The sequence below is a fragment of the Vombatus ursinus genome, unplaced genomic scaffold, assembly GCF_900497805.2.
Source record: "Vombatus ursinus unplaced genomic scaffold, bare-nosed wombat genome assembly UNPS02014814.1, whole genome shotgun sequence".
NCBI classification, from domain to species: Eukaryota; Metazoa; Chordata; class Mammalia; order Diprotodontia; family Vombatidae; genus Vombatus; species Vombatus ursinus.
In genome coordinates this window covers 5,809,490-5,881,578 of record NW_020954592.1, presented here as the reverse complement: position 1 = coordinate 5,881,578, position 72,089 = coordinate 5,809,490, and the positions used below count along the sequence as shown (strand labels likewise).

Sequence of the window (72,089 nt, the reverse complement as noted above, 5' to 3'; positions counted from 1 at the left end):
GACCCTCATTGGAATAGCCCACCTCTCATTATAATATTCATTCTCTCATTACTTGTTAACCAGAGTTGATTTCCACCCTCAGGTGCATCCCCTTTTCAAAAGACTTTATAAATATTAAAGGTGCAATAGACTCTGTTGAACAGGCTTCCTCTTTGCTCACCAAGGGGAACAATGAGTCTATTTTGTTGACTGCTTCTAGATGTAGTTAATAAAATTGATTATAATTTACCCAGAAACTATATCTCTCAGAAATTTTGAATTGCCACAGACTTGTGCTTTAGGAAAAGCACACTTTGGTGTACTTGTTGCTTTCTTCATTAGAATGCAAGCTCTGTACAATTAGGGATTTTTTCATTCTTTTTATTTGTATCCCCAGGACCTAGCACAGTGACTATCATAGAATAAAAGTTTGTTGATTGATTGATTGCCTCTTTCACTCATAAAGAATAGCCAGTGAAGAGTCCAAATTATTGAAGGATTCCCCAGATGGTGAGGTCCTTCAGATATTCCTGTTTTCAGATGACACTGTACTGACTGCCTCAATCTCAGGAATCCTACAGCTTTCTAAATGAGCTCCATAACCACTCAAATGAATTTGTCCAAATCCACATAAGAAAAACCAAGTAGATAAAAATTGTTTATTGTTCAGATTATGATATGCCATTCCATCAGTACACATACCTGAGATGGATACTACAAAAGGACAACGAGTTGAGTTTAGAATTGAATAGGAGGAGAATAGGCTAGATTGCTTTTGGGAAATGCAGTTATTTTTAATGACCCCAAGCTTCTCCTTAAAGCAAATGTCCATCTTTTTGACAAACAATAAAATATTCTTTTGGTGATGCTATGTGGCTACAAGTCCTAAGAATACTATGGCCTCTGAAGCATGGAAGTTTTGGATCATGCAAAGGGGAATAGAGAACCACATAGTGGATATGAGCAGACTACAACACATTACAAAGAATTAAGCAGAACTGGTATCAAATAAATGTGTTACCAGAAAAAAAAGAACATAACTATCACATAGTAAGAAAAAAAAGATAACTGATGGACAATCCATTTGTTTCATTGGTATACACACAATGTCAACATTCAGGAAACCTCTTGAGGCAGATTTATGAGAAGACATAGAACAGTTGCGTAGGATGGGCAGGAATGTATGAGTAACAATCTGTATTAACTGAAGGGATTAAAATCACAAATCTATTGGACTATTAGAATATTAGAGACATATTGTTGACTCAGAGTTTGAAGTCTACAACCTTTCCTCCCCAATCATTTTTACATGTACTCTTGTCTATTTATGGATCTTCTTTCCTTTTCTTATATTTTTGACATTTTAATTCAAGTGTAAATTCTATCTTGTTGGGTTCAGTTCATCATTATTGCCTGTTTAAATACTTCCTGATACCAGCTCTATTATTCAACATATTAGGCATCACTTTCAGCATTGTGCCATCTGCAAATTTTATAAATATTTTTCTAAAGGAATTTAAATGCAGTCAAAATCATTTAACTCTCAAAAACTAGAAAGATCATTAGACTAGATGTTAGCCTGAACGAGGTTCAGGGAGAGAACATTTCCCCTCTCTGGGCTTCAGTTTCCTCATCTGTAAAATAAGCTGGGTTACTCAGATACTCGACACATACAACTGTGTGACCCTGGGCAAGTCACTTAACCCTGATTGCTTCACCAAAAAGCAAAAAAAATAAATGAAATAAGCTGGGTTAGATGATCTCTAAAGTCCGTTTCAGTTACAAAATTCTATGCATGTAAATGAAATTTAATTTCATACATAGTACTGCCTAATATAATATCTCATTGATCCACTGACAGAGTAGAGTAGAGTAGATTAGATTAGATTCTGGTGAAAGTTAACAAATAAAAAGGGATTTGTCAAATATTTTTATTATGAAAATGAATTAATATGTCCAATATTATCATCCTGAATAGATTAATTTGGTTAATAAAGTGAAACTGGCAAATACAAGTTTACCAGTTTCTTGGAATTACATTATGAAATTCTCCACTGAGTTAATGTTAACGGAATCTTGTCCATTCTTTTCCATTACAAATAAAACATAGAAAGGTGGTTCATGGGTCTATTTAAAAAAATCAACCTAATTTTATAAGTATTTTCTTGCATCTAGTATGCCAAGAGATTTTGACTCTAGGATTCCAGTATGTTCTTAAATCTCTGGGAAATAATACACTTACCCACAAAGTGATTGGTGAATAGCTTTTTGCTAGAGACTTCATTTTTAAAGAGTATCTTTTTGCTACAAAATTTGTAGGGTTACAAAATTACCATCAAATCAAAGACCCGAGAGTATCTTGACAAAAGCTTACAAGTTAAAAACTAGCTCACTTTGTAACTTTAAATTCAACTTTAAGCTAGTGGTCAAGGAGCTAAAATTCAAATGGCAGTTTTCCTTTTTAAAACATTCAGAAAAGTTGGAGGTTTGGTGATGAATTGGTTTGGTGATGGTGAGAAGGAATCACTTGAGGTACATCCTTTTTTTTTTTTATGGAACATAGACAAGAATCACACTTGAATGGATAAGGATCAGTAACATTAAAGGGAATATCTATATTGATAAGATCATGAATCCATTGGACTATTGGAAAATATTTTATTCTTCTATTGTTTCTGTGAATCATTCTCTTGAGGTTCTTGAAGCTGTTCAGTTACTCCAGGGTTTTGTGATAGCTATAGTAGTAAATTCATTTTCATCAGGAATTTTTTTTAGTAGATTTCTATAACTCCATAGTATTTATCCACTGTATTGTCTAAATTCCTCATTTCTTTGATCCTTTTTCTTTTGTCATTTGTCCTGATATTTCTGGTGTTGGGGGGGGGGAGATAGAAGGGAATGGGAGGAAAGGGAAAGATTTTTTTTTCCTTCCCATATTTTTCATTTACTCTTTTCAGACCATTTCTTCCTAATTTGAGATCCTAGGATCATAGACTTCCATCTCTATCATGCATAGAGATAGAAGGGAGTTTTGGAGATCTAGTTTTGCTGATGAGATCTCCTTTTTTCAGATGAGGAAACTGAGGCCCAGAGATTTACATAACTCACACAAGTTGATGGGAAAACTGAAAGTATCTATGCTATCTCCTTCAGGCACCTTACCAGGAGTCCCCTTTCTTTCCCTTCTTTTAGTTGTATTTTTTCATTAGTTCTGAGTTGCGGGGGTTTGGTGGTCATATCCAAACTCTGTCTTCTTAATAGAAGATTCTTCCTCCTGTTCAGTGTTTGCACTGGCTCTGTAGTACTGGATGCCTTCCCCACCCAGACCACCAAGACTAGGTTCCTTACCCTCCCCTCCTTGAGGGGTAGGAGGCAGCCCAGAAGCTGAGTCCAAGAAGCATCAATAAGAATGTAGAACTTGGGTTACTGGGAGCAAGCTGTGCTTATAGGATCAGTGACCTGCTGATCAGCTTCCAGTGGATTTTATGTAAAAAATTCTTTGTGGAGATAATAATAATAATAATAATAATGATAACAGCCTACCATGTGCCAGGTGCTATGCTAAAAACAGTGATAAACAGATGCTAAACAGTGTTGCATCATACCACTGGAAGGCAGGTGCTGTTACCTCCATTTTGCTATTGAGATAACTGAGACAAACACAAGCTAAGTGACTTGCCCAGGGTCACACAGTTAGGAAGTGTCTGAGGTCACATTTGAACTGAGGTCTTCCTGACTCCAGACCCAGTGTTCTGTTTTCTAGCTGCTTATCAATTTCCTTTTTTTTCTTTTTTTTTAAACTCTTTATTTTACTTTATTTGGTTTACTTCTTACTGTTTTGAGGAGGTAGAAACTGAGCTTAGACTGAACCTCTCACTACACCATCTTGGCAGAATTCCTCATGCAATTGTCTTTTCTTTTGGCTTTCTTGACACTTGTCTCTTAGTTATCTTCCTAACTCTCTGACTTCTCTCAGTCAACTTTTCTAGGCCCCCTTTCTCCTCAGTGTGAGTGCCCCCTGAAACTTTGTCCTTATTCTTTTCTCTCTATAATCTCTTCCAAAGAGATCACATCCACTACTATGGCTTGAATAGTCAACTTTACGGACCTAATAGTCAACCTTATGGACCTTTCCAAACAAATAATGCCCACATCTATGTAAGCAAACCTAATCTCTCCTGTGCCCCAGCCCTCCATTTTCAATATTGAATATCTTCATCTGGATGTTCTGTCGGCACTTCAAACTCAACATGTTAAAAATTGAATTTATCTTCCACTCTAAACCCTTAATCATGTTGCTTTCATTATTTTCCCCACAAACCCTTCCACTCAAATCTTTCACTTCAAGTTTCAACGGAAAATTCATCACTATGTCCCAATCTGCTTATGAGCCTCTGAATTTAGCTAGTCTGGTTCTCAGATAACAGTATCTAGCCTATCACAGGATACGTAAGCTCCTTTATCTTCTAAGGATTTTCTGGAGCTTTCACTTCCTGACATTTGTTCCCCTTCAAGACCCCAGGGTCACTTCAACATCTTGATGTGCATCAGTATCAGTGGAATTCTTTGCACCTATTTAATAATTATTTGTTAAATCAAATCATAGTGATATTATTGAATTTCTGATCTAGGACAGCCATTGGAGATAATCTCAAGTTCATGAACTATTTCCTAATTTTACAGAAGAGGAAATGAAAGCTCAGAGTAGTGAATTGCCCAAGGTCACATCATACACCAGTGCCATAGCCAAGACTATATGCCCATGTCCTGATTCCCAGTACACAGCTTTACTACTATGCCATACCACCTGCCTGATAATGCTTCCATTCAAATATCTGTATGGTTAAGACTATTGATTTTTTAACTTATGTATACTTAACTTAATTGTCATCTACTTTGTAAGGGAGCTGGACTTGTTGGAAAAGGCATACCACATAGCAAAAACAAAAATGAAAGTGCTGGTAGAGATGGAGAAGTGAAGAGCTGTAAACGACCTGGTATCTGCATTACTGTGGAACTTTCTATTCCATTCCTGTGGATATCCAACCAAGTGCATGTAACAATTACTTCAGACCCCCATTCAAAAGGTTAAAAGAGAAGAAATGAACATGTTTCACTCAGTTTGTGTCCAGGGTAGATGCTGAAAGGAAGATGAGAAGACAGTTGCCTGCTGCTCTATCTCTTGAATTGAGTGAGAATTCATTTCAACTAGCATAAGCACATACTGGCAAAGGAAAAGCTTCTGAGTTTAGCTCCAGGTCAAGATTAGGATGTTTAGCAGGCCAAGAAGCAAAGGATGGAGAAAGCCAAGCAGGTGGATATTTTAGAATCAAAGGATTGGAGTTGAATTCATTAATTCCAACACTCTTCAAAATCCAGGGAAGTTAAGGAACAATTAGTCACCCAGACAGTAAAAGAATAAGGACTAAAGTTCAGGTCTTTTGACATACAGTTCAGGGCTCTATACACCACATGATAAACTAGCTTGTTTAGCTATTACTTATCCCACAAGTACTATCAGTATTGGTCTAGAAAGAATATGGTCAGAAATACTTCTGCTGTATAAACAGGCTATGGAATATTGAAAAGTCCTTCATAAAAGGAAAAGATTAAAAATTGATTGTAATTAAGATTTTTTTTTTTATAAAGCGCTTGATCAAACAATCCGTTTCTGTATGTCTTGGAACTTTCTTTGCCAGAGAGCAACTGAGTACTAGCTTCCCAATTGCTAAATTGAATTAAGCCAGTAGTCTAAGGCTGCCATCTAGTGATGCCCCAAGTCATTACACTTGCTCAGAATATCCAAGTATTTCTAGGGCTTTCATAGGATTATAGCTTTGGAACTGGGACCTTGGACATCTAGTCCAATCTCTCAATTTTATAAATTAGGAAACTGAATGTCAGAGACATCAAGTGACATAATCAATATTACACAGACTATAATAACTGACAGAAGCATGATTCAGAAGCAGGTGCTCAAGTTAAAAATCCAGGCTTTTTTCACTATACCATGCAAGTGACAGTGATGTATCACACTCTAAATTCTCCAGTTTTATATGCGTTATCTCCTCAAATCATCTGCAAACAACTTGTGTATAAGTATCATGTGTTTTTTTATACTTTCTCACAATGCCAGATGGAAGGTTCTCAAATGTTAGTAGTCTATTAATGAAAGCAATTAAGCACAAAATCATTTCAACAAGAACAGGATGAAATTTAACAAATGAACAAAATTTGGCTCCACCAGTTCAAAACATAAAATGAAGCAATCTGGTACACTGGAAAGAGTGCCGGGTTTGGGACCAGAAGACCTAGATTTGAATCCTGGCTCTTGCCATCTGTCTAACCTTGGGCAAGCCACTTTACCTATAGAGGTCTGTTTCTTCATCTGTTAACATGAAGAGATAGTATTAGATGGCCTGATTCACATCATATGCAGGCACTGACAAATTTTATCTGTTAAAGCAACATTACTGACTTTAGCAGACGGAATAACATTGCCTATTATATCATGAAAGTCTCAAAATCAATCTATGTTGTTCTGAATCTATTCTTAAAAGTGTTTATGAAAGATGGCTGGGTAAAAGCAGTGACTTGCTTGAGATCTCCCCCAAACTCTTCCAAATGCCTGTAAAAATGATTCTAAACAAATTCTAGAGCAGCAGAACCCACAAAAGGACAGGTGTGAAACAAATTTCCAGCCCAAGACAACTTGGATGGTTGATTGAAAAGGTCTATTGCACCAGGCTGGGAGAGGAACACAGTTCAGTGCAGGCAAAACAGACCTCAGTGTATCTGGAGCAGGGCTCAGAGGACATGGGCAGCTATGGTGGTTTCCAGACTTCTCAACCCATGAACACCAAAGAGAACTTAAGTCAGTGGGAAAAGTCTGTGAGCATGGTGAGAGAGAAGCTAGGTTCCAGCCCCAGTCCCCAAGCATAGCCCCGGGGCAGCAGCTGTTTCCAGAGCTTCTGGCCCCCAGACTGAGGGGGAATCGAGTGGCTGATCAGAGGGAGATTGTAGGGATCTCTTTGCTGGTGCTGAGGCAAGATTTCTCTTGCTTTGCCTGCTGCTTGGATATGGGTCACAGTTCTGAGTGTTGGTCTTAGGGAGAGGAGTGCTGGTGTGGTGGAGCATGTAGTGACAGTAGAGAGGGAATCCTCCTCATAGTTCCAAGGCATAAAACAGTGCTTATGGTCACTCATAGACCAGAGCACAGGCCAGGAAAGGAGTAAACACCTTGCCCTTGATCATACCACCCTGGAAGAACTGAAAATTTACAGGTCCCTAGAAGCACAAAACCCCCGAAGCTTGGGACAGTACATTCTCAACACTGAAAGCAAACCCCTACCTTAACAAAGAGTTTATAACCCAACTAATTGACTGGAATCATGAGCAAACTGTGCAAAAGTCAGACCATAGAATCTTTCTTTGGTGACAAAGAAGATCAAAACATACAACCAGAAGAAGAAAACAAAGTCAAAGTTCCTACATCCAAAGCCTCCAAAAAAAATATGAATTGGTCCCAGGCCATGGAAGAGCTCAAAAAGGATTTTGAGAAGCAAGTAAGAGAAGTAGAGGAAAAACTGGGAAGAGAAATGAGGTGATGCAAGAAAATCATGAAAAACAAGGCAACAGCTTGCTAAAGGAGACCCAAAAAAATACTGAAGAAAATAACACCTTAAAAAATAGCCTAGGGCAGAGCCAAGATGGCGGAGGGAAAGCAGTGACTTGCTTGAGCTCTCCCTCAAACCTCTCCAAATACCTATTAAAAATGGCTCTAAACAAATTCTAAAGCAGTAGAATCCACAAAAAAAAAAAACAGAGTAAAACAAATTTCCAGCCCAAGACAACCTGGATGGCTGATTGGAAAGGTATGTCATGCCAGGCTAGGAGAGGAGCGCAGTTCGGCGTGGGCGCACAGGCTGCAGCGACCCTGGAGCAAGCCTCAGAGGACTGAATCACGGGCAGCTGTGGCAGTTTCCAGACTTCTCAACCCACGAACGCGAAAGACAACTTAGAAGGTCAGTGGGAAAAGTCTGTGACTGTGGTGACAGAAAAAGCTAGGTCTCAGCTGCCCTGAGGGCACTGGCTGCCTCCTGAGCTTCCAGCCCACAGAACGAGGGGGAACTGAGTGGCTGATCAGAGGGGGGTTGCAAGGATCTCTTTGCCAGTGCTGAGGCAGGAATCTCTTGCTTTGCCTGTGCTTGGATCTGGGTCACAATTCTGAGGGGCAGTCCTGGGGCGAGGAGGAGTGCTGGCGTGGTGGAGCTTGTGGCAGTGGAGAGGAAACACCTTGCCCCTTATCATACCACGTGGGAAGAACTGAAAATTTACAGGTCCCTAGAAGTACCTCTGAAAACAGCTGTACAAACCCCTGAAGCTTGGGACAGTACATTCTCCACATTGGAAACAGACTCTTACCTTAACAAAGAGTTTAAAACTCAAGTAATTCGTTGGGATCATGAGCAAGCAGCGCAAAAAGAGTCAGACTATATTATCTTACTTTGGCGACAAAGAAGATCAAACATACAACCAGAAGAAGAAAACAAAGTCAAAGCTCCTACATCCAAAGCCTCCAAGAAAAATATGAATCAGTCTCAGGCCTTGGAAGAGCTCAAAAGGGATTTTGAGAAGCAAGTAAGAGAAGTAGAGGAAAAACTGGGAAGAGAAATGAGAGTGATGCAAGAAAATCATGAAAGGCAAGTTAACAGCTTGCTAAAGAAGATGCAAAAAAATACTGAAGAAAAAAACACCTTAAAAAATAGCCTAACCCATAAGGCAAAAGCGGTCCAAAAAGCCAATGAGGAGAAGAATGGCCTAAAAAGCAAAATTGGACAAATGGAAAAGGAAGTCCAAAAGCTTACTGAAGAAAATACTTCCTTAAAAATTAGAATAGAGCAATTGGAAGCTAGTGACTTTATGAAAAATCAAGACACTGTAAAACAAATCCAAAAGAATGAAAAATTAGAAAACAGTGTGAAATATCTCATTGGAAAAACAACTGACCTGGAAAATAGATCCAGGAGAGAATTTAAAAATTACTGGACTATCTGAAAGCCATGATCAAAAAAAGAGCCTAGACATCATCTTTCAAGAAATGATCAAGGAAAACTGCCCTGATATTTTAGAACCAGAGGGCAAAATAGAAATTGAAAGAATCCACTGATCACCTCCTGAAAGAGATCCCCAAAGGAAAACTCCTAGGAATATTGTAGCCAAGTTCCAGAGTTCCCAGGTCAAGGAGAAAATATTACAAGCAGCCAGAAAGAAACAATTCAAGTATTGTGAAAACACAATCAGGATAACACAAGATTTAGCAGCTTCTACATTAAGGGACCACAGGGCATGGAATATAATATTCCGGAGGGCAAAGAAGATAGGATTACAACCAAGAATCACCTACTCAGCAAAACTGAGTATAATTCTTCAAGGGAAAAAATGGTCATTCAGTGAAATAGAGGACTTTCAAGCATTCTTGATGAAAAGACCAGAGCTGAATAAAAAATCTGATTTTCCAATACAAGATTCAAGTGGAACATGAAGAGGTAAACAGGAAAGAGAAATCATAAGAGACTTATTAAGGTTGAACTGTTTATATTCCTGCATGGAAAGATGATATTTGTATCTCATGAGACCTTTGTCAGTATTAGGGTAGTTGGAGGGAAAAAATTATATGTATGTATAGATAGATAGATAGACAGACAGAGGGCACAGGGTGAGTTGAAGATGAAGGGGTCATATCTGGAGAATAAAATTAAGGGGTAAGAGAGGATTATACTAGGAGAAGGAGAAAGGGAAAGGTAGAACAGGATAAATTATCTCACAAAAAAACAGAAAAGAAATGGCTCTTACAGTGGAGGGGAAACGGAGGAAGGTGAGAGGGAATGAGTGAATCTTAATCTCATAGTATTTGACTTAAGGAGGGAATAACATACACACTCAATTGGGTGTGGAAATCTGTCTTACTCTACAGGAAAATAGGAGGGGAAGGGGACAAGAGAGTAGGGGAGTGATAGAGAGGAGGGCAGATTGGGAAAGGGGGTAATCAGAAGCAAATACTTCTGAGAAGGGACAGGGTTGAAAGAATAGAATAAATGGGGGGGTAGGATAGGATTAAGGGAAATAGAGTTAGTTTTTCACAGTATGTCTACTATGGAAGTGTTTTGCATAACTGCACACGTATAGCCTATATTGAGCTGCTTGCTTTTTCAATGAGGGTGGGTGGGGAGGGAGGAAGAGAGAAAATTTGGAACTCTAAGTTTTAAAAACACATGTTTAAAAAAAAATGTTTTCACATGCAACTGGGAAATAAGAAATACAAGAAATGGGGTACAGAAATCTATCCTGCCCTACAGGAAAATACAAGGGGAAAGGGGGGGAGAGATAGCAGGGAAAGCAGACTAGTGGAAGGGGTATTCAGAATGCATGCCATCTTGGAATGGGGGGAGGGGTGAGATGCGGTGAAAATTTGGAACTGAAAATCTTGTAGAAGTAAATGTTGAAAATTAAAAATAAATAAATTTATTAATTAAAAAAAATAGTAGCCTAACCCAAATGGCAAAAGAGGTCCAAAAAGCCAATGAGGAGAATGCCTTAAAAAGCAGAACTGGCCAAATGACAAAGGAAGTCCAAAAGCTCACTGAAGAAAACACTTCCTTGGGGCAGCTAGGTGGTGCAGTGCATAGAGCACCAGCCCTGGATTCAGAAGGACCCGACTTCAAATCCGGTCAACAAACACAACCAAAATAATGAAAAAATACAAAACAATGTGAAATATCTCATTGGAAAAACAACTGACCTGAATCCAGGAGAGAGAATTTAAAAATTATTGGACTATCTGAAAGCCATGACCAAAAAAAAGAGCCTAGACATCATCTTTCAAGAAATGATCAAGGAAAACTGCCCTGATTTTTTAGAACCAGAGGGCAAAATAGAAATTGAAAGAATCCACCGATCACCTCCTGAAAGAGATCCCCAAAGGAAAACTCCTAGGAATATTATAGCCAAATTCCAGAGTTCCCAAATCAAGGAGAAAATATTGCAAGCAATCAGAAAGAAACAATTCAAGTACTGTGGAAACACAATCAGGATAACACAAGATTTAGCAGCTTCTACATTAAGGGACTGGAGGGCTGGAAATATGATATTCTAGAGGTCAAAGGTGATAGGATTACAAACAAGAATCACCTACCCAGCAAAACTGTTTATAATCCTTCAGGGGAAAAAGTGGACACTCAGTGAAAAATGTTTATGAATTAACTGGGGGTAAGGGATCAATTTTGTTGTCAGAAAGAATAAGTATGAGTTAATATCAAACTGAATTCACAGGAGAACATGAGAAGTCTCAATCAAACTGAATTAATTTTACCTGGAAATATTTAATAACTATACCTTATAAGTAAAAACTATTTTTTTTAAATTTACAATTCTGTTGACTGTTAAAACTTCTTGAACAATTCCAAGAATATCACAGGCTCAAATGATTTAAACAACTCTTCCCTAAAGCAAATTGGGAAAACCTTGGCCTAAAGATTTTTAAACAGAAGGGGCAGAGTTACAACTATTCTGAAATCAAGACAACCAACATATTCTTTAGTTAGCAACTAACATCCTCATAAGAAAAAAGGTGTCTATGATACTGTAGCTACAATACTGTAACTAACCATCTTATAAAGATCTGTTTTCATATGGAATCCTTTAAAGAGTAAAGTAAAATCCTCTAGAGTCCATAGAATATGTCTAAAAGACATATGTTATTTAATACCTACATAATATGGAAATCTATTCTATCAATCTAAAGAAAACAAAAAGTGAAAGTACCTGGTACTAGGGTTAGGGCCAACGTAGCTGCTAGAGGAGCAAGTTGGCAATATATCTGTCCAGGGCCTTTTCCAGCAGTTCTATGGCCAGTAAAGTAGGATTGAAGAACAGAGGCAACAGGCCTCTTCAATTTCCACTGAAGTCAACACAAGGAACATGGTATGTTAAACAAGAATGGCACAAAAAAGAAGGAAGGTGCTGTAAAAAAGAGGATTCTTCTATCTTTGAAACACCCCCTCACCCACAAAGAAGCAAAATTGCAACAAACGTCTTTTATTGGTCTGAAAACAAAGGCAATATTTTATTCAAGTAACTGAAAATGTTTTTCCAGAAATATAAACCAAAAGCTTTGATTTACTGTGTTTTTCCATCCATTTGTTTCCCCTCTAAGAGCAATTATGAAGCAAAATCCACAGGACATTTATTTTTCCTCATAAGAATAAACTTAGTTCCATGGCAAGAAAATAAACCTCAACTTCACATTTTTTGCTGAATCAAGTTAAATTATTTACACTTTCATGAAACATTCTACAACTAATACAGCTGTTCTCATCCCATTTTAAAAGAGAAATTATGCAGTTCTAAGCATTAGATGTTGATGTAGTTCCTTAAGTCATCTAGAAGCGATATTTATAAGACATATTAGAGAAATTCACACTGCAGTAATTGGGCAACTCAGACAAAAAAGTGATCCATTTCTGCCAAAGAATCCAGCTGTCTCGGTCTCTTTTTGGTCTATCTAAAAAGAAAAGCCATGCTATTTCCATTAGTTTTTCATCTGGTATCAACATGGCAAAGTGACAGAATATACATCTGTATAGAGAGAATTTTTTTATACTTTCATCAAAAAATTTTAAATTTTAGTAAATTGCCCGGGGATTCTTGGTGCTGTAGTAGGCTTCACATGCAGCTACATAAGCAGATTCAGGGAAGAAATCATCATGGTATTCAGCTAAAAACCTAAAATAAAAGGGAGGAAATTGAAAGAAACTTTAGTTTTAATATTTTTACTATTTAATTTTATGAATGAGATTTTTATATTCAATCTCATAAGATCTCCCAAACACAAAATGAAGTCTAACATGGGGGGAAAATAACCCAAAAGTCTTAAAATTTCAGACATCAATTTTTCCCCAGGTTCCCTGAAGCGTGCACGCACGCATGTGTGCGCACACACACACACACACACACACCTCTCAAGGTAACGATATTATTAAATACATTCCTATAGGCTAAATACAGTTAAGCAAAAACCTTTAAGTTCTAACCTGTTCTACTGTCTATTTTTTGGTGTAAGGGGGATAATTTTGATTCTGATATTTTGATCCTAAAGGCAGTGAGATGGCATAATGGATAGAATGATGGAATGCGAGTCAGGAAGACATGAATTTGAAACCTGCCTCAATCAATGATTTATTGTGTGATCTTTGGCAAATCACCTAAACCCTCTCAATCTCAGTTTCCTCATTTATAAAATGGTGATCACAACAGTACCTATTTCACCAAGAGAGATCACTTGCAAAGTGCTTGCTATTTGTTATTATCATTTCACTGTGAGAACTGTCATGTGAATTTGTTTCATTTAAACTTTTCTAAGTAGTAGCCAAGTGTAGAAAAAATAAAAATTCAGAACCTAAACCATGCCAAAGTTCTTGGGAGTCCAGGGGAAGAAGCTTGAACCTCAGTTACTATTTCTTCATTCTCTTGGTTTTGAAATTTATGTTTTTTTTTTTTTTAGGATGAGTCTTGTGTGACAATGACTATAATCTCATCATTCTTCTATGTACAACCTCTCCCTAGGTGGCATAGTGGATAAAGTGCTAGACCTGGACTCAGGAAGACATGAATGTAAATTTGGTTTTAGACACTTTCTAGCTGTATAACCATGGGCAAATCACTTAACCTCTGCCTAATCTGTAAAGTGGGAATAAGATCACCTACCTTCTAGGATTGCTGTCAAGGAATTTAGAAAGTACTTTGTAAACTTCAAAGTGCCATATAAATCCTAGCTATTATTATATTATGATTATAACCAAATAAAGAATAAACTCCTAATCCATATAAAAAGTCCTCCACAATCTTGGTCCAACCTATGTTTCTAACTATATCTCATACTACTCCCCACTTTACATACTTCTTCCATCAAATTGAACCATTCTCTGACACTCTTTTTTCATTCTACTCCTTCCCATCTTTCTGCCTTTGCTCATGCTTTTCCCCACGCTTGTCGTCCTATCTCTCACCTTCGAATCCCTTCACTGCCTCAAAACCCAACGTAAGTACCACCTCCACTGTGAAGCCTCCTCTAACTCTCCCCATCCAAGATGAAATCAATCCTTTTCTCCTCTCAATTTTCTCATAGTGGTTGGCCTGGAATTCATCTTTGCACAGAAGTTTCATTTATTCTAAATTCAACAAATATTAAGGCCATTTTGTGTGAGGCAACTAATTAGATGGGGGTAGAGGAAAGAATTAAACAGACCCTACCTTCATGGAGCTTACTACTTACTAGGGATATACAACTTATAAATAAGCAAATACAATGTATAAACAAAATAATGCAAAATAATTTCAAGAGGGAGAGTGCATTAACAAGTGAGAAGGATCAAGAAACGGCTCGTTTAGGAAGTGGAACCTGAGGTATGTCTTGAAGAAAGCTAACACTTCCAAGAGGTGGAGGAGAGATCACCTGAGCAAAGAGAAAGTATCAGAGGAGATGGGACGTCAGGTATGAGCAATAACTAGCTTGCCAGGCTGACTAAAAGAGAAAATACATGAAGGTAAATGATATGGAATAAAACTAGACAGGTAGATGACAGTCAGATTGAAGGACCTACAACTAGCCTGAGGATTTTATATTCTGTCCCAGAAGCAGAAGAAACAAATTAATATTTTTGTGTAAGAAGGTGGCATGGTCAGATCTGTGTTTCAGGAATATAAATCTGGCAACTATATGGAAGACATATTGGAAAGAAAGGAGAATGAAGGCTAAAAAAAACAAAACAAAACAAAACAAAACACACAATTAGGAAATAGTCCAAGTGAAAAGTAAACTAGAGTAGGAGTTGCGTGAATGTAGAGAAAGGGAAGATATGACAGATGTTGTGAAGATAAAATAAAAAGATGTGGCAACTGATTAAGTTGAGGGAGAGGGAAGAATCAAGGATGATTCCAAATTTTTGAACCTAGGTGACTTGAAGGATGTTGAAGACATGGGGATATTTGAAGGAAAATGAATAGAAAAATAAATTTCATCTCAAAATAAGGATTATATTTTCAATTTTATATTTTTATACTTACTTATATCACATTCATATCCTATACAGTCTACCTAGGTTCTATCCCTAATCAAAAAGTAAAATTTACCCCTGAAATCCAAGTCGAAAAGCCACATATTGTTGGCAAGGCCCCTGGTTAGAGGGTCCTCCATGTACACTAAATATACTGATCTAGAAATGGGACAAATTATGTAAAGAAATAAAAGCCAACTGAAAGTTGCAACTGAAAGTCTAGAGGACAATTGTGCTAATTAAAATACTCTACGTGAATGGATATCTCAATCAACAAGCATATATTAAACACCCACTATTAAACACCAGGCATGGTAACAGGAAATGAGTACATAAATACAAAGAATGAGTCAATCCTAATTCCCAATAAACACCTGCTTTTAAAAAATTATTAAAAATAATGTATTCCTGATATTCTAAAATGAAAGCATACATTTTACACAGAAAAAGCAAGTTACCTCAGAAAGAGTTCAAAGTGTTTAACCAAAGCCTTAAGGTTCTTATCAGAAAAGCACATCTTCCCAAGGATCTCTGGAAGTTTTACTGTAAATAAGTAAATAAGGAAACAATCCACAATCAATAAACCAAGCAAAGGCAGTGTGGTAAATGCCTATCCTTACCCTACCTTTAGTTTTCTCATTTTGAAGTTTGGTTTTCTACTCCTTCCATTTCTAATGAAACTTGCAGTTTTTTTTTTAAATGAAAAAATGAAATCTTAGCTAGCAATGGTTTCTGAAAAATGGTGCTGAGTATTTAAAAACCAACTTTCACTACAGATTTACAAGATACCAATAGGAATTTCAAAATAAACCCAAAGTTCTAAACAGAATTTCAAATTGGGACAAACTTTAAACGATAAAAAAAAAAATCTCTTACCAAACATTCGCAACAAATGCTGTGACCCATAAATATATGAAGGAGGAGGAGGCTGGTCACTTTGGGGATAATTCTCTGGCATAAGTTTCCAAGAAAGCACCTGAAAGTAATAATTTAATAGGTTCATGGTTAGTTTATAGGAGATACAAATATAAAGAATTAAACAATCCCTATTCTTAAGGTGCTTAGATTTTGTACTACATTTGTGTACCATTTGCTCAATCATTCTTCAATTGCTAGACATACTTCCCCCTTTTGCTACCATAAAAACTATTGCTATAAATATTCTTGTACATATGAAGCTCTCTCATGCAATCATTAACGTCCTTCGGGGAATAAAACCAGTAGGAGGGGTCACTGGATCAAATAGTGTATAGTTCAGTAACTCTTCTTATATAATTCCAAATTGTTCTACAAAATGAGTGGTCTAATTTACAGCTCTAGCGGGAAAGAATTGGCATATATGTCTTCCCAGAGTCCCTTCTAACCTTGCCTCTTCCATCTTTGCCAATTGGATGGATGGATGTGCTTTACTGCTTTTATTTGTGCTTTATTGATTATTAATGATTTTAAACATTTCTTCAGTTAGAGGAAAGGTTTAGAACTGGAAGACAGATCATTAGTCTATCACTGAGGGCCATGGAGAAATGCCTTGCTCAAGGTTACAAAGGCAAAAATAGTTAAGATTCAAACCCAAGTCTTCTGACTTCAAATCCAGATGTTTATAGTTTGTGTACCTTATTTTGAAAACTTCCTATATTTTGAACACTTGCCTGCTGTGGAATGGCTTCTAAATTTTACAGATTTGTGTCAGTTCTTTCAGGAGACAGCATGGTTCCATGGAAAGATTGTTGGCTTTGGAATCACAGGACTGGAGTTAAAAATCCTAGCACTACCACTTACTATATAACCTTGACAAATCATTTAACTTCTCTGGACCTCAGTTTCCTTATCTATAAAATGAGTATATAGTATTAGATGATATCTATAAATTTCTTACAGTTCTATGCTTTACTAGAGATGTTTAATGCAAAGATTTTTCCCCTCAATTAGAGTTTCTTTTTTCCCCCTCTATGTGCATATTATTTGTGCAAGCTTTTTTTTAAATTATTTTTATGAACTCAAAATGGTCTATTTTGTTTTTTACATTATCTTCTATCATAGCTCTGGTTACAAATTCTTCTGCAATTTATAACTAGGAGAAACACAACCTTTCCCCTCTATTTTTTAAGGTGTGGTTTTTCAAATTATTTATATAATTTATTCATTTTTAAATTTCTGGAGTATATAAGAAATTGGTCTGAAGTTCCAGGTGTGGGAAACCTGCAGCCTCAAGGCCACATGTGGCCCTCTAGATCCTCCAGTGCAGCCCTTTGACCGAATCCAAACTTCACAGAATAAATCCCCTTAATAAAAGAATTTATTCTGTAAAACCTGAACTCAATCAAAAGGCAGCACCCAGGGACCTAGAAGGCCACATGTGGCCTCAAGGCTGCAGGTTCTCTACCTTCGATTCTCTATTCTATTATTCTATATAATTTTTTGAGTAAATCTCAAAGGAGAAATCTTCTGGTAGCACTTTGTGATCTTAGGTTTATTTTTTTTTTTGGTGGTTTTTTTTTTTTGGTTTGGTTTTTTTTGTGGTGTGTTTTTTTTTTTTTGGCTAGGCAATGGGGTTAAGTGACTTGCCCAGGGTCACACAGCTAGTAAGTATTATGTGTCTAAGGCTGGATTTGAACTCAGGTCCTCCTGAATCCAGGCCGGTGCTCTATCCACTGTGCCACCTAGCTGCCCTTTGATCTTAGGTTTATTAAATACTGGATTGCTCCATTTCCTTTTAGGTACTATTATACTTCATCTATTCCACTGATTTATCTTTCTATTCATTTTTCTCCCTGTTTTTTTTCACTGATATAATTAACTCCCAGTCTTCTATCCAATAAGCCAAGCTTTTTCTCAGCTTTGATACTCTCTTGATAGGCTTGATCTTTTATTTTTCCATGAGTTTTGTTAATGTTCTGTTTAACTTGATAAAGTATCAACCTGAAGTTTTAATTGATTGGTGTAGCCCTAAATCATTAGATTAATTTGAATAGTTTGAATACTAGCATTTTTTGTAGTACAATGATTAAACTACACTAATACAGCCCAAACATAAACAGTAAATCTTTTTTGCAGTTATAAAGTTCTATATGAATCTAAGCAGGATAACTCAATTACACAGAAATGATTATTTTAGTGGATTTAATTTGTATATTACTCTAAGGAAACTATTGTCTTAGTTTCATTGCTACTATCATGCAATCTACAAATAGATTTTTTGCTTCCTCTGTCAAATCATATTCCTATTTTTCTTCTATTATTGTTCTAGCATTTACATTACTAGGTCAAATAGTGGAGACAGGAAACATCTGCTTATAATTTCTCCCAATCTCCTTAAAATTTCACCCAACTTCTGCCTTCATTCTTGGGGACCCTAATACGTTCACTAAGGCAGGCCTGTACAATACTCGGCCTGCCAAAGCAGCCTGCAGGCGGTATGTTTTGCAGGCCTGTTTTACATCCTCTACATTTTTCATGTAGAAAACTGAAATCCTCTGACAGGCCTGTTTTACATCCGGGGGCTGCCCAAAATCCTTTCGTGGGCCACTTGCAAACTGCAGGATGAATGTTGTACAGGCCTGCACTAATGTCTTCTTCAATACCCCAGTCTCTCAGTTCAACAACTTCTTAAACTCCCATGACTTCCCCCTTCCCCCCCGGCCATATTCATTCCCCCTCAACTAAATACCTCTGATCTGATCATCACCCATAACTATTCCACTCCCCCAACTCATCACTCTGAAATACTTCCTGAGCAAAAGCTGCTACACATCAACAGTCTCCTCTGCCTCACTCCTCCACGTGTTTTCTCTTCCCCATGACTTCCTCTTACTCTTCCTTGAATATCGCTATCACTACTTCAAACCTTCTCTCTCCTGAAGTCTCCTATACAACCACCTCTTCCTCCCTTCCTATCAACAAAGAATGTAACCCCCTACTTTGCCACAGATTTGGAGCTCCCTCTTTTCCCCTACCCCATCCTTCAAAACCTCTATTCATCACCCCCCATTGTCTCTCCTTTGTCCCAGTCTCTGATGAAAGAGGCCAACCTTTCCACCTGTGCTCTTGCATTTATCTCTCCCAGGACTTTTCTCCCTTAATCATTCCTTCTGTTTTTGTCATCTTCAGTCACTTCTTATCCATTAGGTCTTTGTTCAACAACTTAATAAGTCTTTAAAAATAAAAACAAAAAAACCCCATAGCACCCTGCTATCTTCTCAAGCTATCCTTTTTTTTTTTAAATGGTATCACTTTTTCAAAGTCTGTGCTCATGGTCTCTATTTTCTCACCTCCAATTCACTTCTCAATCCTTACACTAGGCCTTCTGACCACCCCTCAAACCTCACCAGACTGAAACTGCTCTCTCCAAGTTGACTTTCAGTCTCCTAACTACCAAATCCAATCACCTTTGATCAATCCACATTCTATTTTGACTCCTCTATAGCTTCTGACACTGCCAACCCTCCCCCTCCTGAATACTCTTTCCTCCTTTGGCTTTTTGTAACTGCTCTTAGTTCTCTTCCTTCCTGTCTAACAATTTCTTCTCAATTTCCTCTGCTAAACCATTATCCATGTCCCAATTTCTAAGCAAAGGAATACCCATTCTACTCTGTCCTGAGCCTTTAGAACACAATTACCCAGTTCTGTCCTGAGTCTGCTTCTCTTTTTTTCTTTCACTATACTCCCTCTCCTTTGGCGATCTCATTAGAATCCATAGATTAAATTATCATCCCTATGTAAATGGTTTCCAAATCAATATATCCAGCTCAAATCTCCTTCCTCAACTCTAGCATACTATCACCTGCATATTGGAACTCTACCTCTTCATTGTCTCTACCTATTAGAATGTAATCCTGCTGAGAGCAAATTGTCTTACTTTTCTATGTTTATCCCCAGCAGTTAATGAAGTGCTTGGCACAAAAAAATTCTTCTTTTCTTCTTTCCTTCTGGCATGCCAGATGTTTCATAGGCATCTCCAAACTCTAAAACTCATTCCATCTACAAACTTTCTTTGTCCATTGCCTTGGTCCTTCCAGTTATATAGGTTCAAAACCTTGGAGTCGATCTTTTACTCTTTCCCTCTCCTTCAGCCACCATATCCATCGTGCTGAAACTACCACCAACCCCATCTCTAACATCCACCCCATTCTCTATATTCCCTTTATTCGAGTTCAAGTATTCATTGATTCTTGCTTACATCATTAAGATAACCTCCTACTTGGGCTCCCTGCTTCCAGTCCTTCCCCTCTTCAATACATCTTTGTTATAGCTGCCAAACTGATACTACTAAAAAACAAAAGTCTGACCAAGTCAAACTGAGTCTCTTACTCAAAAAAATATTCAATGGATTCCTATTGTTCCTAGGCTAAAATACAAACTCCTCAGACTGGCATTTAGGCCATTTCTAACCTGGCTTTCATGTCCCTCTACAATTTTACCTCATATTACTCCCTTTAATTTACCCAATCTAATTAATCTGGTCTACTAGTTATTGACCACACTTGACACTACATCTCCTGACTACCTTTACAAGAATGGTCCCTGATTTCTGAAATGTACTCTTTTCTTACTTCCACTCCTTTTGAAATCCTTAACATTTTTCAAGATAAAACTCAAGTTTTATTTCTGTCACTTGGCCTTTCTTGATCATTGTGCTACCTCTAGTCATTAATGTTCTTTACGTGTTGAAATTATTTAATACTTTGTATATATTTTATCTTTACTTACTTATAAATACAAAGTATCCCTGTTCCCCTAGTAGAATAGAAGCTGATACTTTCTGTAATATACTTTGACTCAGAAGAACCATAACCCACTTGGTGACCTTCCAAAAACACTGAACTTGGGAGTCAGAACTCAGATTCAAGTTCTGCTTCTAAAACTGACTAGTAATCTGACCTTTAACATGTCACTTAATTTCTCTGAGGCTATTTCCCAACATGTAAAAAAGAATGCTATTACTACATATCTTCAAGAAGTTATTGGGAAAATTAAATGATATAACGCATGTGAAACCACTTTGCAACTAAAGTACTATACACATATAAGGCAGTATTATTACTAGTTTCATTAATTACTCAGTATTACAAAAAAAATCTTTCTTTTTAATATCAATATCCTGTCAATGATGCTGAGTGCATTTCGTAGAAAACCCACAAAATTACAAACAACTCAAGGACAATGGTAGAAAGCAAATAGTCAACAAAGACAGATTGCAACACACGGCTAATGATAACTTCGACGCAAACATTTCAATTCTTGAGAATGCAATTCAGAGATAAAAAAGGGGGGGGGGGAATTCCAATAAGTAAGAAAACTGGAGTTGTCTAAAGAGACTGATGTGGATGCAAAGGCAATCCCACCATCCAACTTGGATTTTAAACAGCCAGGTAGAGATGATAAACTCTAGTTGTTCCCTATTAGTTTCTAGGATCAAATATAAATTTCTGTGTGTCCTCTAAAGCTTTCACAATCTGGCTCCACCATACCTTTTAGCCTCATACATTATTCCTCTATACACACTCTACAATCCAGGCAAACTGACCTCATACATGACACTCCATCTGCCTTTACATAGCCTATGACTGGAATGTGCTTTCTCCTCACTTCTGTCTCTTAGAAGTATTTTTCATTTATTTTGTTTACTCCAAGGCTCAACTTAAATTATACTTCCCACATTAAGCCTTTTTTGATACTCCTGATACGTTAGTATCTTGCCCCTCCAAAATTATCATGTATTTTGTGTATATTTAATAATAATAATAACAGCTAGCATTTACATAGTGCTCTAAGGTTTGCAAAGCACTTTACAAATATCTCATTTTATACTTCCAATAACATGGGAGGTAGGTGTTACAATTATCTCCATTTTTACACATGAGAAAACTGAGGCAGACAGCAGTTAGGTGATATGTACAGGATCATAAACCTCATAACTGAGGCCAGATTTGCTCTCAAGTCTTCCTGACCCCACATCCAGTACTCTATCCACCCTAGCACTGAGCTGTCTGTCAGCAGTCAGGGGCTGCTTCATTTTTATCTTTGTAGCCCCAGCACCTAGCATATTTCCTGGCCCACAGAAGACACTAAATAAATTGACACAAAAGCAGGCAATAGAGAATGAATACAGAAGTGCAGTGCCATACCATAAAATAGTGCCAGGAATACTAAACCTTAGTGTGATCTGGTAAGAAAAAGGGTTTTTTATTTGTTTTGCTTTCCTATTTTTTTAAGCTATGGTAGAGAAAAGAAGAGGATCAAAGAAGGACTCTGGGTGAAAAGGCCAATGAAAATGACAACAGAAAGAAGACAAAACTCTTCTATTTTATTGTGCTTCTGTTTTCTCTAGAAAAGAAAATGACCTTTGGACTGAAAGGACAGAACAAAAATAGCTAATTAGGAGGTGAGACTGAAGTTTAAATAATTTTTTTTTAAAGCCCCTAGTTCTCCTTGATAAAATCAAGTCACATGGTACAAATGAACTACATCCTCAGTCACTTGAAGAACTGGTAGGTATGAACTACATGGAGTTCCTACTTTCTGCTAAAACTGGTTCCTGAACATATTTTTAAAAGCCTGTTTCTCCTAAAGCCAATGAAGTTATACCTTTAGCCACTAGATGGCAATCTCACATTGACAAGATGAAAGACCAGTGTGTTTATATGGGGTCAGCTGACCAGAATATTTTATGGTTTCAAGTAAAAAACAGGTGAACCAATCATGTAGAGTTAAATATAGATATTTTAGGCCTTCAGATAAACTCTTTAGAAATTATAGGTAGTGAAAAGAAACAGTTGTGTATTTTTTTCCCCTAGTCAAATATTCTATTTCAATGTTTCTCAAACCATACTGCAAAGGCAGTTTAAATGAACTTTACATACGTTTATAGGCATTAAAATAATAATTTAAGTGGATTCTACTACAAAGATTCTGCCAATTTTTATTTAGTAGGAAAGTTTGAGAACCAATTCTATACTCTAAGCCAAACTGTTCTATTTACTGTACCTGAATTTTCTGTTTCCTTGTAGAAATTAATTCTAATGCTCCTCTACCACATAAAACATTTTTTAGTTTTATTTTCCTACATTCTTCATTGAAGTTCTATTGCAAGGTCTCAGTGGTAAAGAAATTTGCTCTGGAACTTAGAGTCTAGGTTCTTCAAAGCTATTCCAACAGGGTACAAAATCTGACAGGTGCTTTCAAGCTATAAAGATTCAAATACGACCCAGTTTGGTCTGTATGTTTGTCATCCCATTGTGGTTTAGTGAGAACAGTGGAATTGGAATTAGAAGACCTAGAATCAAATACCAGGTCCCATCATCTACACGAGCTTGGATAAATCACTTAACCTCTCTGGTTTTCAGTCCCTTAATATGTAGAGTGAGGAAGTTGGATTAACACATGGAATCACTGACTCAGAGACTGAAGGAACCTTAGAAGGCCATCCTTGTACAAACAAAAGTACATTTTACAGATCAGGATACTAAAGCCCGGAGAAGATTAAATGGCTTGCCCAAAGTTACACAGATAGGAAGGTAATCAACAAGGTACCTTCTAGCTCTGAATCTATGAGAAGTTCAGAGAGGTTCATCACCAGAGGACTGGCCACAATGCAATGAAGTGTTGGCCAAAGCAGCTCATGAAACTGTCTCTAATAGTAAAGGGACTGCATCTGTGATTGAAATCCTGGCTCATTACAGTATTCTTACTCTGCTGTGTCACTACGGTAAGTGATAACCAGGGATTGTTATCAAAGGCTATGCAAGCAGAGGATATCCTGTATAAAGACCTTATCAAGCTCAAAAGGGTTATCTGAAGACTACCTTAGCTAAGCTCAAAGAGGCTCACTATCAGAAAGTTGGCTACTAGGCAATATATTTTCTGGGGGGAGGAAGGAGGGAGGAAGGGAGAAAGACAGAAACTGTCAAAGAAAACATAGTAAGGCAATAAGCAATTATGATCTTTGAGAAAGCACTCACATCAATAAATCAGAGATTTCATAAAAGAACTGAAAAAAAATTTCACAAATATATATCTTATGTATACCAATTAAATAGGAAAAATTGCATTTCAGTACTAGGAGAGACATTAGAAATCTGGTAGAGTCCTCATTTTTAAAATGAGATGTCACTTGATCAAGCTCATACAGCTAATCATGGCAGCAGCAGAGCCTAGAGTCAGATTCCCCTGACCCTCAAGCCAACACTTTTTATACTGTATCTCGTGGCCTCTCACATGGCTCTTTCTGTTTTTGGAGCATCCTTTCTCTTTGGTTCCCAAACTTATTTTCCTTATTCTTTTTTTCCTTTACCACTTTTTCTTGTCTTATTACCTCAGAGCCCAAGGGCCACAGAAAGAAAAAAAGCCTCTAAGAATGTGGTAGTTCCTAAAGCCTGTGACCCTCCCTGTCAAAGTGGAAACCGTAATTGTTATTTCCACAATCAAAAACTCTCTCTCAGGTGAGAAATGCTCCCTCCTACAAAGTTTAGCTATTTAAAACTTAACAGGAAACGTCAAGGTTTCCTAATACCCCTTGTACAAAAGATCTGGAGTCTGAGTAAAATATGAACTGTGTCATATGCTCTTTTGCTTAACACCATGTACATTGTACATGAAATATTTGTTGATTGATTACTAAATCATACCTTCACTTCCAAACATAAAAAAATCATCATTCTAAAATATGAGCAATTAATTCACAACATAACATATAAATATTTTTGGCTTTCCAGTGTTGATTGAAAGAAATAAGTTTATGAGAAAGCAGTTACTTTCTTCATATTTTTATAAAAATGAATTTAAAGTTAAATAAAGACAACTGAAAATATAACACTAAAATCCAAATGATATCTTTCAAGTAAAAAGCCAGAAAGTATGTCAAAAGGATTATTAGGAAAATACCAATAATACACATTATTATATCATACACCATGCTAATATTAATCAATCAACAAAATTTATTAAGTACCTACTATGTGCCAAGCACTGTTCTAGGTAAAGGGAACTAAAGACAAAAATGTAATAGTCTCTATCTTCGGGAAGCTCATATTTTAACAGGGGAAATAACAGGTACATACAAGTATTTACCCAACATATACAAACTAAAAAAAAGTTAAAGGGGGAATGTAAGACTGTACAATGACAGTTAAGGGGGGATGGTATAAGGATAAGGAAAAACAGCTGAAAGGAGCAGCAAAGGCTTTATGTAGAAGATGGCACTTGGGCTGAGGTTGGAATAAACAGAGGCTCTGTGAGTCAGAGGTGAGAAGGCAGTGCACTCCAGGTCAGACCAAGGACAGTCAACGCAAAGTCATATGGTCATACAATGGAGGAAAAGCAAAAAGGCCAGTGCCATTGGAATGTAGAGTGGGTGAAGGAAAATAATAAGGCTAGAAGGGTTAGTTGGGGCCAAGTTGTGAAGGGCTTTAGAAGACTAACTGAATCTTAAACTGATCTTAAAGGCAAATAGGGAGCCTTTAGAGTTTATTGAGTAGCAGGTCAGACCTGAACTTTAGGAAAATAATTTCAGTAGCTTTGGGGGGGGGGGGGGGGGAATTTGAAAGGGCAGAGATCTGAAACAGGAAGTCCAGTTAGAAGGCTATTGCAATAATCAAGGAGAGAAAAAAATGAGGGCCTGAACTACGGTGGTGACAATGTGAACAGAAAGAATAATATACCCTTACGCTCCCTGATATTACTGAAGGCACAGAGAACTAGAAAAGAAGGTGGCCAATTGTGCATAAAAAATGAAAAACCACCCACATGCTATAGGGGCACCTCAATATATACCCACCAGGTTGGGTCAATCTTCCATGGAGGATTTATGAAAAGCAAAGCTGCATAGAATAAAGGATAGAAAGTAAGCCTTGAAGCCAGGAACAGCTGGGTTTCAAGACGTACCTCTGACACATGCTGGTTGTCTGAGCCAGGGCAAGTTACTTAATCACTCAGTACCACAGGCAACTCTCTAAGACTAATATTTATACCCTTCAACTACTAATGTTAACGATTTCCAAAACATAGTTCTTTACCTCATTTAATTCATTATTTCTTCTACCTTCAAAGCCAGCAAACACTGCACTTCCTTCTTTGCTAGGAGTCAAAGTAATAGGTGAAGATGATCCACTATGTACTGGAGTTTCTTCCAAAAGATGGGAGGAAAAAGATAAATTAATTCAGCTGCAAATGACACATTCAATTCAATTAAATAAGTATACATTAAGTATCTGATAAAATAAAAACCTACTGTCTAGATCTTCATAAACTATAAAAACCATAAGGAATAAATCTAAAATTGATAACTCAGCTATTACTCAATAATCACAGTGATACATACATATATGATACACACACATATCATAAACATTTAGTAGGCTTTTTAGTCCATTTGTTTTTTGGTTTTGTTTGTTTCTGTTTTTTGCAAGGCAATCCGGTTAAATGTCTTGCCCAGGGTCACATAGCTCATAAGTGTCAAGTGTCTGAAGATGGATTTGAACTCAGGTCTTCCTGACTGCAGGGCTGGTGCTTTTTAGTCCATTTGTAACTTCCACTTCTATTGGGTTTCATCTTCTGATTTTCCTCCATCCCTCCTCTCCATTTCCTTGACAGCAGCATGCAATGTGCTATTTTAAGATACTATGCCTAGAAGCTCCAGATAAAAGGGACTGAACTTGGCTGAGGTAGAGCAAAGGGCTCAAAAACACCTTTAACTAACTCCCATTTAAAACTATCGATCTTCAGCCTATATATTTGCCCGAGAATCTGCATTAACAGGAATGTATCCACTGAATTCACAAATCTAATAGGCAAAGGCAGAACTAAAAAACAAAATTTACATTTACATAGTGCTTTAACCTTTCCAAAGCACTTTCCACACATTATCTCATTTGATCATCATCACAACCCAGTGATAAATACTAAGCCAAGTATTACCCCCATTTTATAGAGGGAGAAATAGAGGCTGAGAGGCTGACTTGCTCAAGGTCACACAAACAGCAAGTAGCAGAGGTGTAGCTTCAACCCAAGATTTCCATGAATCCAAGTCAATACTCTTTTATGCTGCCTAAATTACTCAACTGAAAAAATGATTTAATTTCATTTTCCTCTGCCATAATTTATGAACTTATAAAATGACTTATGAAATCAAATGCTCAATAAATCAGCGTCACTATCCAACCTCATATCTCTCACTATGCCCAAGCCCAGAACTCCAGAAAAACTACAGGGGTCAAGCTGTTTCTTTGTTTCCTTAGGAATTCTATTTGTATCTTCCTAGATTCCCACCTCCCTTTTCCCTCTCCTTAATTCCACATCCTCTATTTCTTTCATGGCTCAGTTCAAAACTTGCCTTCACTTTATGAAACCTGACCTATGGCAATTTTTAGACTTTCTCTTAATAAATGTTAAGTCTGGAGAACATTTTATTATATGCTGTTTTGTACTTAACTGTTCTCTAAAAGCTTCAGAAATGGGGAGGGAGGGAGAGAGGGAGAGAGAGGGAGGGAGAGAGAGAGAGAGAGAGAGACAGAGAGATCGATCTTGACTCTCTAATAAGAATGTAAACTCCTAAAGGGCTAGGAACCTGTATTCTATCTTTATCTTCCTGGTAAAATGCTATGTATTTTGTAAGTACTTAACAAAGATTAGCTGAGTTTAATTATGACTTACTTTCTAACTCCAAAATGAAACCAGTTTGAGGAGTCAGTAAATAATCCTTAAACTAAATCTTAAATGTTTAAAAATCTAACTAGTTTTAAACTATATGTTTTGTAAAAGTAGAAGAGTCTCAGTAAGAAGAGCTCATGCACTGGGTTAACCAAAAGAAATAAAAAAATTTTAAATAAAAGATTCTAATCACTAAATTTTATGAAGAGAATTACTTAATAAAAAGTTTAAACCTACTTTTTTCCAAATGCAAAAACAGTTTTGGCATGGTGGCAGATGTGTCAAGATGTCTTCGCTTAGGCTGTGGAGAAGCACTGCTTTCAGATAACCTGTCACAGCTGGATGTGTGACGTGTAGAACGCCTTAGAGATTGTAACATTTCCGGTTCAGCTTTTCGCCTTTTGGGTGTTGCTGGCTCTCCTGTAGCAGGCTGACTATCTGTGGACTGAGGAGTTGGTGGATTTAACAAGGGTGGACTTGGTGACAGTTCCTCCTGATTCCTAAAGAAGAAAAGTAAGAACTTTAAATATACTGGCCACCAATAATAATAACAAAGGATTTTTTTGTAATGGGAATATTTATGCCTTTAAATCATGTGCTATGATGGTAAAGGAACATTGAAATAAATGAAAATAATAAATATTGTTATTTAGAATAGTTTAAATTTTTTTCAGTTGTTTTTCTTTCGTGTCCAACTCTCTGTGACCCCATTTGAGGTTTTCTTGACAAAGATATTAGAGTGGTTTTCCATGTCCTTCTCCAGCTCATTTTACAGATGAGGAAACTGAGGCAAAAAGAGTTAAGTGACTTGCCCAGGGTCACACAGCTAATCAGTGTCTGAGGCTAGACTTGAACTGAGGAAGCATAAGTCTTCCTGGCTCCAGGCCCGGCACTCTATCCAGTATTCCACCAAGCTGCCCAGTTTACACTTATCTAGTATTTCATAGTTACAAAACACTTTACATACCTTATTTCATTTGATCTTTGTAAAAAACCCATGAGACATTCCAATGAGTATTATCTGCATTTTATAGGCAGGAATCAAAACTTATAGTAATAGAAGACAACTGGAGGAACTAATTCCAAAAAGATATCTCATTAATCTTTCCAAGTATCCTGAGAAATATATAAATCTTTGAGATTGTGACTTTCCTTATATAAACCAACTGATCACACAATGTGTATCTTATACATATATACTTTGCTTAACAAAGAGCAAATTGCTGAAAAAAATTTAAAGCAAAAATTAGATTTGCTAATTCTCAAAACTCCTATTAGACAGTCTAAGATAGACAAAATTGATGAATTTTAGAGTCACTCTCCTCCAAACTTTTAGGAATAAGAGGCTAAAAGCAATGGACTGAGAATGCTTATTTTTCAGAGTTACAAAAAAAATCAAATTAGATCCTTAGCTTAATGATATGTGATCTATGGTATGAATACAAAGCAGTGTTTGGTAGCAGTTCTGCTTATTTGAACACAAATAATTCTTTAGTGACAATACCCTAAGATGGAGGTGAGCAACCTGGCATACTTAAAGGTGATATATGAGATAATTCCAACTTGTACTACCAATACTGGCCTTAGGCAAAATTGTTAAGCAGGTAAAATCTTTTGTTGGCTATCTCCTACTACTTATTGGTTTCTTTTATTCTCTCCTGATAGTCCCACCTTATTACATAATAACAGAAAGGTTAGTGCCTATTTTATAGATAAGAAACTGAGGCAGACAGAAGTTAAATAACTTGCCCAGGGTCACACAGCTAGTAAATGTCTGAGGCTGACTTTGAATTCAGGTACTAAATCCAGCTCCAGTCTACTGAGCGATAAACAAACCCGAGGCCCAGAAAAATTAAGTGACTTGACCAAAATCACTCAGATTATAAGTAGCTAAGCCAGGATCTCTGACCCAAATCCAGTGTTTTTACAATGACTCATGGTGATAGGAGACAAGATAAGCTTCTTAAGGGCAAAGATTTTTAAATCTTTTTTTTAATGAAGTTCCACCAGAGTACACTGCACATAACAGGTGTTTAAAAAGTGTCTGTTCAATTGAATTACATATCAGAAAGCTCTAAAGATTTTCCAAGACAGTGCTTACTATGGGGAACTAGGAAACAGAAAGAGGAATGAATAGTTATGAACAGACCAAGTATGTGGTTCTTTTTACCACACCACCTTACAATGAGCTATGTTGCTTTTAGGCAGATTTAACCTAAGTTCTCTAACTAGAAATAAAAATTCATTGAAGTGGTTTAGAAATATAAAAAATATTAATGATACTTTGATTACACTGTATAATATTCATCTTGATATCAAATCTAAAAGAATCACAATAGTGTTTGGAAAAGAATATCCAAGTAGCAGTTTTGCTGAAGAATAAATTTTGTGAGAAAATTATTTTAACTATTAAATATCAATCATTTGAACAAACTATTATACATAACTTACCTATTTGTATTTGTTGCACTTTCCTTGATTGGAAGAAAAAATTTTGATGAAGTCACCTTTTTATATTGAGCTTGTTCATATGGATAAAGCAAAATCAATGGCAGAGTGAAATCAAAGGTTATCCTTAATCCATCAACCATTTCCTTACAAAGCTCAACACTGAGATGGTAAAAGAGAGAGAAATAGTTTAAAGATATTTTATGAAATAATAACTAAATCTGGCAGTTAAAAATTGTAACTATATGAATAAATAATATACAAAAGGATGTTAACAGGAAAATTAACTTCTGAATTCCCTTACTTTAATAAGGTCTCAAAAAGATCCTCAAATTTTAAAATAAGATAATATTTTGAATTTATAAGGGTCTAATGAATTCTAAGTAATGACAATTTTATTACTAGCCTTTAAGAAGCCAGTTAACCAATGTTTTTATTTAGCCCTATTACTTCAATACTTCAGAAATATGTGACTTCATCCACATGGACACTCATTAGACAACCCTTCTTAAATCTTAGTTGGTAGTGTTCGTATGTTGGTGTGGCTGAAAAAAAATTCATCACCTAGTAGCCAACCTTCTAAAGATGTGCCTCTCTGAACTTAATTATACTCAGTCATTGGATGACATAGTCCTTTTCTGGGATGATAATCCAAGCCTTTCTAAATAAAAACACCAATTACTTATATAGTATTTTAAGTCTGCAAAGTACTTTACCTTTTTCATTTAATTTGACTTCACAACAACACCATAAGGTAGGGACAATGGAGGTCCTTATCCTTATTTTATAGACAGCTTACAGAGGTTAAGCAAAATGCTAGTGTGCATTTTTTTGTTGGGGGCTGTGATTTCATTGATGTAGGAAACCCTCTCTAGCAAAGAAAATCAGCCATCATTCTGCAACTTACATTCACAGAGAACCAGGGGCTCTGAGACAAGTGACTTGGCCCCAGGGTCACATAGCCAAGTTTTCTAGACTGCAGGGGGCAGCATGGAGCTCCCTCTTGGTAGCTTAGGAGAACCTGCAGGGCTTTCACTCCACATCATGAAGTAGTCCCAGAGCAGGACTTTAGTGGAGGCCTATAGGTTAAGTGATGTCAAACTAAAAGAGGCTATGTTTTCAGAAACAAGAGTGAAACAATTTAGTTGGGTGGCAAAGTAGTTAGAGCACTTGGACCTGGAGTCAGAAAGATGAAGTCTTGAGAGAGCAAATCTGGCCTCAGTCACTTACTAGCTGTCTGACCCTACATAAGTCACTTAATCTTTGTCTGCTTCAGTTTCCTCATCTTTAAAATGAGGATAATAGTAGGAACTATCTCCCAAGGTTGTTGTGAAGATAAAATGAAATTTGTAAAGTGCTCTGCAAACCTTAAAGTATTATACAAATGCTATAATGATGTGCCAATGTTAGTAAATTAAATTGATAGGGAAAATACATATATTACAAAATCCACAAAGTACCACACTGATAAATTACCCTATTTAACAAAATATACCGTAACCACCATATCTAAAACTAGTAATTAGTGTGTCTAGATCCACGCCTGGTTTAGGAGGATAATGTTTGTTCTTTGGCACTACTTTTAGCTACACTAAATGGTGTGGTAGCGGCTTTAACGGTGTGACCGAAAAGCGGTGCCTGCCCTCTGAAGTCTGCTATGCTGCGGAATCATCACAGAGTTTCTACCCTTCTTCCTGGTTTTAACATGTCTTCATTTTCAGTCACCTCAGTTTACTGAGGGCATAGTCATTATGGTGATGTAAAGATGCATGAAAGAACTGCAAATGTGCTCTCTAGCAGAACCACGGAACCTGAACTGAACCACACCAAGAGCTGGGGGAACCCTCCTCCCCTATCTACCTCTTTTCTGCAGTACAGAACTTAAAATAACTGAAACACAAGTGGTGCCCCACCCCGCAATTTGAATTCCCCTCTCTACCCCACAGAACAACAACTGACACTTCAGATGGAGTAAGACTTACTTTTTTTCTGGTGGGATGTAATGCACGTTCATGTTCACATGTGGAGTCGTCTGGTGGTGACGAGATCTTTCATTGGCTGAGAAAGCTGCATTGATGGCAAAGTGTTTCACATATGATTCCAGAATGGTTATTATGTTAGTTTGGCATGGAAGTTTCACAAGCTGTAAGAAACAAACATTTACACTATTAATCAACCAAACAACAACATTCATGATTTCAATGATAGCAAACCAGTAATACTTCCTTTTTAGCAATTTTAAAAAAGAACTGACTTAGGCTATTTCAACTCAGTTTCTCTACCTAATTAAAGAAGAATAACCAATTTTATTCAACTAAACCCTCAGAGAGAAATCTCTTAGAAAAATACAGCTAAGTAACAATAAAGGAAAAAAAAATCTAATTTTCCAGTCATATTTTTCTGCCATATTTTCTGCCAATTAATTACATTTCTATGATGATTACAACATAAATGTCATGAAGTAGCTACAATGATAATTTAAATATGACTATGATGTACAGCTGTAAATCATGGAACAATATAAGCTCAAAAGAATTAAAGTTGCAGGTACCACAAAGAACAATAGAAATATACAGGACTATTTGTCAGGGATGCTGTAGAAGTGAGTCTTGTTAAGATACAAGTAGGAATAAATGACCTCTAAGGTATCTTTCAACTCTGAAATATCATAAATCCATATTAGGAAAAAAAGTTAGAGCTAGTACTTTAAAATACTGTTAAATATATTTTGTTGCAAGAATTATTTCTAAAATTAAATTTTAAAAAAATATAATTTCTCTATTCTCTAAACGTTTCCTCAACTACTGTTAAGATTAGCTGGATATAACTCAAGCAAATTTATAATGTAAGCTGCCCCCCAATTTATATCCTCCTTTGCATACACGTTTTCTCCTGTTAATATAGTAGCAATCTTCTTCAAGCTTCTTCTTCAAAACTTCAGGTATTTCTATACTTATTGTTCTTTCTTCCATGTCCCTTTTAGTATGAAACTCCTGTTCTTCTTTCTATAATAACACAAATCCATTTTTAACAGTTTAACACAGTAACACAAGAGGCTTTTTTTAACTGCAAAGAGGTAATAACTTCCATGAGAGATTCCTGAATTTATGAATTCTTAAAACATTTCAAACCTTAATCATACATATTAATGACCCAAAGGTAACTGCAGCTACTTGTTTGGCATTGTGAACTAAGTTCTCAGTAACCAGAGGGAAAAATGGAAAAGGCCAGAAAATGGTGTCTGATGCCTCCAGAAACAATAAACAGTTCCACAATCTAAGTAAATGGCTGCAAGCCACATCACCATTTGTCTGATACCACTGGCTTGCTCCTCCTCACCTGAACCATCATCTACCACGAGGGACCTGAGAACTGGACCTCTACCCCTAGGTCTTCCAGAATCCATATGCACTGTCCTGGAGAAATTTTATCTGTTATCTTTGGAGCTCCCACCCTAAGATCTAATCCAGTTGATGGGTAAATGAGTGTGTATAAACTAGCCAATTTTAGCCAATTATACTGAATTATCATTCGAGGCATCAGATCATGCTTCAGCTTAACATTCCATTCAGGCCATCTCACCTTGACCCCACTTTCCACCTCTCCAAAATAAAACTCCTTTTCCTGGCCACCATTCCCCTCTACGTGTTGTCTTCTCCTATCAGAATGTAAGCTCCTAGCGGGCAGGGACTGTCTTTTGAAAAGATATTTGTATCCTCAATGCTTAGAACAGTGTCTTGCAGATTGTAAGCTCACTTTATTTCATCATTCAACTATACAGACAGATGGTGAAAGGTGGCATTTTTCACACTACAGGGAAAATTACTTGTATTTTAAAATCACTTAGGAAGATTTAGTACTTCAACTAAACCTTTGGATATCCGAATAAATGCAAAGAGCCAATAATACATCCAGTACAATATCATAAATGAGGCAAATCCTTTCTACAAAGTCAAGTACAGTTTTAAAACAATTTTTAAAAATATTTAAGCCATTATTCATATTTGAAAAATTACGTCACAAAAAAATTTGCTTTCTTACTTCTAAAATATATTTAATTTTTTTTAATTGTTAAAATTTTTACCATTTCTGTTTTCTCTTCAATGTCACTTTCTTCACTTCTTATTTCCTCATCTGTTTCTTCACTACTATCTTCAGAAGAGCTACTTATGGCTATATAAAACAAACATAAATCATATTTTATCATTATCATCTTATGTCCCATTAGTCTACCTAACATGGTAGACATCTTATCCAAAAACCTTCACAAAAAAAGCTGTTTATAATTTATTGAAAAAGAAACTGATTTTAAAAGTTCATCAAGTTCGAGAACATCATAGGGCTTCCTCAATGAGATTCATGTTTACTCAAAAAAGAACAGTCAAACAATCCATATAGGAAAAACTAAACAGATAAAACATGCTTATCTCCATCCTATGACATGGGATGGTCAATCCACTGAGTTGGTACCTCCAGTAACCACAGATATGACAGGTGCTGCAGACTTCTAATGAGCTCAGCCCAAAACAGAAAAGAAAGAGTGTGAACTGCAATATGTTTATATTGCCAAAGATTCCAAAGATGTACCATAGTACAAAAAGCATCATTTCAACACTAATATTCTCCAGGGGATAATGATGTATAGTTGTGAAGCTAGGTAATAATATCACAACTGCTAATGACTCAAAAGTTGTGGGTGACCCAAAGGGCAATGGAAAGATTATGGGCAGAGAAAAAAAGTAGGCTGCAATTATTTCCAATGACATTTATGTGTAAGAATGCATATAAAGAATTTGAATGAGATAAGGCTGCTAAGTGGTACAGTGGATAGAACACCGGCCCTGAAGTCAGGAGTACCTGAGTTCAAATCCGGCCTTGGATCAAACACCTGACACTTACTAGCTGTGTGACCCTGGGCAAGTCACTTAGCCCTAATTGCCTAAAAAAAAAAATCTGAATGAGGAAGAAATGTATGATCAAAAAAGTAGGAGGGTTGGTCATATAGCAAGAGTGTGGGATAAAAGGTTACACTTTCCCAAGTACTATAAAATGTAAAAAGATCTAGAAAATGTTTCCAATATAAGCAAGAATTGTACAGGATTAGAAAGCTAGGTTGTGTTATGATGTGTATCAACCAAGAGAATCTTCCTATAAATGAGATCACAGATACATTCAAGTATTTAAGAAGTAGTAGGGCTTTTTTCCCCTTAATTTTTCAAGTAAAACATGGAAGTACCAAATGACATAGTTTAATAGTCTACAAGTCTTAGATAAAATAAGATCCTGTGGCTGAGTACTTAATCACATTTCATTCAACCACAGGCACAGAAGAGACTAAGGGAAACATGTCAGAACCCGAGAAAGAATAAAGTAAAAAAGATGGAAAAGCAATGGGAAGAAGCAGGGGGTTGAATGAATCGTGATGCAGAAGCACTGATTCTTATGTATTGGATACGTAAAATTATCCAATTAGTTTAAAATTATTTCACATCCATTATCTCCTAATAATTCACATTCATTTAAGGTTTTACACAAACCATCTCATTTGAACCTCTGCAGTCCCATAAGGTAGGTTTTGCAAAGGCTTTTTACTCCCACTTAATAGATGAGAAAACTGATACCTAGAGAACTTAAGTTACCTGAACTTGCTTCTTCTATGTCCAATGTTCCTTACACCATGACACATCTCTGTGGGTAGATAAGTCTAGGAGAGTAAACTTATTACCTAGAATACTAGCCAACTCACAGTTTTCATCATTTTCATCTTTTTCCTCAGCAGGAAGACTTTTTAACACAGAGTCAACACCAGGCAACCTGCAGCGTCTCTTCTTCCTTCCTTTTCTTCTCCTAAAGAAGATAAATTTAATTAAACTACATGTATGTGAATTTAGCAACTTAAATAGAAGAAATGAAAAAAATAGTTAAAATACAAGGTGTTTGGTATCAGTTTTTAATATCCTAATAGTCACTATGAAGTCTCTTTCAACTGATTCAAAATTAAATGGCTCCATGTTCATCTAAATATGTTTAAAATGAATTACTTAATGGATCAAGCAAATGTTTATTTTTCATATATTAAATCTACAACACATCACTTTAAGAGAAAAAAATTTTACACTGACACGAATTTAACATTCTTACATGCGAGCTACAGCTTTTCTTGCCAATTTACGTTGTAATCTACGATTTTCATCTGTGTCACGAAGAACATGATCTTCAGCTGCCCATCTATCCCAGCTGAGGAAACAAAAGGAGAAAAAAGTGACTATAGATAGCCAAAATTCTAAAATTATAGTAAAGCAAACCCTAAAAAAGCAGCAGAGGGAAGGGGAAGAAGGGAGATGTCACGGAACTTCTTTTTCTCAATTTTAGAAACACATTCAAATGGTTTAAAATCAGAAAGTAGTCAAATAATTAAGAAATAAAGTCTTTAAAGTATATTGAAAGATTAAGATTCCTTAACATAGATTTTCAAAATATGTAGTCTGCTAAATATCATTCTTCAGAAAATGAAAACATAATTACTCCTTTGTAAAAAGTGTTTTTAAAAGTTTTTTTGTTTTTTAAAGTTTTTGATAGTCCAATGGTACATTTTCTCTGGAGTGCATACTTACCTTCTGTTCCAACCATTAAAATGGATCAGATATTCTGGGATCTTTCTGCCCTTCTCATCTTTCCCAACAATAACATCAACAATCTGAAACAGGAAAAAACAGGTGAGATATCATTTATACATTGGGAGGCATACATGAGAAATTATGAGCCTCATCAGAGTGACCAGAAATAATTTTTAACAGCTTTTTCTCATTTTTTAAATCTGTGCCGGAATGACAATTTCTTCCCAAATCTCCGTTTTTTTTTTCTTTAGTGGATGCATCCCACTAGGAATAGGAAGTATCCACCCAACTACCTTCTAATTGGTCTCTATGGATTTTAGTCAGGGCTATTTTCTTCACCCCATTGGCCAGGGAACCTATCATTATAAAAACACCAAACTACAGGCAGGACAACTTAGCCTCAGCCCTAGGAAAGTCTGGGAGATGTAGTCCCTGGGACTCCACCTCTTCCAGGCTAGCGTTGGATATTCTGAGCTGACTCTTTCAACTTTTTCTTTACTACTAATCTCCAAGACAAGGCACACAACTCATGCTTCCCTCTTGCTCACAACATACCCCCTTCCCTTGAACTGGAGAATTCTTTTCCAGCACATCCCTGCCACAGGCTTCAAAGATTTGGGAGCGGAAACTACGTGGTGAACTCAGGGGCTGCATCACAGAGGAACATGTTGGGGGCGCCCGTTTTAAAGTCATACAGGGCAGGCAGCCACAACGGAAGGCCCTTTGGAGGCAGTCGAGGAGAGAAGCAGCCGTTGAGACACTAGCAGCTCAGGAAGGGAAAAGCACCAGGGTGATGCAGGCAAAGGGGACAGATGAAGGATTGCTACAGAGACCATGGAAAACAGCAGCCAGGCCTGAAGGCTGGCCACAGGGTGAGCAGAGCTGTGCAACCAGGGCAGGTGCTGGGGAAACTACAAGCGAGCTGGAAGAGAGGAACAGGAGAAATTTAAATTCCGAGCTTACTGGAAGGGAAATGATTTGACCTCTCCAGGGGAGGTCAGTCCCCTTTCTTCCCTTACAAGCCATGCCTTAGGCTTCCCCTAAATCAAGACCCCAGTTCTTAACTTGGGTTCTGTGAATTTGGGGGGGTGGGGGGAGACAGAGGGGGAGAGGTTTATGGGAGATAGATAAGAGATATAGACAGGGCCAGATGATTGATAGACAGATGGGAGATACAGAGATATAGACAGCTATAGATGGATAGATTAGAGATGAGGGGTACAAGTAGAGATAGAAGATAGATGGGATATAGGTATAAATATGTATAGACAAATAAAGAGAGATATAAAAATATAGACAGACATAGATGGCTACAGATAGATATTTTCATATGCCTGGTTTCCTTTGTCATGCTATGTACTTTATACATTTAAAAACATTATTTTAACAAGAGGCCCCGAGGCTTCACCAAAGGGGTCCATGACCCTAAATCAAGCATTTGTATAGCCCTTTAACGTTTGTAAAATACTTAACAAATACAATCTCATTACATCCTCACAACAACTCAATGAGGTAGGTGCCATTATTATCCCCATTTTTACAGATGAGGAAACTGAGTCTGAGAAAGGCTAAGCGACTGGCCCAGAGTCACAAACAAAGGGGTCGCTATAAACTCAGTGTTCCTAATTCCCACAATATTTTTTTTCCACTTTAGAGAAAACCACCAGTCGGAGAATTATAAATTTTACTCCCGTCTACTGCACACACCTCTAACGTGCGTGGAAAAAACACGCAAAAAAAAAATTGGGGGGGAGCACAAGTGGGTAGTTAAAATTTCCTTAACAGAGGAGACTTTTCCACAAGTAGCCAGGGTGCGAGATTACACACCGTTCTGCGCAGCCGCAGGGCTAGCCTCTTGGGTTTGGGGCGGAGAGGGAGCACGGGGCGGGGGGGAAAGGGGTGGTGCTGTTGGATACCAGCGCGCGCCCAAGCTCTTGACAGCCTCGCGCCGCAGCGCGCGCGCGCAACCTCCGGACCCGCAGCCCCTCCCACGGCCCGGCCCCTCCCCTCCGCGCGCCCCCCGCGCGCTGGCCTCCGCGCGCCACGGGGACCTGCCGGCCGGCTTGCTTCCGCGCGCGCAGTTCCCAGCGCCAAGCGCGGTTCCCCCGACCCACCCATCCACCCGAGCGGTTGGCGCCGGTCCGGTGTCACCGGCGCAGTTGGCGCCCTTTCCCCGGCACCGCCTGGAAGGAGCACGTCATTTTTCTCCCCGCTCGGTCCCCAAAAGCGTCGTCCTGCCCATTCCCAGCCCCGGGGAAGCCGCGCACCCATCTCCATCCCCTCTCCTCCCTCGCCCTCCTCAGGCGTCCCTTCCATCCTTTCCCCCTGCCTCCCCCACCCCGCCCGTTTTCCCCGCTCAGTGGCACCTTGGCATCGTACAGGACTCGCGCCTTAGTGGGGTCGGGCTCGAAGCACAGCACTTTCTCCCCTGACTGAAATTTAAATTTCATTCCCCCGCACGAGCTCATTTGTTCATCGTGGCAGAGGGAGAAAATCCAGGTCGCGAGGAGCAGTGCGCGAGGTGGGGGTGGGGTGCGGTGGGGGGGCCGGGAGAGAGAGGTGGGGAGGGGGAGGTGGCGCGCAGTGAGCAGGGTGGGGGGGGCGGAGAAAGCGGCTGCTCCGGCCCGGATTTTCCCCCCTCCCGCCTAGGCCCTCCCTCAGCTCCGCCTCCCGCTCGGGCCGCGCTCCTGCCTGCCCCTCGCCCCCCCCAACGCGCCCCGTCTCCCCGGCTCGTTACTCCCTCCAGCTACCTGGCCCGCGCAAAAGGGCGGCGCGCACGCGCTCACCCACCCCTTTTTATTTTTACGCCGCCGCCACGCCGACGTCGACGGGGGTGGGGAAGATTGGGGGGGTGGAGGGCCGGACACCTCCCCCTCCCCAGAAGAAAGAGGAGTAGAGAGGGTCGGCGAAGGAGATCGGTGGATGGCCGCGGGCTACTGGGCATGCCCGATACCCTGGGCCCGTGGGGAGGGGGGAGAAGAGGTGCGAGGACTTTTCCATTCCGGGCTTTGGCCGCAGCCCGGAAGAGCGCAGGGTCTGGTGGGGAGGGGCGGGGAGGAGAAGGGGCGGGCCGTAGCCCTGAAGTGATCTCGTGACGTGTCGGCGCGCCAAAGTCTTCGAGCTGCTACGCGTGCACGCGTGCCGATTGCTGAACAGGAGCCGTGCTCCTGGCCGCACGGTGCCTGCGGTGCGGCGAGGTGCCCCCGCGCCCTTCCGAGGCCTAGCCTTGCGCAAATGCAGCCTCCTTCCCCTCCCCTCCCTTTTACAAGGAGGAACTAAAATTTTAAATAGGAAATTCACGGTTGAAATCGAATAGATATGAGGAGTGGGAGGGTTCCGGAGTAAGATTTGCAGCGCTTCTGGAATTTAACACAGCGTAGCCAAATAAAGCAAGCCTAGGGTACAGGGAGGAGAGCGGCCAAGATGTTACCCCAAATCCCTTCTTGTACATATTTGATATTTATGTACAAAAATGTACCTATTTCCTGTTTGATTGTATGCTGCTCAACATGCTTTACCCTGATCGTGGAAGCTTCTTGAGGACAGGGACTTTTTGTATCCCCAACACATATGTCTCGTCCACACAAGCGTATTACTAAAATGTTTGTGGGCTGATTGCAATGATATTTTAATTTCTCCTTCCAATCTGAGCAGCATGGAAGGGAAAGTATTGGATTAGAGTCTGGATTGCCAATCCAATTCCAAAAACATAAGTGCCTACTATGTGCCAGACAATGGGATGGCTGCTAAGCAAGGGATGAGAATACAATTATTAAAAGAAAGATAGTCCCTGCTCTCAAGGAGCTTACGATTTAATGTGGGGGGAGGGTGAAGGGGCGAGCAGCCAAGGATGTGCAATGCTGAAGTTGAAACCAGGTAGAGCAGCTCATGCAAAGTGGAGTGAGTTTAGAGTCCATTTTCTGACCTTTATAAAGGAAGGCATTGGCAACAGTTTGGTTCTCCATCCCCCAGCCCTCCAATTAGAGGGGAGAGGAGGCTGAGGGAGGATTTGAGTCCTGGTTCTTCCTCTCCTGCTTTCTCATACAAGTCATTTCACCTGAGAGTTAGTCTCCTAAAATATAAAAAGGAAGTGATTATTTATTGCCTTTTCAGAGAGTTGTTGTGAGAATCAAGTGAGATAACAAGTGTGAATTTACTCAAAGTTCTAGACAAATGTATACAAAAAACAAGCATCTGGAACGTGTTCCAAGCACAGTTTTTCCATAGAAACAATTTTATCAATAGTTCAATACCAGGCAGCTAGATGGTGCAGTGGATAGAGCACCCCACCCCACCAGGCCTTGAATTCAGGAAGACCTGAGTTCAGATGTGGCCTCAGACACTTGACACTAGCTGTGTGACCTTGGGCAAGTCACTTCACCCATTGGCCCCCCCAAAAAAGTTCAATACCATTCAATTCAACAACCATTTATTAAGAGTAATGTCCACACTGAGGATACAATGGCAAAAAAGGAAAGCAGTCTCTGACCTCAAGCTTATATAATACTGAGGTAAACAACAGGTAAAGATAAGTACTGTACAAAATAGGTAAAAAATAGTTTCCTGGGACAAGATGCTAATTTGAGGAACTGAAGAAGACTTCTTATGTAGGAGGCTACACTTGTGCTGAGCTTTGAATAAAGTGAAGAAAGAATAAAGTGAGGAGAGAGATGCCTGTCAACTGGGGATGTGGCTAAACAAATCATGATATATAGACATAAAGGAATATCATTGCACTGAAAACAAAATGATGGACATAAAGAATTCAGAAAAAGAGGAAGACTGGAATGAATTTATGTAGAGTGAAATACGAAAAACAAGAATCTGCACATTGATTCTTCTACTTAATTGTGGTCAATCAACAAGCATTGATGAAGCCCCTCCTGCTTGCTGGAAGTGGCCAGCTAGGTGGCAAAGTGGATAGAGTGATGGCCCTGGCATCAGGAAGACTCATCTTCCTAATTCAAATCTGGCCTGAGACACTGGCTGTGTGACCCTGGGCAAGTCACTTATCCCTGTTTGCCTCAATTTCTTCATTTGTGAAATGAGCTGGAGAAGGAAATGGCAAACTATTCCAGTATCTTTGCCAAGAAAACCCCAAATGGGGTCAGGAAGATTAGGACATGACTAAACAACAACAAAAACTTGAAGGACACTGCAAGGTGCTAGGGATACAAACACAAAGAATGAAATAATCCCTAGTCTCAAGTAACTCGGAATTCTAACTGGAAATAAAAAGTACATCTATAAGTGTATACAGAAAAAATAAAAGGGACTGTTTTTGCCTTCTTTGTATTCCCAGCACTTAGCCTGGTACATAGTAGGCACTGAATAAATGCTTATTGACTTGAAAGGAAAAAAAATCAGGAAAGATATCATGGAAAAGTAAGTGATGAGATGGGATCTAGACCCCAAAAAGGAAAAACCCTGAACTTTCCCACATGGCCAAATCTCTGGTTCCTGAGGCTATAATCCCATCAACTGGCCTTTCACTGTGGCTACACCCAATCAGTTACCCTCAGCCTAGCCTGGCCCTCCATTGTTTTACCTCCCTAAAGCTCTCGGCCACTTCCCACCTGTAATCCTAACTAGGCTCTATTCTCTCTTGGCCACTTGGTCCAGGTCCCTGGCATTCTATTACCTCACAGTCATGTGTCTGTCTCCCCCCGCCCCCCAGACTACTTGGCCACTCTTAGATTTCTTCCATAGTCTTTCTGTATGTAAGGTCCATCTTGTCTCCATTAAGGTGCTCAGATTCTTACAATCTAGCCAATAGCTCACTAATGTTCAAAGAGTCGGCTCAATATGACGAATGTTCTAATAAACCTTGTCTTTGGCCGAAAGAAGGCTTTGGTCGAATTCTTTCAGGCAGGACCCGCTGGTTGTGATTTTGGGGTCCCAGCACCCTAAACCTCAACAAAAGGAGATGTTTGTGTCTGGAAAGATGGGGATTCTGTGAGTCAGAGATGAGGATTGGGTGTGTTCCAGGGCATGGGGGCAGTCAGTGAAAAGGCGTGGGGTTCAGAGATGGAGTGCAGTGGGTACAAAGAGAAGTACAAAGAGAAGATCAGTTTAGATCACAGAGTACAGAAGGAGGAGTAATGTCCAATGAGACTGAAAAGATTGACTGGGGCTTGGTTGTGAAGGGTTCTAAAAGTTAAACAGAAGAGCTTGTTTTTTATCCTATAGGCAATAGGGAGTTTATTGAGTAGGACAGTGATGTGTGATTAAGAAAAATCACTGGTAGCTTAAGTGGTGAGAGACTTGGGGCAGGAAGTTGTTGAAATAATTTAGGAGAGAAGGACTGGAACCCAAGTGGCAATTGCATGAGTAGAGGAGGGTTCAGAGGACAACTTGTGGAAAACTTTGAAGGCTTTCAGAACTCAAATCAATAGTGATTGATCACAACTTCAGAATATGGCAGATGAAACATAACTCCTGACTCTTGGCGGAGAAGTGATGCATAGACCAAGGGACAGAGTGAGATATTTTCAGATATTGTTAATTTATTTTACTTAACTATACTTGTTACAAAGCTGCACGTAACAAAAGTTTGCTGCTTCATATACAATCTTTTTTTTCCCTCTTTGTATATAATGTTTGTGTTTAGTTATTAAGTAAATAAAAAAAAGTAATAAAAAAGAATATTTAAAAAGAAGACATAACCCCTTGGGAAATTGGGGGTTTGCTTGTAATTTTGTGTAAAATTGCATTGTGTAAATTTATGTTGTGTAAAAATTTCTATTTTTTATGTTTTATATTTTAATTTATGTATTATATATTTATTTTATAAATTTATATTGTGTAAAATTGCATTGTGTAGATTATATTGTTTGCAATGTAAACTTAGTTAATATGTTTATTTTTATTTTAATAAAATATCTATGAGAAATTTTTGTCCAGACCTATAATTTTTATTGGTATAGGAAATTCTTGCTGAGATAACTAACAATGCAGAACAGTTATTGATCAATAACTGCTATGCATCTTACAATCTTAAAGAGCTATATGTGACATTGAGAGTTTAAATGATTTACCCAGAGTCACATAGCTTGTATGTTTCAGACGTAGGACGTCAACTAGGACCAGGACCTAACCCCCCAATGCCAGTTTTCTATTTACTATACCACACTGCCTCTCATCTGAGAGCTATGCTACAATATATTAGATAAATAAGCTCCTTGTGCATAAAGATTATTTATTTCATTCATTGTATTTGTATACCAAGTGCCTGGAACAGTGCCTGGCATGTAAGCAAGTGCTTAAAAATGTGTTGATTAAATATGTTATAAATATAGCTCTGCTAACTCTATCATATGTTAGGAAAACCACTGACAAGCTGAAGTGTGACCAGTAGAAGAAAGACCAGGATGCCTGTGGAGAAATAGGAATGAATTCTGTGATAACAGAATGACAGAATCAGGGAGTTAGAAAGACATTAGAAACTATCAAATCCAATCTGAAAGTGACCAAGACTCCCCTCTACAATGTTAGACAAGTAGCCATCTACTCTTTTCTTAAAAATCTTTAATGAGCAGAAACTCACTGACTCATTAGGTAGCCCATTCTTCTTATGGATTCCTTCATATGGCATGATCTTGAACCCTTGAAGGTCTTAATAATCCCCTTAATAAAAGGATTTGTTCTGTGAAGTTTGGACTCAGTCAAAGAGCCACACTTGAGGACCTAGAGGACCACATATGGCCTCGAGGTCATAGGTTCACCACCCCTGTGTAACTACTCAGAGCATCCTTTTCTCAATGCTTTCCAGCACTTGAGAACAAATTAAAGAACTGAGAATGTTTAACCAAGAAAGAGAAAATTTACTAGGAACATTGTTTTAAAATATTTGAAGAATTCTTATGCTTTGGTATAGATCCTAGCAGGTAGTAGGCACAATAAATAAATGCTTGTTGCATGATTGATTGATGTGAAATAGGAATTTAATTTATGCTTCAATGCCCCGACCAACTGGAGGAAGTTACAGAAGTTTCATTTTGTTTTTTTTTTTCCATTCTCCATTCAGTTTTTCCTAAAGAAAGAGGTGCATTAAAGCTGTTTTCAAACTTTAACTCGTCATATCTACATATGAAAAAGCCAGGAATTCTCTTAGCCTGGGACAAGAAACCTCATCCTAGGGCTTATCTTTTGTTTTGGCCTTTTCTGTTTTACTCATCTACATAGGAGAACAAACATTTGGGTAACCCCAAATCCTGGAGCTGTTCAGTAGTTATTGAACAAATGACCATTGCCTGGCTTATAGCTTAGCACTCAGGAATGGAAATTCAGCACCATTAGCTAGCTAGAGTGAGGTCTCTGGTGGAGAGACTCAAGCCACCAGATCTGGGAAAGGAGTCCAAAGAAAAGAATAAGTTGAAAGCATTAAGTAGCTGACAGGACTCTGCTATTTCTTTAAAAAAAAAAAAAAAAGTGGGGGGGCAGCTAGGTGGCCCAGTGGATAGAGCTCCAGCCTTGGAATCAGGAGGACCTGAGTTCAAATGTGGCCTCAGACATTTGATATTTACTAGCTGTGTGACCCTGGGTAAGTCACTTAACCCCAATTGCCTAAAAATAAAATAGAATAAAATAAATAAAAAATAAAACTGTATGCTTTATTTAAGCTAAAAGAACATGGCAGCACCTGTTCTTCTCTTGAACAGCTAGCCAAGAATGTCAGCTGTGCCAGAAGCTAGAGGCTCTCCATGCAAGCAGTATCCAAGAGATGCTATGAGACCGGTGGAGCAAAATCCAGCAGAACAGTCCGGCAGAGGAAACTACAAGTTCAGCAGAACAGCGTCAGGGGGTTACCACAAGACTAGCTAGGAATATATTACAGCAGCGATTCCTTTCACGTGTGGGTTGGACTAGTAGCTGCTAACTCTCAACTTCTGTGACTGTGATTCTATGAAGCAGGCCTGGAGGAAGCAGGAGTTGCCCCTTCCGTATATATGCCTTGGCCACATATGTTGCCTGTATGTACATGTACAGGGGCCATAAAATTCCTATACGTATTCCCTTTTCCCACTGAGGCTAAGCATTTGTGGTAGCTTGTGGTAGGTTTTTAGGAGAAGTGGTTTAGTGCTACTTTTCTTATTTTGCTATTTTTCCTTGTATCTTTGCTTTGAACTTATCATGTCCTTTGGCTGACTATTCCATAAACAATATCAGTGAAAGTTCATGAGTTATGGTTTTGGGAGAGCAGACCCATGAATACCATAAACCTGGGGTTCCCTGTGAACCCATCCTATATATACGGATGTATAAAATCATAATTTCAGAGCTAGAAGGGAACTTAGAAGTCACCTGAAAAAAATAATAATACAAATTTGTTTAATTGTTTGAGGTTGGATAATGGAACCCATGATTATGTATGTTAGCCTAGAATAATTCCTGTTTTCTCAACTTTCCTTTTAACATCCTCAATGAGTTTTAAATGCTGTGGAAAACCTGTTGAGCACTAAAATAATTGGAAATACCTGCATTTCTTTGTACTCCTGTAACTGATGCTGCCTGCACCTGTGGCATATCAAATTAGCACAAGTACAGAGTACATTATTTCCATAACAACCTGTATTCACAATCACATAATCATACTATGCTTAATTCTGTGGTTTATATGAAATTTAGAACCATAATATGGATTTTAGCTGTATTAGAAAAGCATTACTATCAGAATGCAGAAGAAAGTTCACTAGGGAATAGTGGGTTTTCATTTAAAATTATAAAATTGTACAGCATTTGGGATATTGTTTTTTAAAAACATTTTGTTTTCAAAATCATATTAAGCTAGCTACTAGTTTCCAAACATCCAAGTCTGTAAGATTTGAAACAAAACACAATGAAAACATTAGCAGAAGTTTATAGTAAGAATAGCATGCCAAACTCTGAATGTCTGGTCCACCTGAGATTTATCTTATATGCTATTCTTAAGAGTCTGACTGATTTTCCAAGTTTGGCCTTAATCTATGCCATACCAGAGTTTGCTATTGTGTTGTAAATAAATAAAATTTCTTCTATGAATTTTGTCTTCGGAATTATTATTAACCCCTGACTGGGAAGTAACATTCACATGAATTGTAGATTTTGCTATTAACCACATTCGGAAAATTGCTTGTGCCCTTTTAAATATTCACATTCCAATTAGTGACTCATGAAAACAAATAGCAATCTTTGGATTTATCTGATTGAAAAAGATACAGTTTAGTTCCAACAATTAATATAGACCAAATCATCTACAAAGCTTAAAAAGAATAGGTTCAAAGTAATTTTGTTTTGTTTTGTTTTAACTGATAAAAGACATTGGGCCACATTAAGCTATATATCAGCAGATTTTCCATCTTCCAGGAAGCTTGAATAACAGGATGGTGGATTGGGGGTTTTTTTTTTTGTTTGTTTATTTTCTGTACTGAAAAGTTAATATTCTGAAAGTACCATCTTGACACAAATTTAACTTCTTATACATTGTTGTAAAAACCAGGTTGTCACCTGGGGATTGTAGATGAGGTGAAATGATTAAAAGAACATTTTGGGGCAGCTAGGTGGTGCAGTGGATAGAGCACCAGCCTTGAAATCAGGAGGACCTGAGTTCAAATCTGGCCTCAGACCAAACACTTGACAGTTACTAGCTGTGTGACCCTGGGCAAGTAACTTAACCCCAATTGCCTAAAAATATATATCTATATCTATATCTATATCTATATACACACAACTGAATTAAATTCCCAGGCATAAGAAATGTCCAAAGCAATCCACAATTTCTAAGCTGAGGCTTCAGTAGCCATTTTTGGAACCATTGACTTCAATTGAATATTACAGTGCACTGGACACATAGTTACCCGTGTGGGTAATGGGTAGCCATTATCCCCCAAAATAGGGCCTTTCTTTGTATAGCTCTCATTGTTAAGTGTTTTCTTAAGTTAATCCTAAATTTTTCTCTTTGCAACTTTATCTCTCTTAATACAGCCTTCTGATTGATTCAAAAAGGAATACGGCTAATCCCTTTTCCAGAGAACATCCTTTCTAGAACTTGGAGACAATTATCATGTATACCCCAAGTCTTCTCTTCTTCAAGTTAGACACCCCTAGTTCCTCCAGTCTTCATACGCCATTGACTCAAGGCCTTACACTAAGTCAACTGCTCTCCTCTCAAAGTTCTCCAGCTCACAAACATCCTTCTTTAAAATGATACCCGTAAATAAAATGTTCTAAATACAGTATAACTGGGCAGCATTCAATAGGAATATCAACTCTTTATTCTTGGGAACTTGGTCACTCTTAATGCAGCCCAAGATCACATTTGTTTTTGTTGTTGTTGTTGTTGTTGTTGTTGTTTTGATTTTGGAATGTCCTACTGACTCATTTTGGGCCAGCCATTCACGAAAGTATCTAGATCTTTTTTTAAAGAGAAGATAAATTACCTAAGAATGCCTCTCTCCTATGCTGCAGTTATATAGCTTTTTTCTTGAACCCATTGGACAATTCTGCTTTTAATTCTCTTCAGTGAATTTTTGTGCCTTTTTTTTTTTTTTTACCATTTGGCCTGTTCTATTTTATAAGATGTTATTTATTTTTTGTGCTTCTTATCAAGCTGTTGACTCTTTTTTCATGATTTTCTTGCACAACTCTCATTTCTCTTCCTAATTTTTCCTTTACCTCTCTTACTTGATTTTTAAAATATCTTTTGAGCTCTTCCATGGCCTGAGACCAATTCATATTTTTCTTTGAGGCTTTGGATGTCGGAGTTTTGACTTTGTCTTCTTCTGAATTTGCATTTTGATCTTCCCTATCACCATAGTATCTTTCTATAGTCAGAATCTTTTTCTGCTGTTTCCTCATTTTTCAGCCTATTTCTTGACTTTTAACTCTATGCTAAAGTGGGGTTCTGCTTCCAGAATGGAGGGGGTATGGTCTCAAGCTTCAGGGTTTTTGCGCAACTATTTTCCGAAGTAATTCTGGGGACCTATAAGTTTTTGGTTCTTCCAAGGTGGTATGATTTAGAGAGAGGTGTGTTTACTACTCTACTGGCCTGTGCCCTGGTCTGTGAGTGATCACAAGCATCGTTTTTCACCCTGAAACTGTGACCAGGCTCCTTGCTCTATTGTAGCCAGAAGCTCTGGTATGCTATTGCTCCTCCTTGCCCTAGCAACAAGAACCAGGGCTTCAACTCAAATCCAAGGCAACACAACAAAGTCTTGCTCCAGTTGCCAGCAAAGGGACCCTTGTAAATCTCCTTCTGACCTGTTGTCAAACCCCCTGTCCATGGGCTGAGAGGTCTGGAAACTACCACTACTACCACTGACTTAGTCTCCACCCCACCCCACCCTAGGCCTTGCTCCTGGTTTGCTGGAGGCCTAGTCTGTGTTGGTGTGACCAGTCTATGGTGGGTGAGAGCTTCACTCTCACCCAGGTGCAACAGACCTTTCCTGCAAACCTTCCAAGTTGTCTGGGGCTGGAAAATGGTTTCACTTTGTCTTTCTTGTGGGTCCTGCTGCTCTGTAATTTCTTTAGAGTCATTTAAAATTATTTGGAGGGGTTTAGGGGAGAGTTCAGGCAAGTTCCTGCCTTTACTCTGCCATCTTGGCTCCACCTCCCAAAATAAATTCTTACCAGCTTTATCAAAATAAATTTACGCTCTACTCATACAAGAGCCTATCATTTCTATATTTCAAATTGTGGTCCAGAAATCCAAATCTCAATCTCAGACAACATTTTTTTAACCCTCTATTCCCTTTCCTTTTCTTTGGTTCCCTTTATCTTCAAAGAGCAGCAATGACAAAACTTCACTGGTGATCCCATAGTCTTCAGTTTCTTGCTCAAGATTTCATCCTCTTTGTTAATACAATAGGTTCCTTCTAGTGGTATATTTTGGGCTCACATGAACAACCAGAAATAAATAGTCATCATCACTTTTGACAAGTTTTGGGAGGAACGCTATTATATGCTGGATGCTTGCCCAAGGAAAAAAAAAAGATCTCCTTGTTAATGTTATCAATTCAATAAGTAACTACCTAAAATCTCATTGGTAGGGAGTCATCAATCACTGAACCTCTTCTCCTCTTCCTCTGACACTTTCTGGTTCATCTCCCACCTGACAGCACCTCATCATTCTTTTGAACACATGCAGGTGCTTTGTTTTTATTTTTTTTTCTTAACACCTAGTTCCCCCTATTCAGGAGAACCTTGAATTTCTATCCTAGCTCTAAGTATTTCAGGGGTTTTTTTTTTCTCCCTTTTTACTCTGTATGACATTTTTCTACTTTCCTACCTCCTAACATACATTGATGTTCCTTGGGACTCTTCATGATTTTTTTCTTTTTTTTTCTTGGTTTTTACACAGAAGGCCTTCTTCCATTTAAAAAACAAAATACTAAATTGTCCTCAAAATTTGGAATTTAGAAAAATATTCCCCAAGACCTTTCATCTTCTCTTCTAATAGGAAGGTCATTCTGCATTGAGTTTATGTAGCCATCCCTTGCCCATGTCAGGAATACAGACATCACTCAGTCAATACAAATCATTGTAAAATCCTCTGTGCCCTCCACTGCTACTCGTAGTTTAAGACTGTGTTGTCTCCTTTTTGTACATGTTCATTACTATACACATATACAAATACATGTATAAGTTTATTTTAATGAAATATTTTTTATCAATAAAATCTGTCTTCTCTCCTTTTTTGCTCTCTTTCTCTCAACAGAAAGAAAAAGCAAAACTGTTATAAACTTGAATAGTAAAGCAAAACAAATTCTCTCATTTGCTATGTCCAAAAACAGGTTTCAATTTTAACTCTGTGTTCCATCACCTCTCTATCAGGAAGTGGACAGCATGTTTAATCATGAATGCATCTTCTAGAATAATGGTTGATCATTGTATTGATCAGAGTTCCTTAGTCTTTCAAAGTTGTTTATCTGAGCAAATTGTAGTTATTGTATAAATCATTTTCCTGGTTCTGATCACTTCACTCTGCATCAGTTCATGCAATTTTCTTCAGGTTCCTCTGAAACTACTCCTTTCATCAATTCTTAAAGCACAATAGTATTTTATCACTTATAAACCATAATATGTCCAGTAATTCAATAAGATAGTCACCCCCTCAATTTCCAATTCTCTGTCACCACAAAAGATCTGCGGTAAATATTTTTGTGCATCCTTAGAATTTGTTTTGTTAAGTACTAATTCCTCTCTTAAGCCACCCTTCATCACCTTTAACTCACCCTTCATTCCCTCCTTCTCCCATTTCCCTATTGGTTTCCTGTTCAGTGAAATATATTTCTGTACCTAACTTAATGTGTATGTTTATTGTCCCCTTCTTTGATCAGTTCAGATGAGACTGAGGTTGCAGTGTCACCAACTTTCCCTACACTTTCCTCCTCGTTTTTGTGGACTTGTACTTGTACACTGGGCAGCTAGGTGGTGCAGTGGGTGGAGTGCCAGGCCTGGAACCGGGAAAACTCCTCTTCCCAAGTTCAAATTTGACACTTACTAGCTGTGTGACCCTGGGCAAGTCATTTAACCCTGTTTGTCTCAGTTTATCATCTGTAAAGTGAGCTGGAAAAGGAAATAGCAAACCACTCCAGTATCTTTGCCAAGAAAACTCCAAACGGGATCACAAAAAGTCAAACATGACTGAAATGACTGAACAACAAGAAAAAGTCAATAAGTGGCCAGCAAGGGTCCTTTCTATTTGAGTTTGAAACCAGTGCCTTGAACCATGAGGTAGGTTAAAACTGTTAAAAATGAGGTCCTGGCTAATACCAGGCCTTTTTAGGCCAAACAGGTAACTAGAAGGATATCACTATTTAAAAAGATGAATCCTTGTTTTAGGAAGAAGCTTGGTGGAGGGAATCATTAAAATAACTGCAAATTCTTAAAGCCAGTCCCAGACCACTTTCCTCCTTCTACTCAACTTTAGGCCCAGCTCAAAGTTCATATATGTGAGATCTATCTAGGCTCCATAGTTTGCCTAGTCAACTGAATATCATAGGGTGATAATAATTCTTCCTTTAGTTGATCTCTCCTGTGTGAATAGTTAGGCTTCATTTAGAAACTCTACGGCATTCTGGGGAATGATGCAGTTAGCACAATGTCAGCCTCTGAAGGACCATCTAGAACATCTGAAATACCTCACTACATATTGAGAACTTTGACTCTAAATTCTGTGGAGTCTGAATTCAGTGCGTGGAGTAGCACATTGCAGTAGGGTTAATAGGAGAAAAAAAAAACCAAACCCATACTGAATTGTAAATAGAGTAGCGGCAAGAGCAATGGATTTGGAATCATATAGATCTGAGTTCAAATCTTACTGCTTGACTTGTGTGACTCTGCCAGTCATTCACCTCCCTGGGTCTCAGTTTTCTTATCTGTAAAATTTTGGGAGATGGACTGAATGACTTTCCAAGTACCTTTGAGCTCTAAATCTATGATCCTGTAATCCCATGACTTTGTTTTGAGACTTAAATCTTCCATTTATCACCTGTGACCTCAGATAAGTCATTTACTTTGGGCTTTCTCAACTAGAAAATGAAAGGGTTGAACCAGGTGTCTTATGTATCTTCCATAATCTATGATGTGATCTACAACAGAGCACAATGAAAACTCATGTTTAAATTTGTAGCCTTGAAGGACAATGTGAAATACTCTTTAAAAAAAAAAAAAGACTCACTTCACATCAGTGCCGGGCACTGTTCTCACCATTCGATGTTAGCTTATTTTTCCTATTCTATACTCAGTGAAGAGGACGTGTGAATTAGAATGTTTGAAAATGACTTTCAACAACAAAGCCTGGGATAAAAAGATTTTTTTTAGTATAGGTAAATAAAATAGCCCCTGCATAAATATTTCATTAATTGAAGTTTTATTGTATTTATCAGCTGTAATTTTTGCAAAGGGAGAAGTAAATAACTAGTTGGGCTCAGTTTTCCAAGTTGTTCTCTGTTTTTCAAATACTTTTCTGATGACACAATCCTGATCACTTTTTGTGTATTGTTATAGACTTGTTACAATATAGCAGGCCAAAAAAGATGTTGAAATTTTGGTTCAAATACAAAAGCAGGAAGACTGCATAATGGCTGTAATGTCAAAATAATTTTTTTTAACCAAGTATCACATCTTTCTTTATGCTGTCAAGTGAAAAATTAGAAATCCTGGATACCCTGCCACCATCACCACCCTTCAGTGCTTCAGCTCAGTGAAGTCTCCCAGGGTCCAGAGGTATCTTGGGCCCATGTTAATACACGAAAAGGACAGAGCTAGAAAGCATGCCTTATAATGATTTTCCAGAATAGTCTCATCACCTCTCTTAGTCTATGATGCTTTGCTGAGATGTGGAAGCTTGCCTGCTTCATAAATGTATAAAATATTCTTCTATATTGCCTTATGCAATGCCATCTTTGACTTATACATCACAAGATTAAGGAAAATACTTTTTTTCTAATCTGTACTTCAGAAAAGTACTAATCTCTACAAGACCCTGTTGACCTACCAAAATTTCCTAACTACATTGAAGATGATTGACATTCTTTTAGATGAAAAAAAAATGGATTTTTTTTTTTAGCAGTGCAGTAATAAATTCTCATTCACTTGCAGGTGAGGTATGACCTTGAATAACTTTAACCTTAATGCAAATCTGTAGACTTCCTTTATTTGTATCTGTGACAGGATTTTGTTTTGTTTTGTTTTTCTTTTTCCAGTGGAGGGTTGTGTTGGTGGTAGAGAGGGACACAAGTGAAAGGGAGCTAAAAAAAATACTTTTTAATTGAAAATAATAATGTTCAAAATTTAAAAACAAAAGACAAATTTACGAACCTCCATTCTTCCCATCTGTTTTTCATGTGATGGAATCCAAAGACTATAGAAAAGTAATCCACTTCAAATATGATTGGAAAAATGGATGCCGATCAATTGAAGAATGGCTAAACAAAATGTAGTTTTTGAATGGAATACTATTATGTTAGGAGAAATGAAGAAAAAAGGTAATTTCAAGGAGACATGAAAAGACTTTTATGAACTGATACAGAGTGAAGTCAGGAGAATCAGAAGACTAATTTATGCTATAATATAAATATTATACCAAATATAACATAAATATTATAAAAATGAATAATTTTGAAGACTTGTATGAATTGGTTACAGATTGAAATGAACAAAACCAGGAAAACAATTTATATAATAAGAGCAATGCTGTGAAAACAAACACCTTTGAAGGTCATGAGAGGTGTGATCAATGCAATGACCATCCATGATTACAGAAGACTGATGATGAAACATCTCCCTTAACAGAGAGATGATGGACTCAAGGTACAGAATGAAACTTTTTTTGGACATGACCAATGAGAGAATATTTTTTGCTTAACTATGCATATTTGTTACAAAGGTTTTCTTTTTCTTTTCGTTTCTCTAAAGAGGTTGGTAGGAAGGATCAAATATAGATTTCTGTTCATTAAAAAAAAACACAAATTTAAGTGAAAACTACTGCAATAGTTTCTAAAAAGAAAAAAAATCATGATTATAAAAATAGGATTTTAAAGGATAACCAGGAGCTCATATTTCTCTCATTGATATGATTTAAATAATTCATGGTTGCTAAAGAAAATGAAATAAAATGAGGGGCTAACAACATAAAATATTCTGTAGAGGAAATTCATATTCTAGTTGAGGGTTGGACAATATTATAGATTTGGTCCCTTCCAGCTCTGACATTCTATGGTTCTATGATTCTGAAGTCTCTTTCAAACTAAACCTACTATACTCCAGTAATAAATATTAAACTCCTAATAATAAAGTGTCAAGCATTGATCTATTTTCTGGAAGCATAGACCTCCTCAAAAAGAGGACAAGCTGAATATAGAGATAACACACCTGTGGACACATGCCACTGATCACTCATGCCTTAATTTCAATTCAAGGCAAAGACAGTTGTTTCCATATGCTGTCCAAACTTCATCAAATGGCGACTCTTAAAGCCAACATGTTATGTCATGACAAAAAGATTCTTTTTCTACAGCAAACCCCTAAAACATGTGTGTAATGAATGAGGCAAACAAGCTTTTCTAGATTAATCCTGACATAAAATCACATAAGCATACAATGGACAAAAGCACTTGAGAATTCAGAACAAAACCTGCATATTTTAGCTCCTGGTAGTGTTTTTATAGTGACAAGAAAAAAAGTTCTAGGCAAATGAATCCAGTATAAATATTCTAAAGATATAAATGGATAGATAGATATAGATACACACACACACACACACACACACACACACACACACATTACATAGATATAATTAGGGAAAAACTTGAGCTTGATAAAGTGATAGAGGAAAATATTCATTTATGGTCATTTTTCTCAGCAGCATTCGTACAGACTTAATAACAAATTCAACAAACTTTTAAGTGTTTATTGGCACTTAAGAGACATAGTAGATAGGACATTGGACTTGGAATAAGGAAGAATTTTGTTCAAATCCTTTCTTAGACAATAACTTTGTGATCCTGGGCAAATCATATAATTTCTCTATGCCTCAGTTTCTTCACCTGCAAAATGAGCAGATTGAACTCTAAGGCAGCTCTAAATCTATGATCTCATGTGTGTGGTAGGGGAGATATGACTTTAAAAATGATCTATCCATAATTGTAAGCATAGATTTAGCTAGGGTATGGCAACTGGAGCTTTTTAGTAGGGTACTGAAATTTACAGGGCATTCATGAGAATTAAAGTCCTTCAGCAACATAGGAAAAATTGAGATTAGCACCTACATAGCAAGAATAATTAGTTACAATTGAAAAATATCAGATAGTGTGCTTCAGGTGACCACTCTCAAGTTACCTCCTTTTTTTCTCCTCTAACCATTTCTCCCCAACCCCCTATCCATCCAGCTCCAAAACATGCTGTCTTCGAAGTTTCTGTCCACCAAAGCCAGTGTCTTTGCCCCAGGTACAAAAATGCTGATTATTGCTCTATAAATATGTCTTGCTCTGTGAATTCAAAAGCAATATAAAATATAGTAGCTCCCTCCAGGAGCTTATAATCTCAGTAAGACACAAATCTAACACATAAACATTGAAGAGCAAAATATGTAGGTTCATTGCAAGTGATGCAATGTGTGGTCCAGGAAAAAAGTAAGCACTGAAATAATAAATTCATGAATAACTTATGTTTGCTGACATTTGCATTGCCACGAGCAGAGGCCTTGGAGGCTCATTCCTGAGGCCAACAATGACTGTAATCATGGCACCAGGAATATAACTTCTCCTTTTTCTCTGAGCTCTTAAAGCTATGGCAGAAAAGCTCAAGCTCTGGCAAGTTCTACTATGTTGGAGAAGCTTAAAGTTTGTCCTCAGTAACAGACTGAGTCTATCTGAAAGTCTCCACTTAGCCAACTACAATGAGGCATATCACCAGGAGGCTGGCCACTTAGTGAGCAACTAGGTGGCACAGTGGATAGAGCACCCGATCTGGAGTCAGGAAGACCCAAGTTCATAAAAGGCCTCAGACACTTACTAGGTATGTGATCCTGGGCAAGTCACTTTGTCTGTTCTCCTAATTTGTAAAAGAGGATGATAATAGTACCTACCTCTGAGGATTGCTGTGAGAATCAAGTGAGATAATAATTGTAAAGCACTTTGTACAGCACATAGAAGGCACTATATAAATGTTAGCTATTATAATTATTTTTATCTTGGCAATCTGTGACACCAAGAAAAATTTTAAAATCACCCGGTTCTGGGTGGTCCTTTCCCCTTCTTCAGTGAGGGACAGGGGGTACTGATCTCATTCCCTTAAAGGGTCACTCTCACATTAAGAATCACAGTTTTTGGACAACCAATAAATTTTAATTTGACTGTTGACAGTACATGTGAGATCTTTGTCCAATGACTAATAAGTTGGAATATACCTGGAGGAGTTGAATCCTATCAATCTTGACATTCTTGCTATAAAAAAAACTAAACGATAAAAGAAAATGTTAGCTAAATGAAAAGATGGCTCATAGGTACTCCTTGGAGAGACAAAGGGAGGAATTGGCAGAATGGTTTGGTTGTACATCTTGTGGAAACAAGAAACATTTCATGGAACATTTGATTATCATATATTTCAGTACTAGTGAAAAGAATTTGCATAAGGTCATCAGGAAAATAATTCTAATTTATCTATTAGCATTAGTTGCAGGGGATAAAATGGTAGGGAAATTCTATGAAAAAATTTGGTAAAACACTCAAAAATCAAATCAATATAATTTTTGATACTTAATGACTTTGAAGAAAGGGAAAAGGTGAATAAGGAGAAATATATGGGAAAGCATAGTATAGGAAGAAGGAATAAAAGCAAAAGACAAATATTACATAGAAACCTTGTGCCTCTATTTTATGAATACTTTCTCTGAGAAAAGAATGAGTAGGTGCTACAAATTGGTAGGTAAGCACCGAACAAACCATAAAGAATAAAAATAGATAATATTTTATCACTCAATCAATAAATACACATTTATTAAGTAGCTATTATATGCCATGTTGTTGTTCACTTGTGTCTGACTCTTTGTGACCCCATCTGTTATTTTCTTTGCAGAAATACTGGAGTGGTTTGCCATTTCCTTCTCCAGCTCATTTTATAGATGAGGAAACTAAGGTAAATAGAGTTAAGTGACTTGCCCAGGATCACACAGCTAGTAAATGTTGGAGGCCACGTTTCTTACAAAGATGAGTCTTCCTGACTCCAGGTCTGTATCTACTATGCCATCACTGTGTGATTACAAAAAGAGGCAAAAGATAGTCCCTGCTCTCAAGGAGCTTACAATCTAATGGGGGAGACAACATGCAAACAAATATATACAAAGCAAGCTATATACAGGATACATAGGAAATAATTAACAGAAGGAAGGCACTGGAATTAAGAGGGATTAACAGATATGAGAAGACTTGTTATTTATGTGGAAGTTATCCTTAAATCAGCTGTATTCAATCAGACCATAAACTCATCAGAACTAAAATCAGAATTAGCCAAAAAAAAAGATACATATTATGTATATATATATATAATAAGAGATATATGTGACTGAAACAACTAACCCTGAATTATTTAAACAAGTAATTGAACATTTTTAAATGGAAAATGGACAACAGAAATGACATTGACTGACTGTAATGGTTTTATCCAGAAATTTAACCAATTTCAATTAATTGCCATAACAAGGGCCCAGAAGAACCTGAAAAATATCTTAGCCATTAAATGTCTGACTTATTTGTCAATTGGAAACAGATGGATGCTAAAAGCAGCACAAGGTTAAAATAAAAATTCATTTGTAAAATCTTTTGAAGAAGGATTGCAGATTATTATGAACTGTATTGTCTTATAAAGTGGAAAGAAACAGTGGAGGATAAAATCAGTTTGAGGAAAGCTTGGCAAGATATCAGAGTAAGCACCTCATCCTAAGGGCATTCAAAGATGAACTTGGAAGGAGTACTGCAAACAAAATGAGAAGATTTGCCAAAATCATTTAAATAAACTGTTCTCTCCATCAAGGTCAATAGAACCATCATACTTGGACCCTAACATTGTAGTACCAGTGTTTATTGAGGAGGTAGAAATGAGGCTAAAGAAAACAAAGACAGGAAAAGCAGTTAGATTCCACCAAGTATACATGGAGAAAGTCTGTACTGGAGGTAATGCATTTCAAAGTATATTGAGAGGCTGATATACAAGGTATCCAAAGGAAGAAAAGATGTCAAAGGCATGGATAAGGTCCTGCTCATTATTAATACAGGGGAAAAAAAGGTAACAGAGAGATAATATCAAGTTACCAAATTATGCTATGTATAAAAAATCTTTATGAGAATCATCTATACATGGACACGATTTGCATAAGATAAGCAGGCATGCATGTGTTACAATTTGCATTATTAGGGAGAATTCCTGGATTATTGAGATAATAAATCTTATTGAGAGAGTAAGGCATCAGTATACATATAAAATACAGCAAAATTACTGCCAATATAAGACTTTCGGTTTACAAAATATACACAGGTAATCAATTATGGGTAAAAAGTATAATTATGGAGTACAGCTCTCTCCAGCATGAGAGGTATGTTAGTGTATTCCTCAGTTCTGTATCCTTTTATATAGTTCAACTCATCTCTGTCCCCCATTTCTCTTCCTGGTTACCCAAGAGGTCTATCCAAGAAGTCAGGTGATGCTTTTACCGTCAACCTTACAAGCCTTTCCCAAATCCTCTTCACTTCAGAGAAATCAGGTTCTTTCTGCTGACTATTTAATCGAATTCCAATCCCTAATCCAGGAAGGACACCTCAGACCTTGTTCTGAAATTTGGGACGATGGATTTATACTGACACTACTCTGATAGAAATCTCTATCCTAAGACCTCCTGGTTCCCGTTTCTTATGATTGCCTATCAATCTAAAGCATAGGAAATTGTTTCCACATTTTATCCTGGGTAACTAATAGTTTCTGAATTTTTTTCTTCTTCCACTAGGACATTTATAGTATATTCTATTTCCCAACTTTATGCCTTTGGTTTTCCTCTTTCTTTCTTTCTTTCTTTCTTTCTTTCTTTCTTTCTTTCTTTCTTTCTTTCTTTCTTTCTTTCTTTCTTTCTTTCTTTCTTTCTTTCTTTCTTTCTTTCTTTCTTTCTCCCTCTCTCTTCCTTTTTAGAAAATACAAATAAAGCCCAAGTGTGCTAGTCAACAACAGTTGGCATAAGCAATTGCATTCCTTTGTATAGAAGACTCAGAGAAATCCTGCTTACAAGAATATTAAAGATTACATCTACATATAGTAAGAAGACTTCTCACTAAATACAGAGACCTCAAATATTAATGCATGCTGGAATAATTAGGGAAAGTTTCTGGAGAAAGTGGTACTTAAGCTACATATTGAAGAAGAGGTGGGGTTTGGAGAGATAGAAAGGAAAGAGCAAAGACATACTAGGAAAGGGAACAACACCAAGAGTCTTTGAGATGACAAGATTCATGAGGGGCATAGGGAAACCACTTGCCTAGTTGGGGATATTATTCCAAAAAAGTAAAGCTTCATTATATGTCAGCCATAACAATAATTTCCTAAACTTTTGCCTCAAATATTTTTTCCTTGTTAAAATCTCATAATTTTTTGCTCCTTTTGCTATACTTAAATTTTTGTTTTAAAATTAATATTTCCACTGAAGTTAAATGATCTTGGATAGTAGAGAGAGAAGAGCTCTGGATTTGGAGTCCAAAAGACCTGGATTTAAATCTCAGCTCTGTTATTTGTTGTGTGACCTTGGTTAGGTCACTTAAATTCTACAGTCTAGATGGTCTCATGTCCTTTCCAAGTCTAAATCTATGATCCTGTAAGGTAGCATCTGTCTTGAGAAAGAGAGAGCTTTCTCTCAAAGAGAGCTCATCCACTTCTACAGCTTCAACTATCACCATTATGTTTCTTTGCTCAAAACAGAAAGCATAAGAAAATGCTCTCTGTATTAGATTTTTAGTCAGAGGACCTGGGTTCAAATTCCCTTTTCTAATTAGTTCCTGTTGGACATTAGGCAAGCCACAACCTTTCTGGTATACCCTTCCTTATTTGTATAATAAAGTTGAATTAGATCTTTCCTATGGTCCCTATTTATGTCTAAGTCCTCCTTGTTCCCTTGTATCCAATTTGCCAATAAAACCATACATTCTCCTTGTGAAATGTGTCCCAAATATATTCCCATTCCTTCACATTCACTGCTGTCATCTAGTTTTTAAACAGTTTCCTAACTGGTTTCCCTGTATCCAAACTCTCTCTGCTCCATTCCACAGTAAACATTTTTGAAAAATGAAACCATTCCTATAAACCTTTCTCTTCTTAATTGAGACAATGCTGTTAGGGAACACTCTAGAGGACTCAAGTACCTATTCCGGACAACAACCTATAGTATATCTTACAATGTAGTTCATGTTATTTCGTTGGGCACATAATAGGCCATTAATAAGTATTTGTTGGCTGATTGAAGATGTTGCCTTATTGACTACAAGCTTTATTTGACTTTTTCTTATTCATCAGACATTTTTCTGTTGTGTTATTTGGGTCTACATATGAAAATTCAATTAGTAATGGATTCATCTAGTAGACAGAAAACTACTAAAATGCCTGTAAAGACAGTATTCCAGTCTGGTTGGATTTCTTGTATTAGATTTCCACTTTTTTGGAAATCTTTCAGAAATGTTAGTACAAGATTGTTTAAAAATTAGTTTTGAGAAGCATGATATACTGATGTTGTAGGACAGCACGTGTTATAGTTTATGCATTTTATTCACTGCTTAAGCTATATCTCTAAAATTAGATATCAGTTGCAAATGATTAACTTAATAATAGCATTTCATCAAGACAGCAAAATAAATGGACCAGATTTACAACCTTCTATGGCTATGTCTATAGAGTTTAAGACAATAGACCTTCAAAAATATTTGATAAAATAAAGGTAAAAGATACTTTTATGAGCTTTCTTTGAAAAGTAAGAATAATTAAAATGAATATTTACATACTTATTCAATTCTTGTTCAATTTTCTATGTCCTGATGCCCATATCAGCTTTTCATAGACCAGATTTTTAAGGTCTCCAAAAGAGAGAATGTGATTATTAATTCACTATATATTGGCCCACACAATTATATAATAAATGATTTATTATAATAATAATAATAATAATAATGAAGAAATAATGGTTGTCTTTTTTGGCTGCTAGCTTCTCTTCCTCCTTTGAGACACCCTTAAATCCTTTCTAATTCATTTATTCTCATATGTGAATAGGAGATAATAGTGCATATCATTCATCAGCTTTATATTTATTCTATAAAAATGAATTAAGAGCTCTTACTAAATTCTTAAATTCCTCATTGTGACATGGAGTGGCCCTGAGTTCTCAAAAACTATGCCAGTTGAATACATTATCTGACAGATCCTACTAGCAAGAAACAGTAGCCAGAGGCCCAGCCATATACAGTAATTCTGTTATCTGAGTTTGGGAAGACTTAGTACTCAAAGGTTGGTCACGACTGATAATTTTTTTCAGCTGAAGGTAATCATAAAGATCAACAGCTAAAACACAGAGAGTTGGTAATCCAATAAATAAACTTATGTGTCCTCTAAGCAACCAAATGCAGGTAAAAAGACTTGCTAGGTAAGCAAAAATTATGCTGTATGAGGGGCTTTGGCTGATCCTCCAGTAAAAGTAAACTCTGTCTCTATTGTAAGAAATAAGAAACTATTATATTTCCATATAAGGAAATAGCTCTGGGTGAGGAGCTTCAAGAACCAGTTAAAATCGGGTGAAACTGGTAGAGTGGTTGGGGAGGCTGTAGGTAGGACAAAGGTCAAGCTTTGCTTAGAGTGCACATGCTTAATAGACTCAAGAATACTAGCTTCTCCACCTCTGGGTGGGATTAAGATGCCATTTTCTGAATGTGTGATGTATGATGAAGGGGTTTGAGAACATACCAAGGGGAACATGTGGTGGGCATTTTGGGAAGTCTGTGACCTGTGCTGACTTCTACCAGTGAAAGTCAGCTAGGAGGGCCTTGCGGCCAGGAATGGGAATGTAAGGTTTGTTCTTGCCTCTGTAGGGTGTGTGCTCCCTCGAGTTCCATACCCACTTCCTGCAAGAATCATATTAAAGGTTTCAACTGCTTCACTCATCCTGAGTCTGTCTAACTTACTGTGTCTATTTGGGCACCAAAGGTTATTTCCAACACTATAACTTAAAGATTTGGTCCTACCTAAATCAATGCATCTTATATAGATGACCCCATGAAGAGTACAACATCTATTTTAGGGTCTGACTTAATAGACCTCTATCAACTTGACTAGAACATTTTAGTGTTGCTATCTTTTTCTGATAGGTTTATTGGAAATTTCCTCTTATACTGGTTCAAAAATTAGACTTTACAAATTCTATTTAATAGAATAGAATTTACAATTCTACTCTATTACAAAACATAAGTTTATATCTTATCCCTGAACCCCCACATTCCCTATTCCTAATTTCCCTATTATTACTAAAGCCACCACCAACTTCCTGGTCATCTAGGCTCTAAACTTTAGTATCCTCAATTCCTCACTCTTGCTCACTCCATATATCCAATCAATCTTGCCAAATCTTGTCATTTCTGCTTTCACATCTCTTATACATTCCCTATTCTCTCCATTCACACAGCCTCCACCCAAGTTTGTTCCTCATCACTTCTCACTTGAATTATTGAGTATGTACTATTGAAATGTCCTTGAACTAGTCTCACTGCTTCAAGTATCTCAACACTTCACTTCATCCTCCACTCAGCTGCCATTGTGCCAAGTGTAGGTCTGACTATGTGACTCCCTTACTCAATGAGCTTAAGTAACTCCCCATTACCCTTAAGATCAAATATAAATGCCTCTCTTTGGCATTTATGCTTTTCATCACCTGTTCCCTTCCTACTTTTCCAGTCTTTATTCTCTCCAAACCCTCCTCAATTCAGCTATATGCCAGCTTACTTGTAGTTCCTAGAACACATTGCTCCATCTCCTGTTTCCATGCCTTTGTACTGTCACCTATTCTTGAAATGCTCAGCCCTCTCACAATTCCATGGAGGTGTATTTTACTCCCTTTCTTTTCCTTATTAGTTATATGTTGTAGTCTGCTAACACCTACCTTGCACCTTTCCATTGCCTTTTAAATCATATTCATTTTTAATTCTTTGGAAACACTTGTATTCCAAGGCTTGCTGCCATAGAGAAACACCTTTGTTTTCTTGGGAAGCTTGGAGCTAGTTAAAGATCTTTGCAATTTCCTGAAGGCAATCCAGCCTGCTGTGTTCCTCTAACACAAAATGGATACTGATTCATTAATCACCAGTCTTTGAAACTAGCTGTTTAAATGGTACTGAAGGGGAAAAGGGAAGGAAACAAGCAGCCACTACGTGCCAGGCACTGTGATAAGTACTTACAAATACTATGTCATTTGCACCCAACTAGCTGTGCTATCATTCAGGTCATATCTGTCCATCATCTTCCTAAGAATGTCTGTAACAAGACTTTACTAAGAGCTTCATGGAAAGTTAAATACTTTGTCTACAGCATCTCTCTACCACATTTATTTCTCTTTCGCTCCTTGATGATGATTTGTCAAATTAGTTATTTGCTTGGCCTACTACTCTTTGCCTGTTGTCCCAGGACTCCTTTTCCATTCTATGGACTAGAGGACCTTGACAAAGGAAATTGACTTGGACTGAGTGGAATCTCAAATGTTAGGAGAAAATTTTTCTTGGCTATAGTATATGTGATTATCTGCTTATATTGAAGTAGGCAGAATGCCAAGTCAATTCAGAGTTCATAAATGTCAACAAATCCAGAGGACCAGGAAAGAATAATTAAAGGGACTTTGGAGTTGTGATTAGGCCAGCGAGAAGGAGGTATCAATGAGGAGCAAGTCAGGTGATTCAATGGAGAAAACAGCTCAAGGCACTGATGAATGTCAATTTGTCATATTTCTATCCATGATAATATTCTTTAATGGTGGTGTTTTTACCACTCCTTTTCCTCACTCATCTGCATTAGTGTCATTGTGGGCCTGGAGGTCAATTTTGTTCCCTCCTTGGTACCTCTCATTGTATGCCTTTCAACATATTATCTTTTGTGGCAACTTCCTGCTAGAATGAAATTCTTGTTCCCCAATTTGAAGCAATGACTGGGCACATTTGTAACAGGAAGCTCAATCAGGCCCACGTGTTTTATAATAACTCTCTTATTACCTTCTAACCCTAATTCCTATTTCTCATTAAAGGAACTATTTTTAAAGTTTTAAATAAACAAATAGATAAACACATGAAAAGCAGAAAATACTTTACTAAAGTGTCTTGAGGCCAAGCAATATGGCAAGCTGGTCTGACAATGGTGGCAAGAAGACATAAATTGGAGACTTTCAAATGATTTGGACAGGGATGATGCAATTTAGGCAAGTCATTTAATTTCTCTAAGACTTAGGTTTCATCATCTATAAAATGAGGGTAATAAATGCTTGCACTATTATGTCCATAGAGTGAGTAAAGTGAATGACAGTAGAAAGAGATCTATAGAGGCAGAGGAAGAGAGGAAGTAGGAGACTTCTAGAACCTGACCATGAGTTTGATACTCATGAGTTTCAAACCATTAAATGAATAGGATTGAAAAGAAGGAAGTTGCTGACTGTATGGTAACTGTATTCAGTTAGAAACTCTCTCATATGAAGTTATAATGAACAAAATATACTTGACATTTTAACACATGGGAGTGACATTACTGAGATGTGGTGGGACAAAATAAAAACCTGAATTATGACAGTGGAAGGATATACTATATTGAAAAATAAAAGTTACACTGGCTTAACTCCATAGGGAGCTCAGATCTTAAAAAGACATGTAAGAATTTGGAAAGAGGAGCACATAACCGAGGACAAATACAAAAAAGAGTGGCACTGAACTGTAAGATGAAGATCAGTGTGTATAACCTATATCAAATTGCTTGCCTTTTCAAGGAGGGGGGAAGGGGAAAAATGGAGGGAGAGAATATGGAACTCAAAATTTTTAAAAACAAATGTTGAAAATTGTTTTTACATGTAACTGGAAAAAATATATAAACATTTTCACTTTATAAAAACACTAGTGTAAGAAAAGATAAAGCTCAGAATAAAGTGGAAGCTTACGTAGAAGGTAAATGACATTTAAAATAAGTTTGAGGCATGTTTGAAACAAAAATAAAATAGAAAAGGTCAAGACAGGCCCACCATTTGAAGCAAATCATTCAATGCCAACAAATTAAAGAAAGTAGAACATCTCAAACCCTGATTTTCTTTCATCTTCCAAAAAGGAATGATTTTCAAGCTGGAAAATGATCAAAGGGAACTGATGCCCAAGACAGGTAAAAAGAAAGTCAGAGGGTGTCTAACCACTTTTTTTTTAAGAGTTCAAGTATTAAAACTCATAGAATTCCCCCCACTGTTTTTCAGGCCTATAGTATCCATCACCTCCCTTCTACCTACCTCCTCCATTCAGTCAACTCCAGTGGCTCCCTGATACCTCCAAGATCAACATAAAATCCTCTCTTTGAAATCTAAAGTTCCCCTTCCTCACTTTCTAGTCTTCTGGTGCTTATTGCTTTCTATGTTGTTGTTCAGTTACATCTGACTCTTCATGACCTCATTTGGGGTTTTCTTAGTAGAGATACTATCTACCATTTGCTTCTCCAGCTCATTTTACAGATGAGGAAACTGAGGCAAACAGGGTTAAGTGATTTGGCCAGGCTCACACAACTTATAAGTATCTAAGGCTGGATTGGAACTCAGGAAGAGTCTTCCTGACTCCAGGCACAGCATTCTATCCATTGTGCCACTCAGCTGCGTTTTTATATACTCTATAATTCAGCTACAATTGCCTACTTGCTGTTCATAACACACAGGATATTCTGTCTCCCAACTTCATGCCTGTGCAGTGCTATTCCCCATGCTTTAAATCATCTCCCTTCTCCCCTTCAACTCATAGCCTCCATGGCTTTATTTAAGACTCAGCATAAGTCCTTCATTCTGAAGGAGAATTTTCTTGGTCTGTCCCACTCTCTGAGATTATCTTCCATTTACAATGTATATGTATGTGCATTGTGTATATGTATATATGTATATATCTACACAAATGTATATGCACATATGCTTGTGCATATATACATATATGATATAATATTGTACATATACATAATATATGTACACATGTTGGTATAACGTATGTGTCTATATGCACATATCCATATATGCATGTATTTTATATGTACATAGTTATTTGCATTTGTCTCTCCCTATAGAATATGAGTTCCTTGAGAGGAGGGACAATATTTTGCACAGTGATGGGTAGTTAGCAAGTACTCAATAAATGCTCATTGACTAATTGACTAACTAACTAATTTTCCTACTTCCCTCTATTAACTTCTTTTTACCCACCCTTCAAGGTCTGTCTCAATCATCATTTCTTCCTTGAAGCCTTCCCTAATTTTTCCAATGAGAATTAATCTCTTCCTGTTTCCATATAATGCTTAACACATTCAAATTTGTATTATGTTCACCAGCAAATGTATCTCACCTTCCCTACTAGATTGTGAGCTCCCTGTGGACAGGCATTCTTTGAATAGCAATAATAATAACTAACATTTATATAATGCCAGTTAGGGACTGTATGTAGAATACAGAATTCTTTGATCTGTTGTAAAGGGATATCCCTAGAGTTGGGCATGTGTGCTTTGCCTTTATGGGGAGAGGTATGAATTCTGACTCAGTGCTGTGAGAGAAATTATTATACCATTATATTAATAGCCAATTACTAAATTGGGATCCAGACTTTTCTCCTCAATTTCCTCATTAAATCTCAGCTCTTGTTAAACTCAGTCTCTGAAGGACCTGACTAAATGATGAGCTTACTCTCAGCCCTCAAGGAACATGCTCTTCAATCTTGGTTGGGATCCCACCCAACTAGGAGATTTAACTTCTGTTTAGAGTATAAACAGAATCCAGACTGAATGAGTCCTTACCCTGGAGAAAGGAGCCCCTGTCTTTGTACCCATCCCTTAGAGTTCAAGGTGACCCAGCTCATGAAGGAGAAAACCAACCAGAGTGGTCTGGATGGGTATGGATTTCCCTGTCCAGATTACTGGAGGCAGCTGAGTCTCATTATCAAGTTATGTTCTCAGTGGGAGGAGCTAAGCCCTTTAGCCTACCTCCTCATTAAATGTTCGCCAATCAGGGATGATTTGCACTTGTCAAGGTATTTCTTTTCAGAAGGGGCATCTTTGGTTACCAAGAGAAATGACTGACCATCAATTTGATTGCCAGCTAGTCTAATTAATAAATTGATTATTAATTACCTAGAAACTGTCTCTTGGGGAGTTTCATTTGTAACAGCTGATTGATTTGTTCTTTGAGATGATGCAGCAATTTCTTACTGGTCTGCATGATCATCATCACAGGAGACCCTGCCAAAAAGGACAGGTGACTGGGCAGGGAAGAGTCACCCACACCATAGGCTTAAATGAAGAATCAAAAGGCCATGTCCCTCTCTTTTGAATTTTTGGTTGGGACTCTGCCCACTCTGTCTTTGACTTTACATCAAGGAGTGGGAAGAATTTTTTCTCCACACAAACATAGTCTCTTTCTGAAATCATAGATTAGATGTTCAGAGCTGAAAGAGTCCTTAGAGGCTACCTCATCTATCATTTTATGGTGGAGGAATTAACAGCCAGAGAGGACAGGTAACCTTGATTAACACCCCAAAAGAGGGGAAGGAAGAGGAGTCTGTCACCCCCAAGCCAGTGAGAACCAGAAAAAAATCAGATCCCAAAACCTCATTCTGATTCCTTTCAGACTTCCAATTCTCCCTGGGAGGAGTGCTATTTCGTAATGAGAGTTAAACTATATATGATATCAGCTTTAGTTGTTACATTCAATGATATTATAGAGGCTGAAGAGCTAACAAAGGAAAGGGGGAACTTTTTTTTAGACTTAGTTGGCCTATATTAATATAATACTAATTATAGTCACTGATATGAATTGCTAAATATTTAGGATTAATTACTATGAAGACCAATAATAATTATGTCTATCATTAAATGTGCCATTAACCTTAATGTAATTTTTATTTGATTACAACATCAAACACTATTTATGTACACTCAGTCAACTCATACACTCAACTGTTCATCACATCAAAAATAATTAGAAGGAACATTGGCTTTCATTAGAATAATCGAATTTTTAATGTAAGCTTTTTCACTTTTGCAGAGTCCAAGAAACGGAAGATGCTGTACAAGCAGAAACTTTCAAGAATGTGAAATTTAGAGACTTTGATTAAAGTTGTGTTTGTTTTACATAAACTAATCGTTTATTTTGAACTTCAGTTCATCTTAACCCAAATTTTAATTCAATTGTAACTGAAATTACTTTTGAACTTAAAAAAACTTTGTCAATATTAAATGCCCTGTGTATAGTTTAGAATAATTAGTCTTTTATTATTACAAAGTTGGATCTAGAGGTAGAAAGAATCTTGGAGAGTATCTGATCTCCTTCAGGTAACATATGAGAAAAATGAGTTTTAATGCCTTGTCCAAAGGCACGTAAGAAATCAATATCAGAGCCAGGATTAAGATCCTGGTCCCAGACTCGGGGCCTCTGGTACCTAAAGTAGCATTCTTGTCACTGTACTACATTCTGCAGGGCCTTGTATCACTTCTTTTTGCTTTTCACAGACAGCTCTGCCATCATAGTCTCTTGCTTAATATACTTCACAGGGACAAGATGATGGGAGACATAGAGAGACAGCAGTTGTTCTGGAAAAGATCTGGGGATCTTAGTGGACTGCAAGCTGAATATGGGTCAAGTGTGACATGACTGCCAAAAAAGATCATGTGTTCTTTGGGCTGCATTAAGAAGGGTACAATGACTTTGCCCTGTTTAGACTTTATCTGGGGAACCGTGGACAATTCTGGACCCCATGGTTTAAGAAGGATATTGATAAACTGGGGAGTATCCAGAGAAGAGCAATCAGAATCATGAGTCCATGCTATAGAGGATGAATTGAAGGAACTGGGAATATTTAGTCTGGAATCAGTCACCTACCTTGCCTGGGGAAAAAGGGATGGGAGTGCTCTTTAAATGAAAGATCTGGGAGCAGTTCTCCAAAGTCTACCCTCTCCAATTAGAGGGAGGGAGAAGCCCTATGAGGAGGGATTATGGAGGAGGTAGAGAAAAGAAAAAAAAACACTCATGGGAAACCTGATAGTGGTCCTCAGGTTATCATATGAAAGGGGGGCTGGACTTCTGTTTGTCCCTAAAGTGGAAAATCCAGAAAACTGGGTAGAAGTTGCAAGGAGGTAAATTTAGACCTGATGTCAGGAAAAACCTCTGTTAGTTTTAGCGTGGAATCAGCTGCCTTGAGAGGTGGTGGGTTCCTTCTGCTTGGAGATCTTCAAGAAGAAGCTGGACAGCCACTTGACAGGATGTTATAGTGGGGATTCCTTTTATATATTTGGTTGAATGGATGCTGAGGTTCCTTCCAAATCTCAAACTCTAATTCTGTGTAATAAATCAATAAGCCAATAGCTATTTATTTATTAGCATCTTAATAAATAAATGTATTTATTAGCAAGTTAATAAATTTTCTCATTAGCACATTTATAAATTTATTAATAAGTTAATAAATATATTAGCACATTTATAAATAATTTTATTTATTAGCAAGTTAATAAATACATTTATTTATTAGCACATTAAATAAATAAATGCAATACATTGATTATTAAAGTTGTTTATTAGTAAATATTAAATAAGTTTACTTATTAGCACATTAATAAATTTGTTTTTAAATTAATAAATACATTTGTTTATAATTAGGCAGCATAGCAGATAGAATGCTGGATTTGGAGTCAGGAAGAATTGGGTTTGAATCCTGCCTCAGACACTTATTAGATATCTGATCCTGTTCTAGTCACTCAATCTCTGATAGCTTCAGTTTTCTCATCAGTAAAATGGGGATAATAATAGCACCTACCTGACCAAGCTGTGAAGATAAGGGGGGTTAACCATGTAAAATGCTTTCCAAACCTTAAAGCACTATATAGATGCTAGCTACTTATTATTGTTGTTGGTGATGATGATGATGATATTAAGCAAATACTATGTGCCAGATACAAATTGGAGATTTGCAGATCCATATTGGAGATACAAATATAATGAATGAAACAACCTTTATTAGCAAATAGCTCACATAAATAACCTATTTTTTATCTCTACATCATCTGAAGTTTTTAATATAGCAAGGGCTAAAACAGTAAACATGATATCTCCCACCAACCTTCTACTCCAGAAAAAGAGTGTTTTCAAGTGTTCCACTTGAAAAAAAAAATAGGAGCGAGATCATCAATTTAACAACCTTAGAAATTTCCAGCTTGATTCTTGGTGTGTAAAGGTGTGTGTCATGAAGAGCAGATTAAAAGGGTTCTTATTAAAAAGTCATAGTTCACTGTGTATACCTTTTCATCCAGCAATACCACTCTGTATCCTGAAGAGATCAAAGAAAAAGAAAAAGGAGCTATACGTGCAAAAATACTTAGTGCAGCTCTTTTTGTGGTGGCAAAGAATTGGAAATAAGGGGAATGGCCGAATAAGTTGCAGTATATGACTGTGATGGAATGTTATCAGAAATATTGCTGTTACTGTGTCCAGTGATTTCCTGGCTTTGCTCACTTCACTTTGCATCAGTTCATATAAGTTTAATGTCTTGACAAAATGATGCAAAGTGATATGAGTAGAACGAGGAGAATATTGTACATAGTAACAATATTATTTGATGATCAACTATGAATGACTTGGCTATTCTGAGCAATACAACAATACAAGACAATTCTGAAGGACTTATGAGGAAAAATGCTATCCATCTCCAGAGAAAGAACTGATGGAGTCTGAATGCAGATACTTCTTAAACTTTCTTTATTCTTCTTGTTTTTTTGGTTGATTTTTTTGGTCTGTTTTCTTTCACAACATGCCTAATATGGAACTATGTTTTACATAACTACACATGTATAATCTATTTCAAATTGCTTGCCTTCTTAAGGGGGGAAGAGAAGAGAGAGGGAAGGAGAAAATTTGGAACTCAAAATGTTAAAAAACAAATGTTTAAAAAGTTTTTATATGTAATTGAGAAAAGTAAAATTAAATTAAAAAAAGAAAATCATAAGTAATGTGCTGCCTTTAGTATATAAGATTACACTACTGAATAACTGCTAATAGTACATGTTCTTTGGGGTTTTTTATTCATTGGTTGTAAAGAATTTTAATAGATCCAACATACCCTTTGACTTTGTCTTCTTAATATCCCTGTCTCAACCAGACACTTGAAGAATGGATGGGGGAAGAGGGAGAGTTTGAGGAGAGGTACACAGGCCTATTAATGGACAGGGAGGGAGCCTTTCCACAACTCAACTGCCTCCCAAATATCTCCTTGACGTTTTCCTCAGTTCAGATATTTTGGCATTGTGAAAACAGAGCCAGAGAGGTTCAGTTTTAAATAGAAAGATTACCTTTACCAAGCCTCATTGGTACTTAAATGTCATTTGCAGAAACCTTCAGACCAATTAGATAATGGCAATGCATGCAATATGGTCCATCTCAATTTTCAGGAAACCTTTGATACCATTCCATACAACTCACAACTTAAAACTGCAGACAGCAGGGATCTTAAGGGGAGGGTCCCCTAAGCAGGGACCTAAGACATAGGGGAGGGGG

At 37.4% G+C, this 72,089-nt stretch overlaps 1 protein-coding gene across 1 annotated transcript; it reads right to left on the bottom strand.

The window, feature by feature from the left end:
• Positions 1–12,073: 12,073 nt before the first annotated feature.
• On the bottom strand, positions 12,074–39,352 carry MSL3 (MSL complex subunit 3). The gene is made up of 13 exons (XM_027835354.1): positions 39,166–39,352; positions 36,797–36,879; positions 36,324–36,419; positions 35,929–36,029; positions 34,267–34,355; positions 33,065–33,187; positions 32,165–32,325; positions 30,186–30,344; positions 27,972–28,234; positions 26,102–26,211; positions 15,969–16,068; positions 15,551–15,635; positions 12,074–12,762 (listed from the first exon to the last, which is right to left on the bottom strand). The coding sequence occupies exons 1-13, from the start codon at positions 39,265–39,267 to the stop codon at positions 12,663–12,665; spliced, it is 1,572 nt and encodes a 523-aa protein (XP_027691155.1). The 5' UTR covers positions 39,268–39,352; the 3' UTR covers positions 12,074–12,662.
• Between the last annotated feature and the right edge of the window lie 32,737 nt (positions 39,353–72,089).

Bases quoted from the DNA above. Each gene is read 5' to 3' on its own strand.
- MSL3 (XM_027835354.1), bottom strand. From the start codon at position 39,267: ATGAGCTCGTGCGGGGGAATGAAATTTAAATTTCAGTCAGGGGAGAAA. The intron at 26,212-27,971 runs GTAGGTTTAAAC...ATCTTTTGGAAG, and splicing joins GTTTTTGCATTTGGAAAAAA to AAACTCCAGTACATAGTGGA. The intron at 15,636-15,968 runs GTAAGAGATTTT...ACTTATTTACAG, and splicing joins GCATTTGTTGCGAATGTTTG to TAAAACTTCCAGAGATCCTT.